Source organism: Ursus arctos, unplaced genomic scaffold (assembly GCF_023065955.2).
Source record: "Ursus arctos isolate Adak ecotype North America unplaced genomic scaffold, UrsArc2.0 scaffold_34, whole genome shotgun sequence".
NCBI classification, from domain to species: Eukaryota; Metazoa; Chordata; class Mammalia; order Carnivora; family Ursidae; genus Ursus; species Ursus arctos.
The window spans coordinates 24812482-24881643 of NW_026623030.1; the positions used below are offsets into that span (position 1 = coordinate 24812482).

The 69162-nt window shown below is 54.5% G+C and overlaps 2 protein-coding genes across 4 annotated transcripts; one reads left to right on the forward strand and one right to left on the reverse strand.

Annotated features, from left to right (window-relative positions):
* Positions 1-1858: 1858 nt before the first annotated feature.
* On the forward strand, positions 1859-29013 carry HIP1R (huntingtin interacting protein 1 related). Of its 3 annotated transcripts, XM_026514778.4 has the most exons (32): positions 1860-2062; positions 15125-15188; positions 15748-15890; positions 16145-16201; positions 17425-17505; positions 17903-17979; positions 18219-18280; positions 20063-20203; positions 20877-20934; positions 21031-21106; positions 21269-21409; positions 21527-21588; positions 21664-21736; positions 21822-22005; positions 22089-22177; positions 22268-22384; positions 22473-22574; positions 22889-23083; positions 23872-24019; positions 24170-24256; positions 24613-24720; positions 24856-24992; positions 25234-25344; positions 25687-25745; positions 25973-26003; positions 26087-26149; positions 26523-26623; positions 26745-26850; positions 26956-27079; positions 27172-27233; positions 27325-27531; positions 27771-29013. In XM_026514778.4, the coding sequence occupies exons 1-32, from the start codon at positions 1970-1972 to the stop codon at positions 27816-27818; spliced, it is 3207 nt and encodes a 1068-aa protein (XP_026370563.1). In that variant the 5' UTR covers positions 1860-1969; the 3' UTR covers positions 27819-29013. The 3 variants fall into 3 exon arrangements, with proteins under 3 accessions (XP_057161939.1, XP_026370564.1, XP_026370563.1); XM_057305956.1 differs by having other exon boundaries at positions 1859-2062; positions 27325-29013; XM_026514779.4 differs by lacking the exons at positions 27172-27233; positions 27325-27531; positions 27771-29013 and having other exon boundaries at positions 1859-2062; positions 26523-26637; positions 26956-27057.
* A 1846-nt stretch (positions 29014-30859) lies between these two features.
* Positions 30860-56040, reverse strand: VPS37B (VPS37B subunit of ESCRT-I). Its single transcript, XM_026514780.4, has 4 exons — positions 55876-56040; positions 35163-35334; positions 33689-33771; positions 30860-32848 (listed from the first exon to the last, which is right to left on the reverse strand). The coding sequence occupies exons 1-4, from the start codon at positions 55984-55986 to the stop codon at positions 32351-32353; spliced, it is 864 nt and encodes a 287-aa protein (XP_026370565.1). The 5' UTR covers positions 55987-56040; the 3' UTR covers positions 30860-32350.
* Positions 56041-69162: the final 13122 nt, after the last annotated feature.

The window sequence follows — 69162 nt, forward strand, 5'->3', positions numbered from 1 at the left end:
GTGGGGATTGCAGCCCCATCATTTCAGTAAACCCAATGATGTAAACCCTACTGTTCATCTCTCTTGGGTTTTCCTTGAAATGAGGTATTCATAACCCAAATCCTTAGCCTTTGTAAGAGCCTTCGGGGAGCATGAAACTGCCCTGGAGATACACCAAAATGGCACCCTGATTCTGATGACATGGAGAATCTCAGCCAACCAGTGACAGAGCCAGTAGTAGAACCAGGTCTCCTGCCTGAAGGTGCTACCAGAGATGAATCTCAACAAATTCAGAGTGGGGAGGCTTCCATCCTCGTGTCCCAGGCTGCTTGTTTTATAAAACTAAGCCATATGTTGAAGTGTACCAAATTATGGGGGGTAATTTACTCACTTTTTCAACCCTGTATTTCACACATGTTTATTGAACATTGCTAACGTGCCAGGCACTCTGCTAGGCACTGAGGTTATAAAATGGAGTAAGATAGTGTGGTCCTTGCCCTCCAGGGGTTCGAAAGTTTACATACAAGCAGATAAATTATAATTCACTAGAGATATTTTAGCCAAGTGCTCTTGGACCCCAGTAAAAAGAGAGGTAGTTGGCTGCTAATGTTGTCACTGTGGCAGATGTTCTGAACCCAGAGGGGTCATTGCCTGGCTTGAAAGAAGATGCTGTGTTAAGTATGAAGTTCACAGGATAACTTCCTTTTGTTCAGCTTGGAAAAAGGAGCCTGAGAAACATCTGGTCTGGGGCCAGCAAGCCCCTTTACTGTGGTCTTTATTTGACCACAGCTGTTGACTGGGGTGCTGGGGATTAAAAATGAAATAGTACATGTGAAGGATTTAGCTCAGGGCCTGGCAAATAATAATATTAGCCATTGTTATTCTGGTAAAGAGACTTTTCGGGGATCAGAATTAGATAAAGCATGGTTAATTTCTTTTTGGGGGAGTCCGAAGATAGCCTTGTCAAATTCAGCTTTCAAGTATCCAGTGTCAGTTTGGGGGCAGGGAGAGATTAATCCATGAAGCTACAGAAAGGGAGACCAGCTTCAGGGTTATGTAGGCATCACTGTCCCTCTTCAAGGGGAGTCTTTAGTACCTGTATCGGGTGATTTCACACCTATATTCTGAGGGGGAAACTGAGGAGAGCCGAAACAAAACCATTTAATAGCATACGCTAGGGAGAACTGTGATATATATATAGAGAGATATATATTGATAAATATATATAGAGAGAGATATCTCTATGCATATATTATCACTTCATTCTTGTGACGGATAATTTAAAAAGCAAGCCAATAATAACGTTTTTTAAAGTCTCCCACGACCTCCTGTGGCGTCTTTTTTCGATGCACTTTGATGACCCAGCACCACGTCGTGTTCGGATCTGTCTGCAGGTTGTCCCGGCCCTGCCTGTCCTCTTTCCCTTGCAGTTCCTCGGCTCTGGCAAGGTGTCGGCATGCGGAGCCTGCAGCCTTCGAAGATTCATCCCACAGCCCGCGTTGATGACAGCTGCTGTTACGTGAGAGATGCACAAAGGGGACGGCTTACTTGTATGCGTTTTCACACAGAAATTAATAAAAGACTAAAAGGGAAAAAATGTCTAGTTGTGCTTCCATTGGTCAGATTCATTGAGGCCAGGTTTTCTCCAGGTAGCCAGATCCTGCTCTGGTGTAGACAGGACTTAGTGAGTCCAGGTGGAGGGTGTGGGCCAGGGAGTCTGCCCAGGGAGGGAGGCAGAGGTGTGGAGGGGCTGGGGGCCTTGGCCAGGGCTCCGCCCAGCGAGGGGCGGGCCCGGGGGCGGGCCAGGGGCGGGGCGGGCGAGGGGAGGCCGGCGCCCTCCGCGCGCAGGGGCAGGGACCCGAGCAGGGGCGGGGCGGCCGGGCGCCCTGTGGCTGCCTCGCGGTGCCTAGGCTGGGGCGGACGGCCGTGACGCTCAGTCGCGCGGAGCCGGGCGGGGAGCGCGAGCTGCGGCGGCGGCGGCGGCGGCAGGATGAACAGCATCAAGAGCGTGCCGGCTCGGGTGCTGAGCCGCAGGCCGGGCCACAGCCTGGAGGCCGAGCGCGAGCAGTTCGACAAGACCCAGGCGAGCGGCGGGGCCGCGGGCGGGCGGGGGGCGCCCTCTCCCCGGTCCCCTAGCACGCGCCCCTCGGGGCCTGGCCGGCGCGCGCCTCCGCAGCTCCCGGGCTCGGGCCACCCCCGGCCACCTTGCGCCCGGGCCTCCGCCCCCCGAGCCGCCCCGCGCGCAGGTGAACCGGAAGCGCGCGCGGGCGACGCGGCCGAGAGAGGCCGCCGGGGAACTGAGGTCTGGTGCCGGGGGGTGGGGGGAGGCAAGTGGCTTGGGAGCGAGGTGGCGGCGACCCAGGTGCGGGGCGGGGGAGGATGCGGCGGTGAGCCAGGTGGGGTCAGGTGTGCGCGGGCCTAGGTGCGCCTCCCGGCGGGGCCTGCCTGGATTTCTCTGCCCTGGCCGTGCCGCCGCTCCCCGGCTCCAGCGGACCAGCTCCTGCCACCTTCTTCCAGGCCGTGTGAAAATGCTCCCACCTCGGGGAAGCAGAGCGTTTCCTTGAAGGAAACTCCCAGTTTCCTCTTCGCCTGAGCTGTTTTCCAGGCCCGCACAATATCTTATTATATGCTGGGCGAAAAGTTTCACGTAGGTAGCCAGACTTGTTTGCCTGAGCGCTGGCCCACATATAAATAGGTTCACACCCCCTTATTAAATACGGGCGCCTGACAGACAGAAACTTCCTAGGGCTCCCTTCCTGCACTTCCCACGCGCCTATCCTGGGAAGGTTATTTGCAAAGTTCAGCAATGGCGCGGCTGGGTATTGGTACATGTGTTCCCGCTGAGAGCACAGAACGCCTTGGCTGCTGTGTCTCTGGTTTTCTGTTCCTTTTTCTTTTACAAATACTGAGGTGTGCTTATGCCTGGGGGAGGGCAGAGCGCCCTTGTTTATTTGCCAGAGTAAGTCAACCAAGACTGAAATAGCAGAAAAATCTTACTTTAGAAATAAAGGAAGCCGAAAGGACCCCTCCTGCCCCTGTCTGAAGCCGTATGGTGACATTTGTGGCTGCTTGCTCTAGCAAGTTCCTTCCCACCTGACCCTGCCCATAGCAGTGACTTCCGCGGTTGCTTTCAAATTAAGTTATCTCCTCGCCGGCTACAACAGCTTTCATTTTGAAATAAGGAAAACTCAAGGGGCCCTTCTAACCTTTGTGCTTACCATTAGCATTGAAAACGATAATGAAATTTTGGGACACCAAGGCTTTAGGAAAGCCAAGGGCTGGAACCAACCCACCTGAAAATTATTAATTTATCCTTGTGATCCTCCTCATCTAGCCCATTTTCAGCCCAGATAGCCCATCATCAAAACAAATGTGGCATTTAATTTAAAGGCATTAATACATAATTAATTGTGGCAGGAGTTTGTGCAAGGTTGGAGAGGAAGATTTAATTGGCAGAGAGAATCTGGGTGTTGTCAGAAGCTTTATTCACTGATTTTTAGATTTTTCCCCCTGTGCTTTTGAGGAGATATAAAGAGGTCTGATCACCACATAGAGATGAAATTTAAAGGGCTAGTTTCACTAATCTTACTCTTTAAGTTATTATAAATCAAGGGCAACCTTCTTTAATGTGAAAGAGAAAATCTCTGATCTAGATCCATACATTTTAGTGGTTGGTTTGGTAAACAAGCAGGTGGTGGTGGTTTTTGTTTTGTTTTGTCTGGTTGGGTTTTTCTTAGGGGCTGAGAGGGTTACTTAATAATGAATAACTTTGTAACGGGTGAATCTCAGAGGATTTCCCCTTTCCTGACCCCCCGCCTTTTTTTCCTGGATAGATGGAGTTTGGGTTCAGCGTCTAGGTTTGCTTGTCTTCGGAGTGACTTATTGAGGGATGGAGGATAAAGATTTTGTGCATCGTTAATATTTAATTAGCTCGCTCCCAGAAATATCTAGTGAGCTGCTAGCGAAGCCCCGTTGGGAAGGAGCCAGGGAGCTGAGGTTGCTACTTACATATCTCCTTGTGGATAGAAAATATCACGTCCAATTCACGGACCCACCTTCCCTTTAGCATACACTGCTTCTGTCTTCACGTTGACCACAGTGCCCTGTGTTGCGGGGGAGCACTTTGGCTTGCTTAGAATCTGTCATTGGCATCGCCAGCCTCGCCTTTCTCCTTGGGCTCTTAGATCCAGAGCAGGAAAAATGCTTCCACATTAGCTTTCTTGGCAGGCCACACCCCGTTTTGCAAAGGTTCATTCGCTACCCTAGTCAGTTAAGGGACAGCAGTCACACTTCCTTTGTGTAGCTGGTCCTTGTGATTGTTGCATGGTGTGTGTGTATAATCCCAGAGGGAGCGTCCGGAAAGTTGGTCTATTCTTCCCCACGACTTTAGTCCTTTTGGTGATAAAACCCCTTTTCAAAACGGAGATGACACAATAGCATTGGCTTTTCGTTGTAACATTCTGAATACGGGATACGGTAGAATACAGTGTGTCTGTGTTTTGAACCCGAAACTACCCATACTGTTAAAAAAAAAAAAAAAAGATGGTGTATTGTGGGAAGCCTTTACAGGCCGGTGGACCTGAGTGCTGCCAGCCTCTGCCCCTGGGCAAGTTGCTTAACTCCGTAATCTGTTTACTCATCTATAAAAATAGAGATTAATTCCACCTGCCCCCTATGGCTGTTTGGAGGTATAGAGAAACACTGTGATAGGCTGGCCCTCAAAGATGGCCCCATCCTAATTCCTGGAACCTGTGAATACGTTCTCGTACTCGGTAAGAAAAAGCCATTCGGCTGACCTTAAAATAGGCTGATTCTCCTGGGTTTGCCAGGTGGGCCCAGTATATTCCCAGGGCCTTTAAATGTGGGCGAGGGACGCAGGCGAGGAGGTCAGAGGAGGGTCTGCAAGGAGGAGCTGGCCGTTGCTGACTTTGAGGTGGAAGGAGGGGCCCCTCGCCAAGGAAGGTGGGCGTCCTGTAGACGTTGGAGAAGGCAAGGAATGGAGATGTCCCTAGAGCCTCTGGAAAGAAATGCAGCCCTGCTCGCACCTCGATTCTAGCTCCAGAAGACCTGTCTTGGACTTCTGACCTCTGGAACTGTAAGGTGATCAAGACGCGTGTTGTTTGAAGGCGCTCGGTTTGTGGCGCGTTGTTAGAGCGGTCCTAGGCTGCTAATAACAGAATGCAGAATGCATGGTCCGGGGCTCTGCAGCTAGCCCGCTGTTGGTCTCCTTTCCGGCGCCCCCGCCAAAGCTTTACCATTTGAGAACTATTTCAGAACTTCCACTAGAGCGGAGACCCATCTTTGAGGCATATTATGGGAGAGGACTCAGCAGATAGGAGTCATGGAAATGCTGAACGTCAGACTTGCTTTTTCCTTATCTAGGAGTGTTTGTGCTGCTTCAGCTGTGTTTCCTCTGCAAGATAGAGAAAGGGAGCCCAAAAGCTGCTTTTCAGGCCGGGAGAGAGAGGGGCCACCCTGCCCAGTGAGCCAAGCCCAGTGGGTGGGTGCTAAACGGAGAGGCGAGACTCCCCAGGTGTTAGGGGTTTTCCACTGGGGAGGACACCGTGCAGGGGTGAGGAGGGCACAGCAGGGAGAAAACAGTTCATAGGTCCAGTTTTCCGGGTCAGTGACCCACCCCCTCAGCACTCTCCGGGGAATCGAAATCTTGCAAAGAGTAACTTTTTTTTTTTTTGACATTCAGGACTTGTCAGCCACTGGCTCATGTTCGAGCGTGTTGCTCTGTAATTTTAGATTTCCTTGTAGCCACATGGCAAAGTAAACAGGTGGAATTCATCTTGTGTATTTTATGGAACCCAGGGTATCCAAAATGTAACCATCTCAATATGTAATCGCTGTAGAAATTAGGAATGGGATCTTTTACATTCTTCTCCTGTTCTTCGGTATCTGTTGTGTGTTTGACAAAGCTCGCCTGTTTGGGTCACACCCTGCAGGTGCTCAGGAGCCACACATGGCCAGGCGGTGTGAGAATCACCTGGGGAGTGTCCTTAAGATGGCCGTGTGAGGGTGCTGGCGATTAGGAGCGATTCTGCCTGGATTGTTTTCGTTTGTTTTTGTTGTTTAAGTCCCCTGGCCGGGAATTCTTTAGAGTCTCCTTGAAGGCAGCCCACAGGACACCAGCGTGTGTTTGGGACCTTGAGTTTGGGTTTGAGAGCTTTCCCAAGTGAGCAGTATTCCTTCCGACTCCTGACCTTCTGCCCTGACTTCCCTGCCCGCGTGTGCCCATCACCCCTCCCTGGAGTCTCCTCTGACTGGACTTACGCCCACCTTTGTGTCTTCATTATTCCTTATAAACACTGTGGTGGTCTAACACTCCGAGTCCCTAACCCCTTTCTGGGCCTCATTTAAGTATTTACCAAAAAAATTTTTCCCTGGCCTCCGAGTTTGGGAAGAGAGTGAAACCATGTGGTGGGCAGCCAGAACGCCCCCAGCCGGGTTCCCTCCCCCACAGTCGTGGGTGGGGGGGCGCATGAGGTCCCCACGTGCAGGCACAGTACCCGGCACCTGGTACCCACAGGTCGAATGGCTGAAGAACAGGTGAGCCAAGGCTTTCTGCAAAGGAGAAACCAGGCTCCCAACCTCCCTAGGATGCTGCCCCCGCCCAAAGCTGCCCGTGGGCCGCTCTCTTGCCGAGGTCCGAGTCAGCTGGCTGGGTCCTGGGCGGTGAGCTGCGCCCTTCCCGCCGTGGGCACTGCTCTTTCCCACCAAGGCGCAAGACGCCCTGCACTTGGTGATGCCAGGCAGGCAGCTGACTTCCTGACTCCCCAGGCTGCCAGAATCCCCCAGAATCTCCCTCTGCTCCCTGGGTGTCAGGTGACCCGCTGGTCCAGGCTGGGGTGGGGATGGGACTGCCTGTCCTGCCCTTCCTGCTGGCGTCGTACCCTCGCCCTTGTGACACGTTCCTGAGGACCGTCTATTGCATGGCTTGTCTGGTGCTTTGGGCTGTGCCACAGGAAGGTAAAGACCACTCTTGTCCTCTCCAGGAGTTCCATCTCCATGAAGCAGGTGGGACACGGGTGAGGGGGACGGGTGCTGTGGCAGAGCGGGTCAGAGCCAGACTCCTCTGCACAGTGGAGGTGATCGTGCGCACGTCACCGAGGGGCTGGGAGGATTTGCGGGACTGCCTGGCGCGGAGGAAACGCTGGGTGTTAGCTGTTCAGTTGTGTACGGAAAGGAGGCTGGACTGAAAGAAATCGAAATCCTGTCCCTGATGGATTCTGTCCCTGTGCCCCTAGTTTAGATGTCTATAAAGGGGGAGGGAGGGCTTTTTGGAAGAGAAGCAGATCAGCAGGGGTGGGGGATGCAGGAAAGTGGGGGAACAGCCCCTTCCTGGGAGGAGGAGCCTGCAGGAGCTCTTGCTCTAGAACCACTCCCCCTTCTCCGGGACTGCAGGCCCCTGCTGCCAGAGATGCCCCAGGGAGGTTGGGGGAAGCCAGCAGGTTAGTTCCTCCCCCCTCTCCCCCAGCCCAGCGTCCCAGCCAGCCCCAGGCTGGGCCCATTTGTGAATGAAACCCCACTGGGCGTTCCTCTGCTCCTTCCCACAGCTCACAGTGGAAACTCTGGAGTCTAGGCCTGTTTGGCTGAGGCTCAGGGAAACCCAGGCTGCTAACCTGAGCTACTTGGCCCAAAGAGCAGAGATGCCTTTGCCGGCCGGGCTGCACTGTTGGCGATGCCCTTTCCCTTCACTTGATTTCCAGGTGGACTCAGGTATCACCTTGTTTGTGAAGCCATCAGCCACTTACCCCCCAGCCCAAGCCTTGCTCTGCTTCCCTAGTCTCATGACGTTCACACCGTGTCCCTGTCGCCCTGTACGGGGCAGCCGATCCAGCAGAAGTGGGCAGCTCTAAGCTTGCGCACGGCAGAAGGGATTGCATTGCTCCCCCCGCTGAGCCCCGAAGTCCTACTCCCTGAACCCCAAGATCCTCCAGCAGGGTCTTGTTGGCTCCTCATGTCCTAGCCCGTCGGAGCACATGGCTCAGGGGACACACTGTGTGGACGCCTTGGGGCCAGCGGGTCTCCCTTCTTTGACCTGGTACCTGGTGAGGCCTAAGAGTGTCCCACCCCCCCCCCCCCCCGCCCCCCATACCCACTGCAGGGAAGCCTGAGCCCATGGAGAGCAGTTCAGTCCAGGCAGGATTGTTTTTTTCTCTTGTTGAAATAAACACAATCCTCAAACTGCAATAGGTCGGCCTGCCAGGGGTGACTCAGCCCCCTGGCTTGTGGGACAGACAGGTCTGTGGAGTGATATCACCAGGGCCGAGGAACAAAACCGCCCTGGCTGGCTCCGTGTCCATTCAGAAGCAGCCTGTGGAGGCGGGACTGCGTCATCTTCCTCTTCATGTGTCACCTGCAGAGCTCTGAGCAGAAGTGGCCTTGGGTCAGGCTGCCACGTGTTAGCTGATCCTCCCGTGGCTCCTGCTGGCCCCGCAGGAGGGGTAGGCGTCGACAAGGCCCTCCAGTTTCATAAACAGGATGATCACGGGGCTCAGACTGAGTGGAGACTGGGGCATATGAATGGGGAGAGATGCCCCGTTGAAGGAGTGGGTGCAGGACCAGCACTGCTCCACTGACTTCCCGAATCACCAAGCTGCGGGGCGCCTCCCCACTTTGCATGTGACCACATCCCAGCGCCTAAGCTACAGATATCCTGTGTTTACTTTGAGTGGTGGCTTTTGGGATGGCAAATGCTTTTGAATGAGGTCTCTCTGTCCTTCACACATCGCTTTGGAAATGCTAAAGCAGACTAACCCACATCTCTACCGCCCGACCCTCGGCTCTTTGAAGGACATTTTTGTCCCTGTCGAGTGCCTCTGTTAAGTGTCGTGATAACGGCACAAGGAGGCTTAAGTCTGATTCATTTCGGGATTGATTTCCAGCATAGAAAATGTTTTATAGTTGCTTTTACTATGTAACTAGTGGTTAAATTATTAGCTGGAAAAAAGACACTCACTGCCTTGAATTTAACCAGAATGTATATGTGAAAGAGCTTTTGTTCCTTCAAGTGTTCACCCTGACTCATCCAATAAAGATTTATTGACTGCCAGGCACGGGTTTGGGGACTGGAGATTCAGCAGGGAGTGAAAGACTCACAGGGTCTCTTGTACCGTGGACATCTGTTTGGGGGTCAGAGGTAGAAGCCGAGAATAAGTGGTAAACAAGATGGTTTCGGGTCATAAACGTCCTGGGGGAGGTAAACAGAGGATGCTCTCCGCCCAGGAGGCTGGTTGGGGAAGAAGACCCTCTGGGAAGGAGCATTTCAGTTCAGAGCTGGGTGATGGGAGATGCGCCAGGCCTGAAGGTGGGACCTGACTTGCCCTGTGCAGAAGAAGAGGGAGGAATGTGCGGCTGGAACCAAGCGAGGTGTTCTGGACACGCCTCATGCATGCTTGCATTCTAGAGGACCCAGGGGTTTTTCATTCCTGTTTCCCACATGGGGAAGCCTCGGTCTGGAACGGGGAAATTTCTGAAGCGAAGGTCCCCAGTGATTCGGGATGAGGGACTGGTGTCTGCAGGCTGGAGTGCTGTGGCATCACTGATGGGACCGGTCGGAAGACCTGTCTTTGTCCCCAGGCGCAGGGTCTCTTGGTGGAGGGGTCTTTCGAATGTCAGTCTCCCAGAGGGCAGCCAGGGCTGCGTCCTCTCCAGCCACTTAGCGCCTTGCCAAGGGCTGTGGGTTTCCACAACAGCGTAACGGGTATTGGTGAGCGTTGGGCCAAGGAGCAATGGCTCCGTGAGATGCCCACACTCTTGCTCTCTCCTCCGTGACCGTTTCCTCCCCCACCGCGGTCCTCCCTGACTGTGTGGCTCTTCCCAAACTTGCCAGGGCCCCCTTTGCCCTCTGAAGGCCCACAGCCGATGGGACAGGGACTGCGTTGCTGGGAGCAGCCGCTGATCGCAACTTCTGGGCTTGGTCATCTGGCTTCCCTTACCCGCTTTGCACCCCGAGGCCCTGCTTCTGGAATCAGCCTCTTGGGTACCACCTGCTGTTGCTCCAGCCTGGGCCTGGCTGCCTCCCGGGTCTCCTCTTTCCCGCATCAGCACCTGCTGGGATGCCTTCTGGTGTGCGTCCCTGCCAGTCGGTTCTCTGGGAACTAGTGCCATTGGTGGCTCCGTCCAGCTTGGTCCTTGGATTGTCTCCTCGGGCTTTGCTCGTCCTGGCTGCGGGACAGAAGCTGCCCTGGGAGGGAGCCAGGGTAAGCGGAGATGAAGGTCAGAGCCCAGAGTCGATGTCCTTGCTCACAGGAATGGGGAGCCGCGGAGGCCCGTGATCTTCGTGGTGTCGTGCTGATGCTGTTATTACCCGAGGTCTGAACAAATCCCTGATCCAGAATGTGCTTCCTGACTTGGAGTCGGGCCAGGTCCTCCCTGAGCGGTAGTGGCCCTGGGGGTGCTGGGTTCCTGTGAGGGGGGCAAAGAAGGATGTCTTCTGACGCACCGCTCCCTTAGCCCAGCCTCCCTCCTCCGGGACCTGGTGGCGGCTGCGAGGACCGAGTCCAGAGCCAGGCAGCCTGGCCCAGTCCTGCAGCTTCCCTGTCCTTGTCGGTGGGGGAGGGTCGAGTCAATATGCAAAGCGCTTAGAGCAGTGCCTGGCAGGGAGCAAGCACTTGGTCAACATTTCATCATTATGACCTTGGGCAAGTGATTACCTTCCGTGAGCCTCGATTTCCTCATCTGCCTCCTCCTAGGGAGACTTCGGAGATTAAATGAGCCAATAGTGGTGAAGTGCTCAGCACACTGCTTGACATATGGCTGAACTTGATACAAATCCTTTATTACAAGATTATTGAGCCTAGTTTGCTGTTGTGGCAGAAGCTTCCCAGTCTGGCCGATTCCGATGATGTCTCCAGAGCCTGCTGGAGCCTTTCCATCCCTTGGCCTCCAGCCACCCCCAGCGCTGTACCCCCCTCTGCCCTCCAGAGGGCCAGGCTGCTCCCCACCCAGGCACAAAGTGCTGACTCCTGGAGGTGGGCGCGGCGGCTGCCCAGGGCCTGGGGTATGGCCTTGTTGGCTTTTTCCGGCACAGAAGGGGCAGCAGTGACCTGAATGCCCGTGAAACTGTTGACTGTCCCACGCTTGCCTGTCTAAGAAACCCATCTCTGCAGCCCTCCAGCTCCCATCGATGTCCCCCTGGGCATTTCTGGGGTCTCACCACTGCCCTGGAACTCCCCATTATTCTCGCCCTGCTGTCCTGCAGTGGGGGAGCCGCTTCCTGGCCCCCCATCCCGACCACTGGAAGGTCCAGTGGGAACTGCCTTCCCTCTTCCCTGGGAGTCCGATAAGCAGACGAGTCCCAGATTGGTTGCCACCTGTCCTTCCTCCCACCCAGGATCCTCTCTCCAGCTCTGGGTTTTCCACCCAGACACTGAGGCCCCTTATCAGTCCATTCCACTTAGAGCAGCTTCTCTCCGGGGCGGTTGATCTGCCAGCCGGCGGATTAAATGGGCTGTTGTCAGAGCTGCTGGGGTAGTTCAGGCCTGAGGGGCTGTCCCAGGGCAGAAAGGCGCCTTTTTTCAGTCCAGCAGGCTGGAGAGCACCCTCATGATGGTGCCGGGCTCCCCTCTGACTCCCCCTTATCCTACGGTTCCCCCCGCTGAGCCATCTGTCGGCCTGTTGTGAGGACACTGTGCAGTGTGGCCAGTACCCGTGTTGCCGACCATCGGAGTCGCCTCGAGACCATAAACTCTAGATGCTGGGCTGTGTCGCCCAGCACAGGTTCATGCCAGCACCGCGGAGAAGAACCCCGACGCTCTCCCCACCCTGGCAGCCCACTCAGGACAGACTAAGCCATCCCCGGGGCCTGACATCCCCTCCTGGGACGAGGCTTGGCTGCTGTGCCTGGTAGGAAAAGCAAGGCCCTGTGAAGTGTGCACAGACTCCCTCTGTGTGCGCACTGTGCCTCCTTGTGAGGCTCCCCCACCCGCACATCTGCTGCCCTGCACACAACGGGGCCGTGTTCCCGCCCCGGGAGGGAGCACGGGGAGCAGGCAGCCGGGGAGGGCGGGGCGGGAGGTTGGAGAGGAGGAGCCTGATGCCTGCCGTGGACCCACTGGGGCCCCGGAGCCCCCCTCCATGCTCCAGGCACCATTTAGGGGCTGGGGGAACAGCACCCACCAGAGAGGCAGAAGCACTCCCTCATGGCACTGACATTTGGGGAAGGATGGATAACTGAACAGGAAAAACCCCGTGGTCGGGGGCGGGGGGGGGTTGGGGGGGGGCGAGTCGCTGAGTACCCGGGGAAGCATTAATCAGGGCAGACTGCATTAGGGTGGCAGCAAGGGGAGCGAGACCCAGAAGGCGTGGTGGGGAGGGGTCCAGTGTCCCGCAATGAGCGGGTGCTCTGTCTACATTTGGACCCATGATGAAGTAGAGGCTGTGCTTAGTGACCTGTAGGGAAGGCTGGGAGGGGGCGGCCTCACCCAGGGGCCCCCCTTCAGCTCGGCCCTGCACTCCTGGCTCCTGCTGCCCTAGCTGTTTGCGGCCTCCTCCCTGCTCAGAGGAAAAGGCGCCTTCCCCAGGCTCCCCTCCCTTGCTGGGCCCTAGCCAGCCCATTCCTTCAGGGCGTGTCTCTGCTTCTGCTCTCCAGCCAGGCCCCAGGAGGAGGAAGGGCTGGCCTCCAGGAGGGAGAGCAGTTAATAATGGAAGCCCCTTGCTGGGGTCTGCAGCAGGACTAGGTCAGGAGAAAATCCCGCTCGGACTTCGGGTCGCATCTCTGCAGCCACAGCCTCCTCTTGGGCCTGTTCTGCACGTGTAGCTTGGGCTCTGCTCTTGCCCGGAATCTTCCGGATCAGGCTGGACCAGGTGGCAGTCATCAGAAGAGCCTGCTCAGGTGTCAGGGCAGCTGGGGGATGGAGTTACACACCCCCAGAGACAGGACTCCTGGCAGCTGCTTGCTGCTGGGGGAGGCACGGCCCCTCTGCCTGCCCCTCCCAGCTCTGTGCCTGCAGGGGAGGGCCGTGCCTGGAGCACAGACTCACTGAGACACCGCGGAGTCCGCTAGACCTGGCTCGGCCCTTAGGAGCTGCACAGACGGGACACCTAACCTCTCTGTACCTCAGTTTTCTCATCAGGAAAGTGGGCTCGTGGCTACTTCCTAGGGCTGTTGCTGGAGGTGTGTTCCCTGTGCCTGGCACGGGGTAACCACCCAGGAGATCGTCATTGTCACCACCACTGTTGTGGACGGAGTTCTGCCTGGGCGGGGCGTGGTCATTATGTGGGGCGGGGAGAAGTAAGGTCTGGGCTCCGCCGCTCTCCCAGCGGCTGCTCAGTGAGGCTTCTTGAACAAAGGCGGGTGCTGAGGCCTCAGGGAGGCTGTGCTGGCAAAGGGTTGGCGAACAGATGGCCAGGGGAGTCTCCCGGGTCTGGCTCGCCGAGGCTTCGGGAGTAAGAGAAGCCAGAGCCTGTCTGGGACTCTGTCTGGATGGCGGGGCCCGCTGTGGGGTATGCTGCAGCCGCAGTACTCCTGTATCCCCCCGAATGGGGTCACCGTGGGCTGGGCTGGGTTCCGAAGCTGCGTGTCTGCTCAGAGAGGACTGTCTTCACTCCCGTGGGTCTGCTTTCGTACTGACGGAGGAAGTCTCCCAGCCTTGCCAAGCAGGCCCAGAGTCCATTCGTAGTAGAGCTAGAGTCTGTGAGTGACATTGCCTCCTTGCTGGGCTGGGCAGTCACGCTGTATGGATGCCAGAGGCGGGTAGCACGGTGGCCTCCACGCTAAGAGGAAAGCAAGCGTCAGGGCTGCCCCTTGGGGCTCCCTCCGCCCCGTCCCCTTCCCACTCCTGCCCGAGTCAGGCCACCAGACAAGTGCATCCTGTTGACAAGGCACTGACCTGCAGGCTCAGCTCCTGGGCTGCAGGGAAGTAGTACGGGGCACCCCCAGCCCGTTGAAGGTCCTAGCACGGCCTGGGGCAAGCCGGCGTGCGCCCTGGTGAGGGACCCGTGGGAGACAGGAGGCGACAGGAGTATGGGCTGGGCTAGAGTTGTGTCTGCATTCGCCAAGGACCTGCCATCCCTCCCACCAGCGGCCTGGGCAGCTCGCCTCCATCCACACACACTGATGGCTCAGGGCCAGGCAGGTGCCCAGAGGCCTGTCAGCTTGTGCACAGGTGGAGAAATAAGCCACATCCACGGGTTAGCCCGGGGCCGGCTGCAGTTCCGGGGTGAGTAATGGCAGTAAGTGCAGGGGGCCTCTGCTGAGGGAGCAGCCCCATCCAGGACGCCACGACTGCACAGGCACCGAGCTGAGGGGGAGGAGACAGGACCCCAGCAGGTGGAGGTGGGTGAGGACCTCTGCCACGGAGGAGTTGGCTGCTTGCTCAGGGCCCAAGTGGTAGCAGTGAGTATGGTGGGTGGATCCCCCCCACATCCCGCCACCCCCAGTAGGGCCGCCGTCGCCATCTGCTTCAGGGAGGGTGGGCGCTGAGTCCCCACCCAGGAGAGAGGTGGCCTGCGTGGCAGACGGGCCACAGGACCTGGGTTTGCCCTGGTTCTCCGTGGGGTGGCTGTGTGACCTTGCCCCACAGTAACATGGGAGGGTGACCCGTGTCTTCATGGACTGTCACGAGGGCTCAGGAGGGATGGGATGGAGGATACCATGTTGTTGCGACTGGCCGCTACCCTGGGGCCTGGGGGGGCCTCACCTCTCAGGGTGAGCTAAACACATGCAGGGGGCCTGCAGCTGCCAGCCAGCTGCCATCCTTTCTTCCCAGCCCCCCGAATGCTCCCAGTGGTTTTTTGGCATCGGCTGTTGGCTCTGTTCGAGCTGCACATATCAAGTGAAAGAAAAGTCTTCGGGGCGCCTGGGTGGCTCAGTCGGTTAAGCGTCTGCCTTAGGCTCAGGTCATGATCCCAGGGTCCTGGGATCGAGCTCCGTGTTGGGCTCTCCCTCTGCCCCTCCCCCTGCTCATGCTCATTTTTTTTGGATTAGAGTTTCTTTTGATAAGTGAAATTGGCCATTAGTATTAAATAAATTTAAAAAAAATCTTCAGAGCTCTGGTTTGCTTAGGTTGAGAGAATTGCCTTTTCCTCTGTATCTTTACACCTGCCCTTGAGTGGCTGGAAGAATGTGTCTGTGTGCCTTCTGGGGAAGTCCTCCTTGTGGGTCTCTGAACTCTGCCTCCTCTGTCCCTCGCAGGCCATCAGCATCAGCAAAGCCATCAACACCCAGGAGGCTCCCGTGAAGGAGAAGCATGCCCGGCGTATCCTTCCCTGCCCGTAGCCGGCCGTTGTCCCTCTGGGTCCCTCGGGGCGGGGAGGAGAGGAGAGTGTGAGGAGTACGTGGGTCTGCCCTGCATGGTCTCTGACCGTGGACTTGGTGGAAAGTGAATGGGGTTGCCAGGGGCACTGCAGGTGGCCGGCCACCAGAGCTTCAGGTCTGCCCTGGTGGAGACCGAGGCCTGAGGAGGTGGCCTTGCTCTGCTCCTTTCAGATTCTGGAATCCCATCTGGGCGACCCCATTTATCATCTTAGGCTGTGGGGCCCGGTTAAATTCCTGAGGCTTGACCTTGCTTGTTTTCTTGACCTTGGCAGAAAACTGTAGCTTTGGGTGAACTCTGGCAGACATGGCGGGGGGAGGGATGTTGGGAGAAGGTGCTGAGAGACCGTGGGTGAGGGGCCAGCCTTCCCCCTGCATCACTCAGCTGTACTTGCTGAGCCCCCCGGCCTTCCCCCTGCATCATCGAGCTGCACTCACGGGAGCCCCCCAGCCTTCCCCACATTTGAGTCTCTGCCTCCCGCACTTGACCTTGACCCTGGTAGGAATCATTCTGGGCACTCACCACGAGAAGGGGGCCTTCACCTTCTGGTCCTACGCCATTGGTCTGCCGCTTCCCAGTAGCTCCATCCTCAGCTGGAAGTTCTGCCATGTCCTGCACAAGGTGCTCCGAGACGGACACCCGAATGTGAGTAGATGCTGTCCGCCGGTACTGAGCAGGGCAGCTCTCCTGGGCCCTCCGTCCGCTGCTGCCTGCACAGGCCGGCACCCCGGGGAGGCAGATCAGCGTCCCTTTGAAACGAGAGGTGGTCCTCACTTGTGCCTGCTGCCCGCCCCTCCCCTCTCTCTGCATGCCAGCCAGCATGGGGAGTGCCGGTTGGGACCCCGCCCATGCAGGGCTGGTGGCTTTATCCTTCTCCCTTGTCCCGCCTCGTGCCGCAGGTGCTGCATGACTGCCAGCGCCATCGGAGCAACATTCGGGAGATCGGAGATCTGTGGGTAGGTGCAGGGAGCGAGCACGGTGGCCTGAGCACCTTGCCCGGGGTGCCGTCCAGGAAGTCCAGCCTCGGTCCTGCTCGGGGTTCCGTCCCCTGCATGTGGGGTCGAGCGAATGGGCGCTCCCCGCAGATGGGCGTCTGCTCCCTCCTTTCCCTCAGAGCAGAAGTTACGACGCTATCTGGGGCGACAGTGGGGGCAGTTGAGCGTCCGTAAGTGAAGTGTGGGCCTTGCTTTTAAGGCCTCGTAGGGGAGGCTTCACGTAACTAACGGGCCCTCCAGCTCCCGGCACTTACCAGTCCCGCGGTCCCCAGGGGTTGGGAAATGTGGCACTTACCAGTCCCGCGGTCCCCAGGGGTTGGGAAATGTGGCGACGCCCGAGTCTGGGTGTCCGATTGGCGGGTTACAGCCAGTGTGAGGGGTACAGACGCCTCGCCTCCCCCACTCCCCTCCAGAAGACAGGCTGCTTTAGAATCTCAGGATTGGAAACTGGGTTCAAAAAACTCCCCAGAAGATTCTTATCCACACTGAAGCTTGAGAGCCCCAAGAGCTTGTATTCTAGATCGACTTCAAGACCCTCAGGGAATTTGGGGGTTGGGGGGAGGGCCTCTGGCCTTATTTGTCCTCTGGGAGAACTGCTGGGGCTTTGTGGGCTGGGCTGGGGGCAGGGTGGCCTCCGAGGACTGGCCAGAGGGAGGCCCACGATGTCCCTTGAAGTAAAGAAAACAGTGCCCGAGGTGCCGTTTGCAGACACGGGCCCAGCTGGTGTGACCGCAGGGGACACGGTGTGGGGAGGTGACGGGGAGGCAGCTGGGAGGGTGTGTACATGCCCCCGGCAGAATGTGCCTCCCTGGCTGCCACCAGCATTTTAATGAAGTGTCCCAGCTCAGAGCTGGCCTGCTGCCCTGGACAGAGAGCCCTCTTCTCAACAAGAGTCTGTTTGGCAAGGACTAGGCGTAAGATTTTAAAAAATTAAAGAGCTGGAGACAAAGAGGAGGGTTGGCGGAGGTCCTTTGGAGGGACGCGTTGGCCGCCTTTGGCGGGCGGAGCAGTCTTCGTGCGTGCGTTTCCGTCCGTGTGGCGGGTGAAGGGAGGACACCCAGCTGGCGTCCTGCGCCTTCCCGCGTCCATGTTCTCGCTTGCCCCAAAGCATGTCCAGGTCCTGTAGGGTTTGTGGGCACGTTCCTGGGGCAGCAGACCCTCACTCTGGGCTCCTCCCTCCGCAGGGACATCTGCATGACCGCTACGGGCAGCTCGTGAATGTTTACACCAAACTCTTGCTGACCAAAATCTCCTTCCACCTCAAGGTAGTTTCCTCGGAGTTGTGGGGCTGGAGGGAGGGACCCTGGGCTTTCATCTCGGAGATGTCCTGGGAAGCAGGGCGGTGGGATCCCTGTGTCCCGATCTTGACCTGAGGGGAAACATGGGGTGCCCAGGGCGCCTTAAGAGTCCGCGCACCTTGGGGCATTTCCCACCGATGCTGGAGGTGGTCTCAGCCTTGCCCTTGGCTCTGGGCAGTCTCCTGCCCTGGCTGGACATCCCCTCCTTCCTCTCCTGGTCTCCCCAGTCACCCACAGCCCCCCTCAGCCAGTGCCCAGGGCAGATGGGTACCTCTCTGGCCTCATCTCCTGTCCTCGGAAGCCAGAAACGGCTCTGGGCTGGGCCAGCATGGGCCTCAGCTGAGTGGGGGTGTCCTCTTTGTAGCACCCCCAGTTTCCCGCGGGCCTGGAGGTGACAGATGAGGTGCTAGAGAAGACAGCTGGGACCGACGTCAACAACATGTGAGCCCTACACGGGTGGGCACTCCTCAGTGGCTGGGGGGTCCCTGCCTCCGGGAGCTGAGGCTGAATCTGAGGGCTGGGGTTTCTTTGGAATGGAGCGCCTTTGGCTGCAGGATGGCTGCCCTCTGCAGAGCCGTGCAGATGAGCTGTGCTCCCTCTTCCCACCGTGGGGGGGGGGGGGGGTCTCATGGGGTGAATCCCCCGCTCCTCTGCTCAGCCCCCCGCCTTCCCCTCCGTAGCTTCCAGCTCACCGTGGAGATGTTTGATTACATGGATTGCGAGCTCAGGCTTTCTGAATCAGGTAAGCTAACCAAGGAGGAGGCCCAGCCCACCCGAGTCCAGTGTGATTCCTCAGGGCCCACAGCCAGATGAGAAGTTAGCCCCACCAGCTAACCACACCCCTGGGTGTCCGTGCCCCTGCCAGTGTGGGTAACGGGGCCCCCAGGAGCCCCTAAGACATGGGGAGAGTCAGTCACTGCCCCTGCAGAGTGCCAGGCCCCAGGGGTGAATTCAGGGCATGGTGTCGCCTCAGGTTCCTGAGCCAGGCTCCCCCTGGCCTCGGGCATCTGCAGAGCCCCCCCAGCAGAGAGCCGGTTTGGGTCCTCTTGCCTGTTTCCTGCTGTAAAAGGCCAGTGAGTCATGTCGGACTTCCCAGCCCAGGGACCTGGCCGCTGCTGGACAGGAAATCTCAGGGGGCTCCCCTTCTCAGGGCTGCAGGGGCGGCAGCTTTAGGACGGCCTGTTGGGTGACTCAGGGCTCTTTGTAGGAGAAGGAGTAGCAAATGCCTTTTTAAGGGAAAATCGGGACTTAGAGGTGGGTCTGGACTCAGAGCTGCACCCAGGGGAGCCCCGGTCCCACCGGGGAGCATGGCTGCCAGCCCGTGACTGGCAGAGATGAGCCGTGCCTCTCATGGCCATCCCCATGAGGGAAGGTAGAGAAAACCCCCACCCCTGGGGACACTGACATCTCGGTGAAGCACAAAGAAGGGGCACCCTAGTAGTCCACAGGCCGGCGTCTCCCCAGGGAAAGGGTGCCAGGGCATTCCCTGCCATGCCGTTTTAACAGGGAACCATCCCGAATGCCCCTCAGTGAAGAAATGGATGGCTTTGCCTTGTATAAAACCCAAAATATATGTGTTTCCGTTTTTATGGGAACACGTACTTGATGTGACATGTTAAGGTTTAGAAAGGTGAAGGACTGTCCTTAGCTGGTTTTCCTCCTCAACCCTTCCCTCCCGGGCATTCTTGTGTCACTGTGGAGGTTTGCAAATGGTCCCACCCTAGGCCAGGTGAGCGTAGGACCCCAGGGCTTGGGGCCCGGCGTTCTGGAACGGTGTCCTGCCGTCTGTGGCGTGTGTGGGCCACCCTGGCGTGTGGTCTGCCCATTGTTGTTTCTCTCTCTGCCCTGGCAAAGAGGCCGAGCACGGTGGGGGCAGCCTCATGTTTGTCCCTTTCCCTCCCACTCGGCCACTGTGATGAAGGCTTGATTGTCCGGGACAGGGGGTATTGACCCCGAGTGCAAGTGAGGTTTGGGGGTCACTTGGGGTTTGCAGAGCTGAGTCCTGAGCTGGCTGCCATGTGGCTGACTGCTCTCTCCACAGCCGTAAGATGGGGCACTTGGCTGCACAGCCTTGAGCCCCCTTCTTTCCCTGAGACTTAGGGTGAGCTTGAGGCCCATGGGTACGTGACCCTCTGAGTCTCCCTGTCCCCCAAGCCCCTCGGCTGGGGCGCACTGTGTGGATGCTGTCGGAAACACTGGTCACGCCGAACTGTGTGGTTCTTGCTGGACCCTGCTGTCGCCGTAGTTGGTGGGGGCTCTGGGGCTCCGTCTGGGGCAGCCACAACACCGGGGGCTCCTGTCCTAGCCCTTAAGAGCGTGTTGGTGCCCAAGGACCCGGGGCAGAGTCGTCCTGCCCGGCTGGGACTGGCACGGCCGGGACCCCAGCCGCGCCTCCCGACGTGGTTGTGACGATGCCCCGAGAGGGGGGTGTGGAGCCCGCACCCCGCCGCCCTTCTCACCGTGGCTGTCCCCGAGGCTGTGCGGCTCCCCACGCGCACGCTCGTCCCTCCACCTCTGTTGGCAGTTTTCCGGCAGCTCAACACGGCCATTGCTGTGTCCCAGATGTCCTCGGGCCAGTGCCGCCTGGCGCCCCTCATCCAGGTCATTCAGGACTGCAGCCACCTCTACCACTACACCGTGAAGCTGCTGTTCAAGCTGCACGCCTGTGAGTCCCCGCCCCCCGCGGTTCAGCCGGAGCCACAGGGCTGCTTTCGGGCGGCGGATGACGTTTACTGCAGCGGAGAAGAAAATCGAGCACGTTAGAAGTACTGAGTAGTTCGATGCAGCCATAATAAATTCATTACCCATGAACAGAACAGCATAGTTGTGATGGAAAGTCGCTGTTCTCCAGCACAGAGAATTAGCGGGAAGAGGGACGTAGGTTTCCGTGTTTGCGCTTCTCCGAAAGGCCCGGCCTCGGAGGCGGCCGCGGGCATCTGTGCAGCAGGTCCGAAGGGGCCCATGTCCCTCCTTCGTGTTCACAAGGGGTTTGGCCCTGGTGGACCCTCTGAGGTGGCTTCGGTCCCCACATCCCACTCAGAACCGCTGGCCGGGGGGGTGTGAACCTCTCCGCCCGGGCTCGAGTGCAGAAGCGACTTCGCAGCCCGTCCGCAGGCAAGCCCGGGTTAGGTTTGCGGTGGTCAGGACGCCGGCTTTCATGCGCCCCTTCCCTCTCGCTCAAAGTGGAGAGGTGAACCCCCAAAGGGCCTCCCCTCATTCTCCTCTCTGACAGTTTCTAGAAGGTGGCGGAACAGGGTGGGTACGGGAAGGAGGGATGTTAAGTCTTTGCCACAGAGCAGGGGCCAGAGAGGAAGTGCCATCAAACCCCCCGTCCTCAGGTCTCCCGGCGGACACCCTGCAAGGCCACAGGGACCGGTTCCACGAGCAGTTTCACAGGTACGATCCGGGCACAGAGGATGCTCTGGGGCCTTGTGAGCCGGGGCTGCCTGGCTGGGCTGGCTCCCCCGTGACCTCCCCTCATCTGCCCCGCAGCCTCAGAAACTTCTTCCGCAGAGCCTCGGACATGCTCTACTTCAAGCGGCTCATCCAGATCCCCCGGCTGCCCGAGGTACCGTCGTCCCCCTGGCTGCAGCCTTGTTCCCTCTCTGGGCACTTGGAGGACCCTGGGTACCTGGGGGGGGGGGGGCTACTGTGCTCTGGGGACAACTGAGGGGGGCTTCCTCCAGATGCCACAAGCAGCTCCTGCACATGGTCCCCCCATATCCCCCAGGGACCTCCCAACTTCTTGCGGGCCTCGGCACTGGCCGAACACATCAAGCCAGTGGTGGTGATCCCCGAGGAGGCCCCCGAGGACGAGGAGCCGGAGAATCTCATTGAGATCAGCACGGGGCCCCCGGCTGGGGAGCCAGTGGTGAGGTCCTCCCCTTCCCTTCGGGTGTCGGGCAACTGGGCCTCCTTCTGCCCCCACCCTCCCCTGGCCTGGAGCGCCCCGGCGGGGTGGCAGTGGGTCACTGTGTTTGTGTGGCAGGTGGTGGCTGACCTCTTCGAGCAGACGTTTGGACCCCCCAATGGCTCCTTGAAGGATGATAGGTGAGGACCCAGGTGCTGCCTACGGTGGGGGCTGGGCAGTGGTCAGGACCGAACTCAAAGGCCGTCTGTCCCCAGGGACATGCAGATCGAGACCCTGAAGAGAGAGGTGGAGACGCTCCGTGCGGAGCTGGAGAAGATCAGGCTGGAGGTGAGGGTGCGGGGCCAGCTGTGTGGCCCACCCCCAGCCCCCCAGGCGGGCGGGGCCCCCACGATGCTGTCCCTCTGCTGTGCAGGCCCAGCGCTACGTGTCGCAGCTGAAGGGCCAGGTGAACACGCTGGAGGCCGAGCTGGAGGAGCAGCGGAAGCAGAAGCAGAAGGCGCTGGTGGACAACGAGCAGCTCCGCCACGAGCTGGCCCAGCTGCGGGCCGCCCAGCGGGAAGGCGAGCGCAACCAGGGCCTGCGCGAGGAGGCCGAGAGTGCGTGAGCGGCGCCCGGCGGGCGGGGGGTGGCCGGTGGGAGCGGGGCGGCTGGGGACCAGCGCCTCTGCTGTCCCCTGCAGAGAAGGCCAGCACCATCGAGGCGCGCTACCACAAGCTCAAGGAGAAGCACAGCGAGCTCATCGGCACGCACGCCGAGCTGCTCAGGAAGGTAGGTGGGGGCGCGGGCGAGGCTGGTCACGGTCAGGGCTGCGTGCGCCCCGGCGCTGCTGGAGCAGGAGTGTGTCCCCTGCCCGTGCAGAACGCGGACACGGCCAAGCAGCTGACGGTGACGCAGCAGAGCCAGGAGGAGGTGGCGCGGGTGAAGGAGCAGCTGGCCTTCCAGATGGAGCAAGTGAAGCGCGAGTCGGAGATGAAGGTGCGTCCGTGGGCGCCCGGGGCCCTGCCCCCTTGCCCCTGCCCGCCGCCCCCCCCCCCCCCCCCCGTGACACGCTGTCCTGTCCCAGCTGGAGGAGCAGAGTGACCTGCTGGAGCAGCTCAGGAAGGAGCTAGAGGCCAAGGCTGGAGAGCTCGTGCGCGCGCGGGAGGCCCTGAGCCGCACGGAGCAGGTGTGGTGGCTGCTGGTGGGGTGGCCTCGCGGGAGCCAGCGGGCGGGGGTTAGGGTCCTCCTTCCGGTGAGGGGGGCCCTGTCCAGATGCCACTAGGCTGGTTCAGAGGGGCCCTTGGCAGTCGTGGGGTGCAGCTCTGACCCACCACAGGCGGGGGGGGGGGGGGCGGAATGCAGGAGACCGACCCTGGGCGTCAGGAAGTTCTCCGTCGGAGGGGAGAACGAGAATGTGGCTCTCGGGCGTGGTCTGCGTGTGAGCGGGGACGGGGGCGGGTGAGGCCCCCCGAAGCCCGGCTCACGTGCGGGTGTTCGCAGAGCGGCTCGCAGCTGAGCTCGAGGCTGGACACGCTGAGCGCCGAGAAGGCCGCGCTGAGCAGCGCGGTGCAGCAGCGAGAGGCCGAGCTCCTGGCGGCCCAGGGCCTCGTGCGGGAGAAGGACGCGGCGCTGAGCCTCGAGCAGCAGCGCAGCTCCCAGGAGACGGCTGAGCTGCGGGGGCAGCTGGCGGACAAGGTAACGGCTCCTGCCAGGAACAGCTGGCCCGAGACCCCTCACATGCCCCTAGCCGGCCCACCCAGCGGGGGAGGGGGTGGGTCTGTGTGGCCACACGGTCGTGCGTCCACCCCGTACTTCCAGAACACTCGGAAAGGAAACTCCTTGCCCTTAAGCAGTTAATCCCCACCCGCCTCTGGCTTGCCCTCCCCGCCCCGTCTCTGGAATGACCCATTCCGGCCACTGCACGTAGATGGGCCTGAGCCATGTTAGCAAGGTTCGTCCATGTGTCACGGCGCAGTCATACCCGCCGTGTGGACGGACCGCATTCTGTCCGTCATCCGTTGATGCGTATTTGGCTTGTTTCTGCATTTTGGCTGCGGGTGATGCCGCCGGGAACCGAACGGCTGTGCTGCTTTCCCTTCCCGCCGGGAGTATGTGCAGTTTTCGGTTTCTCTGCGTCCTTGGCGGCACGTGTCGCTGTCTGTGGTTTTAATTTTAGCCACCCCGGGGGGTGTGCGGTGGCGGCTCGTGGTGGTTTTGTCTTGCGTCTCCCTAAGGGTTAACGATGTTGAATATCTTCTGTGTTCGTTGCCTTTTGTGTCTCTCGGGAGAAAGGTTTGTTCAGATCCTTTGCCTGCTTTTTAACTGGGGTGTCTGTCTATTGCTGAGCTGTCCGTCCCCTCCCAAAGGAACGGCCCAGGCCCTGGGGCGGAGCGGCGGCTCTTCTCGGGCCTCCCTGCCCCGTGCGGGTCGCAGGCGGGGGCAGGGTCTCTAAGCTGCCTGTCGGCTCTCCCCTCTTGCACCAGGAGTCTCGGGAGCGCGAGCTGCGGCAGAGGCTCCTGGACGAGCAGTTTGCGGTGCTGCGGGGCACTGCGGCCGAGGCCGAGCGCATCCTGCAGGACGCCGTGGCCAAGCTCGACGACCCCCTGCACCTGCGCTGCACCAGCTCCCCAGGTGAGGCCGCGGTGTGGGCACGCGGGCTGTTTGGGCCTTTCCTTTCCTCCCTGGCCTGGTAGGGTGCTTGGCCCACCCTGAGAGAGGGGGCGGCAGGGCGACGGGGCCCCAGGCAGGCTCCGCCCCTCACCGCTTCTCCCCTGCTTGCAGACTACCTGGTGAGCAGGGCCCAGGCCGCCCTGGACGCCATGAGTGCCCTGGAGAAGGGCCACGCCCAGTACCTGGTCTCCAGGTCAGGTAAGCATGGCGGCAGGGGGGACAGAGGCAGGCAGGGCAGAGGCCGCCGGCCCGGGGTACCCCATCTGCTGGCCGTGGCTGCCCTCTGCCACTGGGGTTTCCCAGAGCTGTGCCCCACACCACACCTACCAGGAGCCCAGTCCTGCCTGCTCTGTGAGCCTGGGGTCACTCAGACGTGGCTGCCGTCTAGCCACTTAACCTTGGCTCCTCCAAGCCTGCCTCTTCTCATCCATCAACAGGGGCCCGGGTGCCCGTTGGGCTTTGGGTCAGAAGAACCGGGCAGCCCGCTGTAGGCCCCCGTCCAGGCCTTGCTCCGTAGCAGTGGCGTTAGGGTTCTGTTGCTCTTTCCCACACAGATGCGTCCGCGCTGGTGGCAGCTCTGACGCAGTTCTCCTACCTGGCTGCGGACACCATTGTCAATGGCAGCGCCACCTCCCACCTGGCCCCGACTGACCCTGCGGACCGTAAGTGGGCCCCCGGCCTTGACTCACATGGCGCCCATGGTGGACCCAGGGTCACGGGTCCTGGCGTCAGACCCACGGTGGGGGGCTGCTCCCGGGGCTTCCCGGGGCAGCCCGCTGACAGACCTCTCTCCCCAGGCCTGATCGACACCTGCAGGGAGTGTGGGGCCCGCGCTCTGGAGCTCATGGGGCAGCTGCAGGAGCAGGGGACTGTGCACCAGGCCCAGCCCGGCCTGGTGCGGGTCCCCCTGCAGGGCGTCCTGCAGCTGGGCCAGGTGAGGGCTGCAGCCGTGGCACTGAGCATGGGCTGGGGTCCGGAGGGGTGACGACACCGGGCTGAGGCTCAGGTCCCCAATTTCTCCGCACCTCCCTTTCGTTTGGGCCGAACCAGTGCTCGTGTGCAGAGGACACAGGGTGGGGACAGCGCCCCCACCACCCAGCCTGCGGCTGCCCCAGCCTCTCCCAGACTCCTATGGGGTGTCCGCCCCTCTGACTCCTCCGTGCCCTCTTCCCCAGGAGCTGAAGCCCAAGAGCCTGGATGTGCGTCAGGAGGAGCTTGGGGCCATGGTGGACAAGGAGATGGCGGCCACGTCTGCGGCCATCGAAGACGCTGTGCGGAGGATTGAGGTGACGCCTGGGTGCAGGGGCTCGTCCAGGCTCTGCAGGAGCCCTGGAGGCTGGGCGTAAATGCAGGCCCTGCCCGCCTCTGCGCCCCTCACTCCTGTGCAGGGGCAGACGGCCTCTGCAGCTCCCGGCTGGGAGGGTGGGAGGTGGCCCTGGCTTTTCTGCCCCGAGCTGCACCCTGCCCCCCACCCCATACCCCCTGGCCTGTCTCCCTCCGGCCTCCTCCCCTTGCCCCCTCCCTGGCTCAGTGGCTCTTTTGGGGGAGGGGGCTGGTCCAGCACTGCACCCCCCCTGCCTCCCCGCACTGCCCTCCTCCCAGCCTGCTCACAGTTGTCATTGGTGTAGGACATGATGAACCAGGCCCGCCGTGCCAGCTCTGGGGTGAAGCTGGAGGTGAATGAAAGGTGAGCCCCACTCATGCCACCCCCCGCCCCCAGATTCCAGGGTGTGCTGTTCTGCCTGCTTAGCTCTCCAGAAGGGCCTAGGACCAAGCAGGCACCCTCTCCCCCGCCCCCTGTGGGCCCACCCTGCTGAGCACCCATGTCTGGCCCCGTCCTCGTTCACCAGAGGTCACGGTCCCTGGGGCCACACTGAACATTCTTCTCTCTCTCTTTTCCACTCCTCCCCTCAGGATCCTCAATTCTTGCACAGACCTGATGAAGGTGAGTGGCTGGCCAGGACCCCAGGCCTCACTGTGTTCCTGGGAAAGCCAGCCCAAGAATGACCTGTGTTCTGGTCTTGGCAGGCCATCCGGCTCTTGGTGACAACATCCACCAGCCTGCAGAAGGAAATTGTGGAGAGCGGCAGGGTGAGTGGGGCCACCCACTGGTCTGACCGGGCATCCCTGGCTGGGCCAGGTGGGACCCTTCCCTGTCAGGCACACCCACGGCCAGATTCCTGAAAGGGCCGTGACCTCTGGGGCCTCTTCATCCCAGACCACAACCCCCTTGGCTTTGGCAGACCTCAGGGCTCCTGTGGGCAGGAGCTACCTGACCTGTGCAGTGATGAGACCCTCCCTTCCCAGAATGCACACAGCGTGCCCAGGATTCACACCTGCATCCCCGCCCCTGCCCCGGATGTCCCGTTGTGGCAGAGGTGAAGGCAGAAGGGCCCTGTGGGGATCTTTGCCACTGGTGACCTCACTGACTGGTTCCCCCGCCCTGCCCTCCTCTTGCCACTAGGGGGCAGCCACGCAGCAGGAATTTTACGCCAAGAACTCGAGGTGGACGGAAGGCCTCATCTCCGCCTCCAAGGCCGTGGGCTGGGGAGCCACGCAGCTGGTGTATGTCGCCCCAGGTGGGGGGCAGCAGGGCGTGTGGTGCTCGGGCTCTGGGGAGGGAGTGTGGCCGTGGCCTGGTGTCCACAGGGTTGGAGACCCAGGCCCCGCCCGGCTCTGTCTGCAGGGAGTCGGCGGACAGGGTGGTGCTGCACACGGGCAAGTACGAGGAGCTCATCGTCTGCTCCCACGAGATCGCGGCCAGCACGGCCCAGCTCGTGGCAGCCTCCAAGGTGAGTCTGGCCTCAGCCTCAACTTGGCTGTGACCGGTATGTCCCCCGTGGGCAGGAAGCCCACGTGCGGGGGGCTGAGCCTGACCTGCCCCCACCCTCCCCCAGGTGAAAGCGGACAAGCACAGCCCCCACCTGAGCCGCCTGCAGGAGTGCTCCCGCACCGTCAACGAGATGGCCGCCAGCGTGGTGGCCTCCACCAAGTCGGGCCAGGAGCAGATCGAAGAAAGAGGTGAGTGTGGGCCCTGGTGGCAGCTGGGGCGGGGGCAGGCGCACAGGCGCACAGACGCTCACCCCCCCGCCCCTGCCCCGCTCTGGCCACAGACACCATGGACTTCTCGGGCCTGTCTCTCATCAAGCTGAAGAAGCAGGAGATGGAGACGCAGGTGAGCGCCTGCTCGTGTTCGGGGGCTGAGCCGTGGGCGGGCGGGCGGCACAGGTCATGAGGCCACCCTGAGCGGGCATGCGGGGCTGCAGGTCCGCGTCCTGGAGCTGGAGAAGACGCTGGAGGCCGAGCGCATGCGGCTGGGGGAGCTGCGGAAGCAGCACTACGTGCTGGCCGGGGCCGTGGGGACGCCCAGCGAGGAGGATCCCGGCCGACCCAGTGCTGCCGCCCGCAGTGGGGCCTCCAAGAAGCCACCCCTGGCCCAGAAGCCCAGTGTGGCCCCCCGGCAGGACCACCAGGTGCCCGGTGTCAACACTGGGGCAGGGAGGGGCCCAGGGCCTTGGGAGAGTCAGGAACCCCTGACTGGCAGGAGCAGAAATGCTGCCCCAGCGACATGGGGAGGATTGTAGGCAAGGGGAGAAGGGAGGCAGGGAGGCTGGGAGGCTGGCTCAAGGGAAAGATGCAGGGGGCCAAGGGGAGGTAGCGTGTCTGGGGGCCTGGCCATGTCCACTGAACCCCTTGCCTTTGCCTCCTGCAGCTCGACAAAAAGGATGGCGTCTACCCAGCTCAACTCGTGAACTACTAGACTCCTGAAGGGTCGGGTGGGGAGGCTAGCGGACAGGCCTGGGCCTTGTGTGGCTGTCCCAGCTTGGGTCAGCAGCCTCCAAGGGGTGCAGACCCCTGCCCCAGGGCCAGGTTCAGTGTCCCCGCGGCCCCCAGCCCTGGCTGAACCCAAAGGATGAGAGATCAGGGCGGTTCTCCTGGACGTGAGTCGATCTGCAGTGGGCACTCGCGAGAGATCAGAACCTAGCGGGCCTGAGCCACGGGTCTTCAGGAAATCTATGGAACATTCGTGATCTTCTGAGTTAGAGCTTTCCTTCATGAGTTTGGGTTCACCCTGGGAAACAGGGCCCCTGGAGAGGGGTTTTGGGCAGGACCTCCCCTGCCTTTTGAACTCGAGGTCTGAGATAATAACGAACACCCAGCCCTTGCTGGCTGCTTGTAGCCTTCTTGGGGCACTGATTCCGTGGGGACAGGCCCAGGCTAGTCTTAGGCAAAGCAGACCGCTCTGGAGCAGGCTCGGGGTACTGCTTGTGCTCCTTGGGCCTCCCCCTGAGGCATCGGTGATGGGAGCACAGAGAACGTGCCCTTCGTCTGGGGGCGGCAGGCCGGGCACTGGTGCACACAGGACAGATGCAGCGGCAAGAGCCCCCAGCTGGGGGGCACAGGTGCTGTGCTGCGGTCACTCCTGGAGTCTCTTCTCCCAGCTGTGGTGACCCTGTTTCCTGGTTTTCGTGCCCCTGCTCGCTGCTTCTGCCCTGGAGGGCCCATTCTGCGTGTTCCCCATTGTCCAGCCCCTCCCTGCCTCCACCCTCCCCTCACTCGGTCCAGCCCACCTTCCTGAAGGCCTCCCCAGCTTAGCCACCAAAGGCCCGGGAACTAGGACGCCTGCCTGCCATTCTCCAGGCCAAGGGCGTCTCGTGCCCCCCAGGAAGGGGGCCCACCTGGCAGCCCGGTGGCAGCCCAGCTCCACCCTTGGCCTGCCAGCCCCACTTGGAAGAGCATTTGCAAGAATACGTGTTCCTTGAGCTCCCACCCCAACTCTAGGGAGGGGTTGCGAGCAAAAGACCAGTAGCTTGGGCCCCTTGAACGTCGCTGCCCCACGACGGCCCGGTACCAGCCACGGTCGGGAGAAGAGCACGGGGACCAGCCCCTCTGCTTTGCCTGTAGTACTTCCTTGTTGAAGAGTCAGATTGGCAATAAAACACACTTGGACTGTTGCCACTGCCCTCCGGCGAGGGGCCGCGCCTGGGCTGTTCATTTCTTTGGGACGTGCAACACAGGGTAGGGGACCACTGAGCTGCTGCAGGGCACAGCGCTTGGAACCATGGAAGAGCTGGCTGGAGTGGTTTTTGGTTCTGCCAGGAAGTGCCCTGGCCTGTATCCTGGGAGGTTTGGGACTTGAAGCCCTGGGACAGACGCCAGTGTGGTGAGTTGTGGCTCGGGGTTTCCTGCCCTGGCCTCCACGCTCTGCCCAAGCCCCCCTGGGCTCTTGTCCCCGCTCCCCCAGCCTGCTCAGAAACCACGCTGCTTTGGGAAGGGGAGGAGTGACCAGGGAGTCCCTGCAGTTAACAATGGCCCCTGGCTGGGCTCGGTGGTGGTGACCCTGACTCCTCGCTGGTCGGGACTTGACCAGCACGGCCACAGCCACAGCCTTCCCCCCGAGAGCCTGACCAGCCTCTGGGTTCCCAAGAGCACAGCTGGCTGTGCAGGCCCCCGCTTTCCCCAGGGGTGCAGGCAGCTCCCGGCCACGCAGGCTTGCCTTGGTGCGCTGCCCACAGAGCGTGCGCCCCCTTCCCCTGCAGGTCACCAGCATTTGTGGAACAGACACCGTGCAGGTCAGAGAAAGAGACATGTGGCCTCAGACATGAGTCCCACTCCCCGCACCCAGCTTTCCACAAGGGTGAAGTGGGCCCTGCCTCGCTCCAGGCTGGCTGGGAGGCGTGGGTGGGGTTGTCCGGAAACGGGGCGTTGGAGCGGGTGTCTGGTTCTCATTTGTAAGGGAAAACAGCTTCAGAAAAGACGTTACAGCAGATGCAAGGCTCCACCAAGTTCAAACCAGTGAGAGCTGCCCTGCGTGGACTACACTCACTCGATCCAAAGAAATGTTAGCTTGATTTGACGTTAAGTCCTCCGTGAGCAAGCCTTTAACCGGGAGCCTCGGGGTCTGATCTCTATGCACCTGCCCACCGCTGTGCCTCCCTGACCTCCCAAGTGCAGGGGCCCAGAGGAGGGAGGCGAGGGTCAGACCAGGCCGGGCTGGTGAGCGGCTGCTATGCACGGGCCCGTCTAGCAAGTGCCCCCACAGGCGGCTACAGCTGTGGCTAGAAGCTTCCTGAGCAGCCGCTGGGGAAAAAGCAACTATCAGACATTCTCAAAAAAGCTAACTGATTTCTTAGGAAAAGCCTTCCTCTTCCTCCCAGGGCCACCCCCGCAGTGTCCCTCACATGTCCCGCCTGCGTGCAGGCAGTGGTGATGGGCAGGGACTGGCAGCCCACCTCGAGGAGACAGCAGCCAACGCAGGGCCGGTCCTGGTGCTTCTGTTCCGGCCGACGCAGTGAGGAAAGTCCCTCCCGGGCGCCAAGGCCCCCAGGGGGTGGGGGGGGCGCTAGGGGGCTGGCAGGGTGCAGCCCTGGAGGCAGGGTCCCCTCTCCCAGCCTCGAGAGGGAAGCAGCACCCAACTCTGCCTGGGAACATGGGGGTGGGGTGGGGGGGGGGTGTCGGCTCCAGAACAAAATCTCACCCATTCAATCCTATCATTATGTGAAACGGCCAACAAGGGCCTGAGTTTCCCTCAGCAGTGCAGTCCACGCTGGTGACCCTGGGGGCAGCTCCCACCCTGTGCACACGCGCTCCCACCTTTCTGCCCTTGACTCCTGGCCGGGCGCACCTGGGCGGCAGCACCGAAGGCTCTGGTAGCGCAGGGACCCAGGTCCAGGCAGCCCTTCAGCCGTCTCGGGTGCCTTTTCAACTTCGGACAAGTCCGCTTCCCTCTTGGAACTCTGATCACTGAGCGGCTAGAGCCAAACACACCATGAACGTCCCCAGGTAAAGAAATGACAGGACCGTTGTTAATTCTCTATTTATTAAAAAGGGTCCTCCAGCTTTACAGCCCCGGCTCAGGCACGGCCCTGGAAAGAGACGAGGCCAGCCTGGCAGCCCCTTCCCCATATCCACACTGAGCTCACAAGTTTGGCTACACCCTGTACAGGTTGTAGGCACCCCCTGACCTCGATGGGTGGCGGAGAGATAGGGGGACACCCACCTGAAGATTCCCAGAATGTGGCAGGCACCCCTGATCGGCAGAGCAGTAAACCGTTCCCTACAGCTTTACAAACAGGACACGGGCGTTCACGCCCAGGGGAACCGAAGACAAAGCGTGGCGGCCTCGCCCCTGGCCTGCTGGGACAGACCCCGGGCGGGGCTCCGCCTCAGTTCTGTCACCTGGGCAGGTGAGACCCTAAAGGGCCAGGAAGAGCTGGGGGTGTTGCTAGAGCTTCTGAGTTTGTTGGCACCTCCGCTGGAGTCCTGTCCCCCTCCTGCCCGGAGGCCCCAGCAGAGGAAGAGCAGAGGGGCTAAGAGGACCCCAGTCCATGGTGGGCCAGGCTGCTTCCGCTGGCAACAACGCACAAGCCCCTCTGGGAACATGAAGCCGCTCGTGAGAGTGACCCCTCCGCCTGCCCCTCACTGGCACCAGGGGAAACTAAGGCACAGCACAGGCACCCACAGGTGTGACTACACACTGCTTGTCAAAAAGGACATGGCATTCACTTCTGTACTTCAATCTGCTCAAAACAATATGTGCATTTTTATAAAGTTTCCCTGAATGGTCTTGTGTCCAAAAAGTTTTCTTTGCCAATATAAAATAGGAAAATTACACATAGTAAAAATATTAGGGGAGTATTTCTTTGTAGAAACCGCCAGGGGCTGGCCCGCTGCGGGAGAGAGGAGCAGCTGGGGACCTCGCCGTGCAAGGTCCAGCCCAGCCCCATGTCCCCCGGCCTGGCTGCACCGCGCCCAGCCTCTGCAGCTGGCCGGGGCCCGGCGCAAATACTGCATGGGGCTTTGAAGCATCCAGGTTTGGGGGGAACGGTGACTGGCAACCCCTGCCCGCGGATTCAGTAAGCACCTTCGAGGCCGGCCCACCTGACCCTCCCCCCCCCCCCCGACTGGCGCGGTGGGCTAGGCCGCGCGGCCCGGTCTTCTGCACACACAGCAGAAATGGAGCATGCTCATTAAGTGAAGCTGCAACGGGAGGACCCCAGTTCTACGCGGAAGGGAGGGATGTTTCCCCCCAAACTTAAAGGAGTCCATCAACATTACAAGACTTAGAAATCATACCGAAAACAAACCCACGTGACCGTGGGGATGCCAGGCCGAGGCCTTGCACACACAACCCCCGGGCACAAAACCGGGGCCTACGGCTACTTACCGCTGACCTACAGTTCTAAAATCAAATGGCTGCGCTGGCCCAGGGCACCGGCACCCTGTTCCTTGAAGCCTGTGTGTGCAGAGCCCCGGCCGGCAGGTGCAGCCTCCCAGGAAGGACGGGGCGGCTCACTGCAGGATGAAGCCTGGCTGGTGTGGAGGCAGCCGGGGCGGGGGTCTCTGGGGAAGAGCGGGTGGGTACGGAGACACGAACTGTGCGGAGAATCCTTGTGGGGGGGGCAGGCCCACGCGGGGGGGCAGGGGTGGGCACTGGGATCCCGGGTACGGGAGGGCCTGTCCTGAGCCCATGGCAGCAGTAAATGGCGTGGCCAAACGTCCTGCAGGCACCGGGGGCGGTGGCGGGGGGATGCGCCGAGGTAGCATGGAGGGGGGCCCGCTGGCCTCCGAGGTAGGGTAGGGCAGGGGGGCAGCGGGCGCCGGCTCGGGCACCCTGGGCAGCAGCGGGGCCGGCGCTGATGCCTGTGGAAGTCTCTGCCCCTTCAGCACCAGCTCCTGGAGCTTCTCGATTTTCACTCTTCGCGTGTGGGCCAGTTTCCGCTGGCTCTGATAGACATCGATGAAGGAGTCCAGAGGAAGCTCTCCATCAAGAAACTTCTCTGCCATGTTCTGAAAGTAGGAGAAAGCTGGTTAGAGGGACAGGCCAGCCCTTGGGGAAGGAAGCCCCCTTCACCACCCAGGGAGAGGCAACACCCAGCTTCCTTCCATCACCCGTCCCCTGCTTACCCCACCCGCCACACACTGCCCACTGCAGCCCCCGCTGACCTCAGAGGTGGCTCCCCAGTCCCCGGCAGAGAGAAGGGGAAAGAGGTAGCTGGTCCTGGCTGCCCACCGCACCCCCCGAGCTGCCCGAGGCAGCAGGCCGTAGGAGGAGCCCACCGTAGAGGAAGCAGGCCCCTCGGCAGCCCTGACCTGCTGGGCTTCAAGGCCAGAAGAAACCACCGTACCCACTTCCCACCCGCTCACCAAGCCAGCTGCAGTCCGTTTCCTTCCTTCCACCGGCTGCACCCTGACAGACATGCCCTGTACAGGGTCAGTAGGATGGAGACAAGCTCATGCCCACTAGGGCCCCCACCCAAGCCCGTGGGTGAATTCGAGCACAGGGGCTAACTTGGAAACGTGCGGCCGCCGCCCACCTCAGCTTGCTACAACTGTGCAACCTTGGACCCTGACTCAGGGCCGTACGCCTTAGTGAGGCTCTAACCTCGAGTGCTCCACGGGCCACATCTCACAGGCTCTGCCCTCCCCCCGCTGGTTCAGAAGATGGTACATCGGCCATGGGCGGCCCCGGGACCGGCACGGACTCGCGCCACGATGCGCACTGGTCGCTTGAGCGTCAGACCCGTTACAGCCTCCTGGCTGCGGAGGGACTGGCCCACGGGCTCCCAAAGCGGCCCAGACCCCGGGAATTGCGGCCTGGGGCACTGCACCCACGCGGGCTGGCTTTACCTCGGTGTCCTCCTCGATCTTGGCCCCTTCTGCCTGCAGGAGCGCCAGCAGGGTCTCCAAGGAAGCGCTGCTAGACTGCTTATCTGGAAGAAGCAAGAGGCATGAGGAGAGAAGGGGGCATCCGGGCCCCAGCCCCTCAGAACGACATGCCCCCCCAGACTCCGTGCCATCCTCCTTTCAGAGAAGGGCGCGCTTTAACTGGAAAGGTAAATAGCTGGCTTCCCAGGAAGCTGAAAGTCAAGGCCTTAGAATCCAGGAGAGGAAAGAGCACACAGGACAAAACAGGGGACAGACTGGGGGCTGCACCATGCATCCCACACCCCATGTCACTGTCGGTCCTACAGAGGGCTGTCACCCAACACATGACGTAACACGAACCACCCCACGCAGATTTCCTTTGTATTTCTGAGTGGTAACTATATCAAGTAGGCGTAATTTAAGCCTGGGACCTCAATTTTTACAAGTGTATAACCTCCCCCCCCAGATCAGAATACAGAACAGTCTCAAAGGCTCCAGGCCCGCTCCTGGAGACCGCCCTCGAGGCGGCCCCGATGCCCACATCCTGCCTGGCTGGGCACTTCACAAGAGGGCATCACACAGGGTGCGCTCTGTGCTGGCTCCTTCCAGCCCACGCCGGGAACCTGAGAGCCCCTCGTTTCCCTCAATGTCCACTGTGCAGAGACCAGAACTCAGGGACGCCGCATGCTGTATGTGGACATTTAGATGGTCTCCCAACTCAGCTGTTACAAATAACGCCCCCATGAACATTCTTGGGCCTGTCCGTGGACAGCCGCGAGCGTCTGCCGGGGGCACACCTGGGGCAGACTGGTTGAATCAGTGAGCACAGGCTTCCTTCAGGTGGGTTTGGCCACACAACTCTTCCCAAGGTGATTTTTACCAATTTATGTTACAACGCACGTGCTCCCAGCCAGGAAAGCACTCCTCTGGCTGGGCAGGCCTTCCCGAGCCTTCACTGCAGGGACGCACACCGGAGAGGGAGTCCGGAGAGCAGACCTCCTGTCCACCTCACTGAAGGGCAAGGCTTTTAACCTTTTCTTCACCGCAGCCCCCTCCAAAGCCACGCAGAGCACTCAGGACTCAAGACTCAGTTCCTACAGCTCTTCGTAATGACGGTAAATCTAAGCGTGACGTTACAATGAAACGTCCCCACGAGGAGTATTTCTCAGCACTGACTCTGAGGGCCTAACTCCGCAGGAGGAGATGTTTGTTAAATCTCATGATTCAGAAAATTACTTTTCTAGGCTGGAGAAGGTAAAATTTTGTTTAAGAAGTGGTTAAGTCTCCTCTCTAAATAGGTGGACTGATGCTGTATATAAACTGTTTCTTTGCGGCATTGACCAGTGTCTCAATCTGAAATTTTTCCATAATACGACTTCTCTCCCGGTAGCCCAACAGCTTGAACATGTGCCCTTCCCTCAACTCTATTCCTGAAGGATCACCCTGGCAAAGTTACCTAATTTGGTCTTCTTTATCTGATAGGCTTCAAAGAGAACCTGGAGTTCCTGGTATTTTTGGGTCAAACGTGCTTTCAGGGAGTCCAGTTGGGGCTGGTACAGAAGGTTCCCTTCTGCCAGGCTCCGGTTGCTGGCGAGCGTCATTTCTTTGCTGAGCTGAACATTCTGCGTCTGCAAGGAACACAGGATGATGAGAACCAACGGGTGTTAGTTCCAGACCAGTCCCCCGAGGCTCCCGAGCCCCGCCCCCCAGAGCAGCCACATCTGCTTCCGTTGGGCTGGTCCCCAGCAGAGACCACGGCTGAGACCACATGAGGGCCACTCCCCGCCCAGACTCCAGCCCCCCTGGGTTCCTAGTTTGGACACAGCTCCCTGTTCTTAAAGAGCAAAGCCACTTCCTTTCCAACGATTTGCAGACAGGCTTTGTCTTGTGACTTCTCCAGGCTCTTTGCTTCGCGAGCTGTGGCTGGGATCCCTTACGACCCCACTGTGCTTGCAGGAATCAACAGCTGGAAAGACTTCGGGCTAGATTTGTTCAAAACCAGTTTCTGCTGCTCCAGAGGAAGTTTGCAGCGGAGAACCAGTTGGCATGATGTCAATTCAGGCTCAATCATCAGGCTTAGAGATCAAACACAAAAGCCCGACACCCCCTGGGAATGAATTCCGTTTACAGTGACCCTGCTCTCTCTCCCACGCCCACCTCTCGCTCCTCCTCGACTGAGGGGAAGGCGGGAGTCCTCCCAGATCCAGATCCAAAGCTGGGGCCAGGGGGCTGACCTGCCCACCAGGTGTTATTTGGGAGGGACAAAAGAGCCAGTGCCCAGACCACAAGGGTGAGGGGGAAAATGGACAGGTCTGAAGACAAGGTAAAGAATTCCTAACAAAACTTAACATGGAAAACCCCAAAACCCAAACACATGGGACACCACCCGTACTAGCTAGTGTCAGGCCTCTGCCACCACAGCCTGTCCACAGCCACCTCACTGTGTGGACCTGAAGCCTCCACAGCGCACGGTCCTGCCCCGTTGTGCTGTTTTCTCGTAGCTTTCCCGCAACCTGACGCCAGTTTTCCCTTGATATTTGCTGCCACCCACCCAGGCTATTTTCGCCATGACTTCCTTCCTCTGAGGGTCTGGGTGCAGATTTCCCACTGCGCTGCCTCTGCTCTGGCCAGGCCCACCCAGGGGGCCAGCCCGGCTCCCGGCGCAGCCCGCACCCGCGCCCCCACCGCACGCGCGCACCCGGTCACGAGCCCGTCCCGGGGAAGCGAGAGAACACAGCAGCTCTGGCCTCAGGCGGGGGGCTCCCTACGGCAGACACATGGTCTGTATCTTCCACACCCGGAGCTGGGCCCAGGGCCCCAAAGAGGAGGCTCGCCTTAAAATGGAATTTACATGAAGGATACAAATTAAGATAGAAGATGGAGCCCCTAGCTCAGCACCACGAACCGAGAGCAGAAGGCTCTCCTCTCTCGCGGGTTTTAGCCAGCAGGGAGAATTCGGGGCCCTCACGTAAACGGGGCTCCTGGCAGTGCAGAGCTCCGGAAGGGCCCCCCCCAGCAGCTCCCCCGCCCTGTGCGTCGTATCCCGAGCTCCGAGGGCACAGGAGTCTTTCCTTCTATTGTGAAGCCATTTCAAAGAACAAACAAACAAACATACTTCGCACGGTCCACTCGGGAGCACAGTTCAGCAACTTCTTTTAAAACTAAACATGAAACTACCATGCGACCCAGAAACCGTCCTCCTGGGCACGCACCCGGGGGAAATGAAAACCTAGGTTCGCACAAAGCCCTGGACGCGAACGTTCCAGGCGGCCTCGCCCGTCACAGCCACCGCCCAGCTCCCCGTCTCGAAGAACCACGGCCGACACGCGTGGCATCTCGGATGAGACTCAGGGAATGACGCTGAGTGGAGAGAGCCGGCCCAAGGGTCACACACTCGGGGGTCCCGTGTGTACAACACTTGAAACGACAGTCACAGAAACGGAGACAGGTGAGTGGCCGGGGAAAGGCCTCGGGAAGGAGGCTCACGGGGACGGACGCCCCGCGCTCCCCCATCCTGACCGGGGTCAATGCCCCGGCTGTGGGGGGGGGCAGATTTCCACAAGGGGTTCCCCGGGCGGGGGGCGGTGAGGGACACGCAGGGTCTGTCCTCCTTACACCGCTTGTGAATCTACAAGTACCTCAACGTTTAAAGTTTAACTACAGAGCAAGAAACCGCCGAGGAGTTTCTCTACGCCCCACCCCCCAGCACGCCAGTGTCCTCTGACGCAGGTGTTCAAGGCCAGTCAGGCCCCCGGCTCCCTGCACTCCAGGATTCTGACTCAGTCTTAAGTCTGTGTTCAAGAAACATTTACTGGGCCCTGAGTTAGGCCCAGACTCCTATGGTCACCTAAACTCAGTCATCATAAATGGAAGGGACTTTAGCACACCCTCATCGCTGGGGTGCCGGGGGCCCTGGTCCCCACCTGCCCACCATGGGAACTTCCAAGAGCGCCCACCCCCAGCCCTTCCCTGCACCGCCTCTGGAGCTCAGGTCTGCTCTTCCCACGGGCTCCTTCTCATGGTGGGGAGCACCCATGTCTCCGCTGCCAGGGGCTGCAATCAGAAGCAGGGGGTTTGTCTCCCTGCTCACGGTCTCCCCCATAGGAATTCTACCATCGGCACAATCTTGGTGTGCCAAGCACCCAGCAGGGATCACTCAGTAAGGATCTGCTGACTGAATCAGAGACCCCTCCCCAAAAGCCAGTCACTGTGGCCAGGTCCAGCAAGTAAGATGGACCACATAATGAGGAAGGGGGGAAAAGCTGTGTAGGTCAAGCAACAAATGCTCCGAATCCTTTATGCAGACACGCTCCCTTGATAAAGTCCTCTGAGATGGAGTCGGGGGGGGGGGGGGGGCATCTCACATTGGATCTAAGGCTAATTCTGGAAGCAGGATTCCCATCTTCAGCAGAGGCATGTCTGTGAGCAAAGATCTCCGTAGGGACCACGGAAAGGCACTGGCATCCCGAAGCCCCTAATTCTAGCACGCCGCTGGACTGCTCTCCAGCAGTGCTTCTCCCTGGCGGCTGGATCTTACGATCACCTGAGGGAAGGGGTGCTGGTTCTCTCAGACCAACCCTGCATCAGCCAAACCCTCCAGGAGGCCCAGGCACAGGCCCAGCTAAGCACCACTGCTCTGGTCTCTGTGTAAAACACATCTACAAAGAAATCTTATTCTCGTAGTGTCTAAATCAGGTCAAAATCACGTCTCCTGCGTGTCAGAAAGTCCTAGAAGAGAGGGGCGCCTGGGTGGCGCAGTCGTTAAGTGTCTGCCTTCGGCTCAGGGCGTGATCCCGGCGTTCCGGGATCGAGCCCCACATCGGGCTCCTCTGCTGGGAGCCTGCTTCTTCCTCTCCCACTCCCCTTCTGTGTTCCCTCTCTCGCTGGCTGTCTGTCACATAAATAAATAAAATCTTAAAAAAAAAAAGTCCTAGAAGAGAGAAGCACAAAGCAGCACAGGCTATGATCAAAGTGTGGTCTGTTGCACAGGACGCAAAGGCTGGCTTAGCCCCCAGCCAGCAAGGGCCAAATAAAACTACAACTGACAGTCATCAAAAAATGTCATTTTTCGTATCCTCTGGGTATTCAGATGTTTTCACGTGAGTAAACGGTGCTATGTTCTAAGTGACCGCCCACAGCACACCCGCGGCACTCTCCAGGGGACGAGGCCAGGACAGTGTGCTGAGTGCAGAGCGGCTCAAGCATCTGATAAAGCTATTCCAACACCCCGATGAGCCCAGAACACACCCGGGATGCTGCATGAGACGCAGAAAAAGACTCTTTCCTCTGTAACAATATTCCCTTCCATTGCTCCAATTAGAAATGGGGAGGAAACAGCCAGTCTTGTGCTATCCTATGCAAAGCAAAGGCGAGCTGGCTGGCACGGGCCGCAAGGCCCTCTCCGTGGGGACGGCGTCCAGTACACCCAGCGAGGTCCAAGGGGCAGCCAGAGGTTGCTGCTGTTAACTTGAGCGAATATCGTTAGCCCGCTCGTGTGCGCGACACACGGCCCAGCTCTCCACCTCCCGTAGGACCGACTCCAGCCTCGGCGTCTGTGACTGGATCCGTGCCGTGACCCTGAGAACGCGTCAGGGGCCACCACGGTTTAGGAGCACGGCACAGGGCCTACAGCTACCTGAGACTGGAAACCGTGTGCTGACCTCTTGATTGTTCTCATGATCCTTTTTCTTAACCATAGAGAAATTCTTTCAGGAAACAGCCTCACTGTGGTAAGGAAACATTTTTATTTTTTTTTTCTTTTTTTTTTTTTTAAAGATTTTATTTATTTATTTGACAGAGATAGAGACAGCCAGCGAGAGAGGGAACACAAGCAGGGGGAGTGGGAGAGGAAGATGCAGGCTCATAGCGGAGGAGCCCGATGTGGGGCTCGATCCCAGAACGCCAGGATCACGCCCTGAGCCGAAGGCAGACGCTTAACGACTGAGCCACCCAGGCGCCCCTAAGGAAACATTTTTAAACACGTACTCCACTTCAGTTTCCTTCTCTGCTCATAACCGGAGAAAAACGAGACGCAGGACTGTAGAATGTGGGGCAGCGCCCCAATTCTCTAGTTCTTTCTGCCCCTCCCCCCTCCACGAGCAGCCTAATGATGTCCACTCAAGTTAACAGCAGCAACCTCTGAATGAGTTTTTTAAACTTTCCTCTTTCTCCTCGTACATGGTGCTTGATTCACTACCAGCACACAGGAGTTTACAAGAGCATTATCTTTTAATACAACCTGTTAGTATTAGAACCAGAAGAGCAGAGGCTCTAGAAAAGTAACGTGTTTCAGAAAAGGGTGACACAGGTGAAGGGTATCAGGAGGTACGGACTTCCAGTTACGAATCTGTCACGGAGATGGAGAGCGCGGCACAGAGAACACGGCGATACTGTAACAACGTGGGAAGGTGACAGATGGGGACCGCACGTACCAAGGTGGCCACTGAGTCATCTACACAACTGTCCGATCACACGTGGTTCACCTGGAACGCATATGACATCACAGGTCAACTGCGCTTCAATAACAAATCAAAATACAGGACCATCGACCACACACCCACACCCACGAAAAAGAAAAAAATACTGTCGACATGTTCGTCCAGGCAGAAACGTGAGGACCCCTTTCCCTCTCGCGACGTTTGCGTTAACATATGAAGGTCGCGTAGCACGCACGTGCCCACACCACCTCACACGCGTGCCCTTGTCTGAATTCGGGCTGGGGAAGTGTAGTCGAAAATAAAGCTGGTGTGGAAGAAAACAGATACAAACCGCCCTCTGGGTGACACGTGCAACGGTCACCAACGGGAGGCACAGCGACAGACGCTGCCTGCGCCCTGCCAGCTGGTGCCAGGTGGGAGTGAACTCGCGGTGGATGTTTTCCAAACCAGACATTTCCACCGCCTACAGGGGTTTGCAAGTGGAATGTACGAGGAGAATCTCAGGATGACGACAGCGACTGCTCTGAGACTCCCCATCACTGCAGGGACACCCGCACACGGAGCACACACGGAGACCCAGCGGACGGGAGCCGGCTTCAGCCAACTCCTGCCTCTGCAGTGGAAACTGAGCCCCCTCCTGCCGGGAGCTCAGGGCACAATGGGCGAGCGACGGCACGACAGGACCGTATTTAAAAAAACACCCACAAACTTCAGGACCTCAAGTTAGCTCATAACACAGTGGTGGGTTGGTGCATTCATTCATTCATTCATTCATTCATTCATTCATCCAAGAAATACTAAGGAAGCACCTCTGTCGCTAGGTTCTGGGAGCCAAAGACCAGAACAGTCCTCACCACCCCGAGTGTGGGCAGGCCCTGCGAGCAGGACACTGCCCAACTCCAGGGGGTGCCAGGCCCTTCGCACTGCAGCCCTCAACCCAGACTGCACTTGCTCCTCAAATAAATTAAATGGCTCAAGAGAGAAAAAGAACAAAAATCCAGATAGACATGAACTTAAAGACTGAAGTTACTGGTGATGTAAAAACGTCACTCCTGTCCCTACCCTATATGTTTCAGCAGCATTTGCTAACATTTATTGAGCACTTACTGCATGCCTGGCACTGTGCCACCTTCTCGTTATGCATTTAATCCTCTCTGTGAAGGGCACACAGATTTGCCCCCATTTCACCCAGGAGAGAAATCCAGTCTCAGGGAGGTGTGAGAGAGCAGCAGAGTCTGGAGTGCCCGTAACTACGGAGGCATGAGGTCAAGAGTCAGGATTTCTGTCTCCCAAGTGCATTTCCTAGAGGATTGCGCCCCGCATGACGCCGCAGCACCTGCAACCACTGCACAGAACTGATCCACTCTCATTTCTCTGTTTTCAAGTTCCAGGATTCACCCATCCAAATTTCTGTTTATATCTTTTATTTACCTTTTTATTGAGTTTAAGATTTTATTTATTTAAAAGAGAGAGACAGAGACAGCGAGAGAGAGAGCACGAGCTGGAAGGAAAGGGGGAAGCAGGCTCTCCACTGAGCAAGGAGCCCACCGCAGGGCTCGATCCCAGGAGCTTGGGATCACGACCTGAGCCCAAGGCAGACACTTAAAGACTGAGCCACCCAGGTGCCCTATTGAGGGTATTTTCAAACACAAAGGGAAAGCAGAGAGAAGAGTATAACAAATCTGTGTACCTTGTCCAGGGTTTGACAATTAGTGACATTTGCCCACCCCCTGCTTCCCTGAGGTACTCCCCACATTTTTTTTTTTTTTTTTAAGATTTTACTTACTTGACAGAGAGAAAGAGAGAGAGCACACGCAGGGGGAGCAGCAGAGGGAGAGGGAGCATACTCTGCACTGAGCAAGGAGCCAGATGCGGGGCTCGATCCCAGGACCCTGAGATCATGACCTAAACCAAAGGCAGACACTTAACCAACTGAGCCACCTAGGTGCCCCCCTCCCGACTTTTTTTTTCTCAAGTATTTTAAAGCATATCTCAGACATCCTAGCATGCATACATTAGTATGTCTCTTTAAGAGGGAAGAACTTTACAACTATAATGCCATAATCACACTAAAATTAACAATTATTCTCTGCTTTCAACTTATACATATGTTGGCTTCGATTACTCTTGTAATGAGCTTCTGCCTCGTCTGGCTGACCATCTGAAATCATTTATATAGGAAAAGCAGGATGACTGTTTATTTCCACCGCAATCTCCCCCCAGCCTTAAACCAACTTTCAGAAGACTAAGTTAATGATCAAGCAACCTCTGATCGTGACTAATAAGCTTTTTGGGGGGGGCATCATTATTAAGTAATGGATTTGTATTTTTTTATAGGTTTCAATTAATTGCCATTAGTAATCTTCCTGATGCTCAAATTGCCCACGGCCAGTGGGAGACACTTTCAGCTGGGTCTCCAGCTGACACACCCCACGGGTTGGACAGCTTCCCTGCTCTCTAGCAGAACAAGGTGTCCCAGACCCGTGTGTACATTCGTTACTCCCAATCTGGACCAGCCCTTCTCGCAAAAATACTGGCTCCTTTTGCTGGGAAATTCTTTTTGATTTGTATATTTTCCTCTCCAGATAAAATGAAATTGAAAGCTATCCATAATATAAAGACGAGGAATAAATCTCAGCTTTTGTACCTTCCTACCAGTAGAAAACGTCAGGTTGCGTTAAGACTCTACATACAGCAGGCTTACGGATCAGGTGACCAAGAGGCTGGCATGCGTTCAGCCAGGTTAATCTCTCCGTTTATTGAACTACACTTGCTCTAGCTCACCAATTAATCTTAGGGTAAGTATCACCAAGATCACATGCAATTTGAGTGTGGGCTTTACTGTTAAAGCTTAGGTTACTAGAAAGCCCAAATTCATCTCCCATTCAGTGCACACCTTGCCAGTGACAAACTCCTCTATCTTCCAACTAAATTCAGGCTTTCAGTGGAGCCTGTGATCCAAGCCCACGATACCGAGGTGTCCTGCAAACGTGGCTTAATTCAATCCAAAATGAAAAAACTTAACAGTTCCAGAGTTGGACTGTTTAACGTGTTAACAAAATTAAAGGTCTGAAAACTCAAAAATACAGTGAAAGAACTGTAGAACATTATGAAACTGTCCTAAAATACAGCCGCCTCGTGGGTTGTGTGAAACCATCTCCAAGGCTACAGCCTACTCGGGAGAGAAAATTTACCGGCTGCTTATCTGCTGATCCACCGAAACAGCCCACTCGACAGAGCGAGCACATCAGATTAATAAAGACTGCTACTTTTGATCGAAGATGTTAAAATCCTTGTTGAGATGAAACCTGCTGCCCCAGGAAAGCAGCAGGCAACGGGACAGAGACTGGAATGGTCCCTTCCATACGGAGCTGGCTCACACCTTAGAAATTAGCATGTTATTCACTTTAAGTGCAACTAACATTAGAAATGCAGGCAGCTAGGTCTGAAAATAAATGGACCCGTCCCAGAGAAGAATTAGCTGTCTAGTTCTGGCAGGTTCAACATACCAGGGTGCTTTTGTTTTCCTAGAAGCCTTACACCCCAACACGCACAGGGGTGGGGGATCTCCCTACTTCCTGGACTTACATGGATGATGATGTCAATAAGACAGAAATATAATAATAGGTGTGACTGGTTCTGAAAACTTGTCACGGGCTAGAAAATGTTACATTCCTAGTGTCACTGACCTTATAATTCCTGAGTACTCTGGGGGGAGGGACGAACAGAACAGGAACACCCAAACTGACCACAGCGTTAACTGCCTTTGTCCCTGTCTCCTAAAGGCAATGTTGGCTGGCGAGCCAGAAAAGCCATCAAGAAGCCCTCAGTCCATGTTACCCGAACCAATTAGCTGCTGGACAGCTGAGCAGTTTGGTTAAAGTCGTAAATCACTAAACACACAAAATTTTAAAGATATACATCTGTCCATTTCTTCATCTAAGGCAAAGGCCTTTTCCTAGAGAAAGGGTCCACTAGCTCGAGTTCCAGAAGTTCTTTTCATCCAGACCACACCCTTCAATGTGGAGGGTTTGAAGACTGGATGTGAGAGAGGAGTGCAGGATCCTGGAATCCCGTCCTCCTGCAGCCTGGTCCACACCGAATTCATTCGCAAGTTTCTCGAGCACCACCCTCTACTAACTTCAAAGCCTCAGCTTCATTTTCTCTCCTTGTCTTTTCACTCATGGCTCATCAGCTGCCACAGTATTTAACAAAATAAGTTAATTACTGTAAGAAAACCAGAATGGACAGGTCCTCGACTCTCCGTAAGTGTACAACTGCAGTGTGGGGGCAGAAATGTCCAGATACCCGATCTTGATCACTGTGGCGGGGGGGGGGGGGGGCGGGTTTGGGCATCAATCACTATATCTGATGGTGGGAAATGCCAATTACTGGAACACTGGTCAAGTGGAGGGAGGTCAATTGATAGCTTCTACTGTAATTTTAAATCCAGATAACTCCTCCCTTCCTCAAAAGAAAGAGCTTATGGAAGACAACTTCTAAATTCTGCTTTTTTCCTAAGATTTATTTGACAGAGACAGAGAAAGAGCACAAGGAGGGGGAGCAGCAGGCAGAGGGAGAAGCAGGCTCCCTGCTGAGCAAGGAGCCCGATGCAGAATTTGATTCCAGGACCCCAGGATCATGACCTGAACAGAAGGCAGATGCTTAACCAACTGAGCCACCCATGCGCCCTATAAATTCTGCTTTTCTTATTAGCAGCTTCTGGCCAGGACAAACCACCAAAGCAATTATTCGTTTAGTAAGAACTGAAGGTTTTTTTTCCCCTCTTCTCTATTTCTTTTTAACCACAATTTACAAGAAATGAATGTGTGAGAATTTTCTGGGATAGTCTTTACACAGGTGCAAATAAGAAAATGCCAAACCAGGTGGATCCTGGATTATGTGTATTAAAACTACATCTTTTGACAATTTTGCTTTTACATTTAAAATACATGATGACATAAACTTTCCAACACCCGAGTCAAGAATTCAGTTTAGTGGATAAAACTTACTCTCACATGACTGAAATTATTCTTCTATTCAGTATGAGAAAATGCTATTCTAATAGTGGGATTTTTTTTTTTAAAGATTTATTTATTTATTTATTTATTTGACAGAGAGAGACAGCCAGCGAGAGAGGGAACACAAGCAGGAGGAGTGGGAGAGGAAGAAGCAGGCTCCCAGTGGTGGAGCCCAATGTGGGGCTCGATCCCAGAACGCCGGGATCACGCCCTGAGCCGAAGGCAGATGCCTAACGACTGTGCTACCCAGGCACCCCTAGTAGTGGGATTTTTTTAGTCCAGGGGTAGAGAAAGGGATTAGTCAAAGAAGAATCAGTTACCTTGAAATTATTCTACTTAAACTTCATAAAAAATACCTGCAATTTTATCTGATGTAGGGAATTTGATGTTCTAACTAAAAAAACTGCCTACTTAAGATTTAATCATTTTTTTTTAAATTGATATTTTAACAGATTTATGTTCAAAGATGTTAATCACAATACATGATAGCAAAAAAAGGCACCTAAATATCCAATAAGGGAATGGGTCACATAAATCAGGACATACCCACATGATCAAATATATGCAGCCATTAAACACACTGTCATGGGGCACCTGGAGGCTCAGTCGGTTAAGCATCTAACTTCTGCTCTAGTCATGATCTCAGGGTCCTGGGATCGCTGTGCGCGTGCGCTCTCTCTCATTCTTGCTCTCAAATAAAATCTTTATTTAAAAAAAAAAAGATTTTATTTATTTGACACAGAGAGAGAACAAGCAAGGGGAGCAGCAGGCAAAGGGAGAGGGAGAAGCAGGCTCCCTACTAAGCAAGGAGCCCAACGTGGGACTCGATTCCAGGACCCCGGGATCATGACCTGAGCTGAAGGCAGATGCTTAACCAACTGAGCCATCCAGGTGCCCTCAAATAAAATCTTTAAAGAAAAAACCAAAAAAACAAAAAACAAAAACACTGTCATGTAATAATATTCTGATAAAAAATAAGAAAATGGGGACACCTGGCTGTCTCAGTTGGTAGAGCATGTAAGTTGTGACCTCAGGGTCATGAGTTCAAGCCCCACATTGGGTACTTAAAAAAATGATGAAAAAGAAAAAAAAGATATAAAAATAAGAAAATGCCCAGAGTATAACTTTAGGTTAACACCCACACACACACCCACACACCCAAATAAAAACCTCTCTCTACAGAATGATCCCAGTGGGAGAAAACCAGGAAAAAACACAAAAAACAAAACCCAAAACATACCAAAAAAAAAAAAAAAAAAAAAACATACAAAATGTTAACGGTATTTCTCTCTGGGTGGTGGTATTACATGTGATTATGTTTTTCTTCTTTATAATTTTCTGCATTTTTAAATTTTTCTATAATAAACACACAAAAAAATTTTTTTTTTAAGATTTTATTTATTTATTTGACAGAGACAGCCAGCGAGAGAGGGAACACAAGCAGGGGGAGTGGGAGAGGAAGCAGCACCGAGATCACGCCCTGAGCTGAAGGCAGACGCTTAACGACTGAGCCACCCAGGCGCCCCCAAAAAATATTTTTAAAGATTTGATCAACTGGAATCAGAAGTTTGAAATACTATATACTCAAAATAAAGTACCACATACTCCCTACATTCTTCAAAAGAGTACGTGAAAGCAGGCCAGCCACTGAGGACACAGAGCTGGCACCATGAATATCAAGGAACTACATACCATGTGTGAAACGGCAGTAGCCATGGGCGCTGGAAGCAGATGGCACACTGATCCCCTGAATGAGCACTTGCCAAAGCATGCCCCAGGGAAGCAGTCCCACGAGGTCCACGATCACATAAGCCTGGGAAATGCCGCAACGTCTGGCCCTCTGGCGCTTCACCACACACCCTAGCAGTAAGTCCCAAACAACGCAAAGCAAAACCAAAACCTCTGAACACTGGTTTCCCAAATCTATTTACCATGGAATTCCTTTTCATGTATCCACCCTGACACGCACAGAATTAGGGCCCCAAGGATGGCTAAGGGAGATGCTACCCTGAAGCAAAGAGCCCCAGCACCTTACTAAACGGACACGGCTTCCATCTACTGGACACTTACTCCTGCCACAGCCCCCTGCTCAGCGGCTCACACACACCCTCGTGGTTAATCCTCCTGAGGACTCGTAAGGCCGCTGGTGTAATGCGTCCATTTTAAAGATGAGGGAACGGACATTTAGGAAGGGTAACGGTGCCCAGGGTTTCCTAGCAACCCAAATCCCATCTTTAACCACTATGCTTGAGAGCTGACCTTATATTTTTTGGTGAGGCTTTTTATAACTTTTGCCTCCTCTCTATCATTTATTTCCGGATGGTTTTACTGGCTCTGTTAATTTTTTCCCTATATCCTTCAAAAATCTGCCACTGACAGACAAACCATACGACCAAGTGTGTTCCTACTGGAATCGGGTACAAAACAAGACTCCCAGGCCCCGTGAGGAGCCTGGTGTGAGCCCTCGAGTGATTCTGGCTGCCCCAAAGGTCTTTGCTATCAACCATCTTTCAGCCTTCCAGCTGATCTCCCCATTTTCCCGTCTTACCCCCTTCAAATCCACCCACCACCCTCCCACCCGGGCTGCCTGAACCATCCATTAAGTCACAACTGTGACCGTAGCACTCCCATGGCTCCCTCTGCGGAGAAGATCGAGCCATCTGACCCCGCCTGCATCTCTGGCCTCCTCCCCAGCCATGCCCGTCCAGGTCCCTCCACAAGGCTGGAATATTCCTGTTGTGCACCCCTCTCAAGGCTCTTCCTCTGTGTCCGTTCCAGCTGTCCACCCCCATGCCTGGAAGGCCTCCTCCCTCGTTACCTGGTTACCTCTTCCTTTGAACCACAGCTCAAGAGTCCTCTCCTCCAGGAAACATTCTCTGTGGCTCTCCCCCCCACCCCACAAAGGCCTGCTGGGTCCCCTCCCACTGGTGAACCCATCACTACTGTTTCACACACCCGATGTTTGTGAAAACTGACCTCTGTATACCTGCGCAATCCTGAGAGGAAAACGACGTGGCTTCGTGGCTTCCCATCCCCAGGGTGCTCCATAAGGCTGAGTAATGAATAAACGGGCTCGGCCTCAGCTGTGTTCACACTAATGAAAGCTGCTGTCTGATGGCAAGCATTAATTAGCGCTTACCCTGTCCCTCTGCCAACCCAGGCACCGGGCAACGGACACGAATAGAACCTCGAGGTGCCACTCTTGGTGGCACCACCGTTGGTGATAATGAAAGCTCTGATTTGAAAGAAACATTAACTATGACACTGCTTGTAATGTAACAAGCTATTCAAATATCTGCTTTTCACATCAACTCTTTGGCAGAGTAATGAACAATATTCCTCATAATTCCACAAGAAATGCTTTCAAAAGCTTTCTCTTGACACACTGCAACGTAACCTACGACAACAAAGCTACCGCTACCTCTTTCATTCTTCCCTAGGAACCAATTCTACACACTACTTTCCTCTGCCTTTTTACCACTAGGTAAGACAGTTTTCCCTAATAATGACGGAATCTGAAAAACCCACATAGCAGAGGGAGGAAATAAACCAACTCTTGCCTCAGCACGTTCACAGAGTCCGTGATTATACATGTGAACAGTGGCTGACACGCAGTCGTTACAGAAAACCCCGCACTGCGTATTTGGCATAATCCCCACGGCAGCATTCTGCCACAAATACCGTGACAAAAGCCAAATACAGATCTTCCTTAATTTACAATGGCATCACATCCCGATAAACCCATCATAAAAAATAACGTTAAGTCAAAAATGTATTTAATACACCTAGCGAACACCAGAGCTCACCCAAGCCCACCTTAACTGTGCTCAGAGCACTGACGTGAGCCTCCGGTTGCGCAAAACCATCTACCACAAAGGCTATTTTTTTAAAAAACATCTTATTATTTTTTTTATATCGTAAGTAGGCTCCATGCCCAGCATGGGGCTTGAACTCATGACCCTGAGACCAAGAGTCACGTGCTCTACCAACAAACAGGCGCCCCCACACAAAGCCTACAAATAGGCTATCTCATGTAATTTCCTGATTACTGCACTGAGAGTGACAAACAGAACGGCCATGTGGGTGCAGGTGGCGGTCGGCGTACCGGCTGTTGACCCTCGTGATCGCGTGGCTGACAGGGAACTGCAGCCGCTGCCCAGCGTCACGGGAGAGGATGGGACCGCGGATCCTGAGCCCGCCACTAGACAAATTCAAAATTCCAAGTACGCTTCCTACCGAATGCGTGTTGCTTTCACACCATCGTCAAGTTGAACAGTCATGAGATTGAACCAGGGTCGTCTACGAACAAGAAAGTTGGCTTAGCTCAAGAGCACGTCAGTTCTGCTTGACAGATGAGGTCAAACAGTTCGGTCTCCTTCCAGGTTCCTCTTTCGACTAGTCTGATACAGTCGGTACAAGCACCGTAACAGGATGTCGGCCTGTCTGTAAAACACCAGACTCGTTTCTCCCTGTGCTTCTCCCAGGCGGCTAGTTATTCCTGGTGGCCTTTCAAACCTTGAGATTCTTCCCAACAGAAGTGCGCCCCCAAATCTGTATCTCGGCTGACTGTTCCTGAGCTCTAGAGCTGTACTTCCAACTGCTGCCGGAGGCGCCACGGAACGGTCCTCCCTGCCCCGCACTCTCAGGCTGGCAGGGTCTCAGGGAGCCCTCTCCCCTCCCCCACTCTTTCTCATTTCCACCAGCAGCCAGTTAGCTCCACTCACCCAGCAGCACCTACATGCCAAGGACACAAAGACACACAGGACAAAACAGAGTCCCCAGACCAGCCGGGAACACAAGGAAGTAAATGTGACTTACAAAACGTGTGACAAGCGCTACACGTATACAAAGGAGTGAAGAGACCGTGTGTCTGTGACCGAGGAGGTAGGGGAGCACGCGGAAGGCAAGGCTGGTGAGGTTGGAATCCCCTCCCCCAGAACCCAGCTCAGACCCTGGTTTCTTCTTACCCGAACTTCCACTTCCACCCTGGCCTTTCCTGAACCTTCGTGCACTCACCCAGCCCATACACTCTGCTGCCAAGTTAACCTCCTAAAGTGTTCTTCTGACCATATTGCTCTTCTGCTCCACAAAGTCATGGAAACTCACTGCTACCAGCTTACCCGCCTTCCACTCACTCGCTGGCACTCTGCCCCCGCTGGCCTTCGTTCCTGTCATTTCCCTACGCACGGGCAGATCTGATCTGGCAAAGGAGATGGTAACTCACCACTCACAAAGCCTGTCCCGTGCTTTCCTGCTCTGGGCCTGTGCTCTTGCTGTCACTTCCTCCTGATTCCCCATGTTTCTCTCTCAAAACCCTACTTAGAGAAATAAATATCTAATTCAAGGCCGTGGCTGGGGCTGGAGTAGGGGTCATGCTCAGGATGGAGCACAAAGAGAGCTTTTCACTGGGTTGACAGTGTTTACTTCCTAAGCTGGGTGGCAGGTGCACAGATGCTCTCTCACATTATTCTAGACCCTCTCAGAGGTATTATTGTATTTGATCATTTCTTTTCTTGAATCTTAACCACCTATCGAAGTCCTCCTCTTGCACTAGGAATCTAACTATTCTAGCCAGAGCGCCTCTTCATCTGACCTGCAATATCATTTACAATTCACAAGTGGCCCTTCTTTTTAGTCTCTCTTTTTAAAAAATTGTGATAAAATATAAAATACGCCATTTTAGCCATTTTCAAGGGCCACTTTTAAGTACATCCACACTGTTGGGCAACCACCACCACCACCATCCATCCTCATTACGTTCGTCTTCCCAAACTGAAGCTCCCTGACTCTTACTCTCTCTTGCATTGTAAATATCTGTGTACTTGGTTTCTCCCCCAAATTATAATACAGGCATTATGGCCTATTCATGCTTCCATCCTTAAAACGCCTTGCACGCAGTTTGTGTCCCACAGCTGTGGAACTGAAGTGGAATCTGCCTGAAATGGCAGCAAGGATGTGAAGCCTTTTCATTTTAGCAGTAACAGCGGCTAACAATCTCCTGAGTGCTCCCTGTGCTAGGTACCACACTGAGCATCTCATGGACTCCTCTAATCCACCCACCCACCCAATGAAGTAGGTTACTGCTGTCATCCCCTTTATTTTCAATGAGGAAACTCCGCTCGGGAAGACAGTACTTGCCAAAGGTCGCAGAGCTAGTATCAAAAGTCAGTTCTGCACTATACCACACCCACTGCACTTTTTATCTATGCCAAAGAAGTAGAGAGCATTTACACAAGTGATCAGATTTCACCTAACCAGCCAGTCTAACAATTCTGAAAATCTCTTAAGGGGGCGAGCCTCTACAGAAGCCCCCCTGTGCCAAGTACTGCCTTCATCAGCTATTCCACTGGGCCTCACAAAACCAGCATGGTTCCTACCCTCACTCTACAGTGCAAAAACCGAAGCAGAGAGTTTAAGCAACTGAAGCAAGGTCACACAACTCCGAGCTATTCTTTCCACGAAATCTTTTTTTTTTTTTTTTTTTTTGGTAAACTCTACACCCAACTCGCGGCTTGAACTCACGACCCCAAGATCAAAAGTCATATGCTCCACTGATTGGGCCAGCCAAGCGTCCCTTTCCACAAAATCTTTTTTTTTTTTTTTTTTTAAGATTCATTTGAGGAAGAGAGAGAGCGCGTACGTACAAGTGGTGGGGAGGGGCAAAGGGAGAGGGAGACGCAGGCTCCCCACTGAGCAGGGAGCCAACCTGGGGCTCAGTCCCAGGACCCTGGGATCATGACCGGAGCCGAAGGCAGACCTTAACCAACTGAGCCACCCAGGCGCCCCTCCACAAAATCTTAATGCCTCCTTTAAAAAAACTGGATTTCAGAAAATACTCGCAGGCACAGTAATTTTTTACTAACGAGTTAAAATAGTAAGCCCACGGAAGACAAGACTCAAACACAGAAGTTGAAGCCTTTGTACACACAATGACTGCACAACGTGAACAGAAACAAACTCCAGTAGCAGACACTCCAAGAGTTTAAATCTTAACTTCCAAAAACCAGTCCCACCAGCGCTCAGCGCCGTTGAGGAAACAGTGCCTGGGTTTAAAGCGAGGTCAGTCCATTTCAATGAGCCATTATGATTCACACAGCAGCTTGCAGCCCCACACACTGCACACCAGAACACGCCCTAGGGAAACAGCTTCTCCCCACCAGACTCTTTCCACAAAACAATCTGTTTTTCAGACCCTCAGCGCTTTTGCACGTGGGGATTTTCACTTGCCAAAGGAACAGATCTTGAATTTGAACCTTAGTTAGGTGGAATTATTAGTTAACACCACCAGCCAACATTTCCTCGGACAGCGCACTGGGAGACGTGACCCAGGAGCTGCGGTTTAGCTGCCTAATCCCCGAAGCGACAGTTCCTTTTAAGGGAGTGCCCTGTAAGTCCAATGGGGTTAATGTGGACGGAGAGAAAGGCACATTCCACTGCCATGTAAAAATAACTTTAAATAAAAATAAAATGTGTGCATATGAAACGTCAGGCCACAGGAAAGGAAAGAGCAAAGATCACTGGGGATAGTACTACATTTAGGGAACTGCATAATGGACAGGAGGAACAGGAAAAGATAAACACACAGGCACGGAAGATGAAACCGCCTACAGCTCCAACATGGTTTTAATGTCTCGAGCTGTGCTAACAGCTCACACACCACAATTAAAACAACGTAAGCGAAGGATAACGCACGGCTGTACTCAAACCTAACAGCGAATGCCTTCAAAACCTAGCCACGCTTTCCAGTCGCCACAAAATATCCCCTCAGGCTTGAAGAAGTCTTACTCTACAATTTAAAACACTTCCTTCTGCCAATTAAAAAAAAAAGAGAAAAGAAACAAAAAGCCTTTGGTCCAGATTAAGAAATTCTATGCTGGAAAGGACCTGTTCCATTTACAGTCTCATCCTAGACCTAACGAGATACATAATCGTTTTGACCATAGAAAGGTAAAATGTTTCTTAAGCCAGTGGCAAATTAAAAAATTACTTAACGTTCTTGAAATAAGACCCTATTAACTTGTCAGGATGATCTGCTATTAATGGCTGTCAGTACCCTCTAAAAAACAATGAATTAGCTGATTATTAGTAACTGCAATTACTCTTTATTGAGCACTAACTACATGCTGTCTTAAGGTGACTATCTCACATAATCTCCACGTCAACTCTATTTTATTAGAGTTCTCCAACAGAGGCTCAGAGAGGTGGATTAACTTGCCTGAAATCACACAGCTGGGAAGTGGCCAAGTCCAGCCTGGAGTATTTGATTCCAAAGTCTGCATATTCCCTTCAGTCAAGAGAGGACAGTTCACAGAATATTTTCTTCTGTGTCTCACAGCCACCCCGAAATAAGCCAATAAACCAATGCATAACATTAACAGCTGAGTCAAAATTTTAGTTATTCATGTCATACCCATTCCTACAGAAACATGCCACGTGTGACCAGGGGAACAGGATTTGCTAAGTGTGAGTGTAGCTAGGTGAGCTGCTTGGCTAAAGTATTCCGGTCTTCCGGATCAGTTTCCTTGTTTTAAAAGCACTACACTCTGAAGAACAAACCACTGCTAAGTAAACTTGAATTATGTGGTCTAATCAAGTGCAGTTGGTGGGTCCTCAGTATTTGTATAGGATACTCTGGGACGATGGTCACCTTTACTAGGAAAAAAAAAAAAAGCAATCAAAAAAGTTCTGCTAGACTAATTTGCCTTTCCCTTTATGTAATAATCACCAGTTTCTTGGGTAGAGGAAACAAGCAATGCCGTCCCTAACAGCCTCGGAGTCAGGAGAATTATTTGGCTCTTTCCACAATCTTCCCTCCACTAAAAGGCAGTTTATTTCTATTAAGGTAGAAAATAATCAACCTAACTACACCAATATAAATACAGTATTCTGTTCTTACTGAAACAGAATAGTCACACAGCAAAATAACTTGTCGGTGATATTACACATTAGAAAAATACACCTGCCATTTTATTATTAAACTAGAAAGATGCCTGCTGACATACAACAAAAGGTCTCCCAGCAACTGAAAAGCAGAGAAACTAAGCAAAGATTTTATTTCTTTAGAGATGTGAAACTTTCAGTCAAGAAAGATGGATTTTGTCACTTATTATTCTCTAAAATGGAAAGTGCCACATGGAGACCATAAATGAGGGAAACTGCATCTCGGAGCAACGTTCTATGTGCCAAGTTACAAAGCCCGTGAATACAAGGGGTGTATTAATGGAGAGACTGATACCATCTCACTACAGTGGCCTCTCTGTAGCTCAGGACAATAATCTGTTGAGGGTTTTCCAGTGATTTTGAATGTGCAACCTCCATACAAGCCCCCTTTTAAGGAAGCTGGCTCAGTGTTGAACAATCCCTCTTCGGAAAGAAAGCCAAAAGCCCCCACTCAGGCTTCTGGGTGAGAGGCTCAGCCCTGTAGGCGTGGGAAGGCTCAGACTTGGGAGACAAAGAAGTAGGAGCGGTAAATGGGCTGGGGAGAGCTGGGACCAGCCTTGGGTCCACCTGCCTGGGGGAGACCCAGACTGGGAGGGTGGGACATTCAGAGAAAGAGTCCAAAAAGGCTGGGAAAAGGAGAGACCTACACAGTTCAAATCAAGTGTGAAGCCAGTTACCCCGGAGAGCAAACCATGCCACAAGAGATGCTGTGAGATAACCAGAAACAGGGTGGCCATATGCCTTCCAGAGGCTGGGCAGGACCTCGACTATCAAAGAGGTGGGGATTGGCTCTCAACCCCCAACCCCTGGTTTATCTTCTCCCAAAAAAATAGCTTCAGGAACTCTCACTGGCCCCAGCAGGGTAGGACGCTGGGCCAAAGCCACCATAGTAGATTCCCATATTCCCTTCTTTCACCGAAGGGGGGCAACTTTATGGAGAAAGGGATTCCTGCTTCCCCCCCTCCCCAACCAGACCAAGAAGAACCACCTAGGTCCTGCCTGGGCCACTTCCACATGAAGGCAGACCCCACAGGGCCCCTCCAACACTCTTGGGAACTCTTTTAGATACACGGACCCCTCAAATCTTAACCTGGCTAAGTCCGTGGCCTCGTGCCTCCCACAACCTCAGAGACCCTGCCCAATTCTAAAGTCCATCCTCAGAACTACCGTCCAGACTCAGCTACAGAACCTCGGCCCCCAAAAACCTTAGAAACGGTAATCCTAAAACTCCTATTTCAGCCCCTGAAAACCTATTAGCAGACCCCAATTACTGTCTCAGTCCGCCTGCATCTCAACCCTCCCCTCAAGACCCCCAACCCCTGCCCAGACCCAGCCCTCAGCCCCCTCTGTGCGGTTTCAGTCACCCCTGATCCTCCACCGCACTCCCCTCTACCTTCTCCAACCCAGTCTCATCCCCCTAATTCCCTCCTCGTCCCACCAGACCCAGCCACAGCCTCCCGAGTCCCCAAATGCCCGTTCCAGGCTCTCCAATCCCGGCTTCATTCCCAGCCTCGGCGCCTCAAAGCCTCGCCTGGAACCCAATCAGCACTCGAGCCCCAATCTCAGGGCGCTTTCCCCCACGCTCAGCCCCAGCGCCGTCCCCTCACCCCGAGCCCGTCTCAAACCCCCCCACTCCTCGTTGCAGTTCCCTCAACCAACTTGAGGCACCGCGATCGCCCCTGCCTCGGGCCACCTCCAGCCCGCCGCGGGCCCCCGACCCCGCAACGCCCCTCCTCGAGGCCCCGCCGCCGCGCGCCCTCGCCCGGCTCACCTCTTCCATCTTCTGCACCATCTCCGTCAGCTGCCCCTCGTCCTCCAGCAGCTCGTTGAGCTGCACCAGCGACAGCCCGGCAAACCGGGCTTCGCTCCCGGCGCCCGCCATCCCCGCGTCTCAGCCGCCGCCGCTGCCGCTCGGGCCGCCAGGCTCCGCCGACCGGAAGCGCCGCCCTCAAGGCCCGCCCCCCGGCGGGGGGGGGGGCACGTGACGCCAGCTCTGGAGCATGACGTCATCACCGCGCGGGCGGGCGGACGTGACGTAGCAGGCTGGGCCCGGGGCGAGACGCGACGCGGAGCTGCCTCCGGGAAGGTTGGGGGCTTCTAGCGGGAAAGAAAGGAGCTGCGGATGGATTTGTGACGCAGCGAGAAGCAGTAATGATGTCACTAGAGCACAGAAGGCGTTGTGATGACATAGAGCTTTTTTCTTGAAGGAAAAGAAATGTCTAGATCCAAAGAAATCAGGCAATGGGGAAGAAGTTACTGCAGCCTAAGCCCAGCCTGGGGAATTCCAAAAAGGCATTTTATGGCGAAGCAACTTTAGATGCCTTCGGTTCCTCGGAATGGTGGAGCTGCCAAGTCATTCGTTGAACAAATATTGAGACGTTCTGTGGGGTCTAAGCTTTGGGCGTACAGTTCTGAACAGGAAGGACCTCTGCCCGGTAGAGCCAACAGACTGACAAGGGAAGCAAACAAGTAAAAAGACTACAAATTGGGAGAGTGCGAAGAAGGACATGGATGCTGAAATAAGAGAATAGAGAAGAACCTTAGCGATAATAAGAGATGGCACACTCAGATGTGGAGAGCTAAGGAGATCTAAAGGATGAGAAAGGAGGAACCAGCCACCATTCCTGTAGGAAGTCCAATGCAGCAAGACAAGCATGTGCAAAGGCCCTGTCAGGACTAGCTTAGTACACACAAGGAAGGAATCCTCAAAAGCAGTAGGGCCAGAGCATCATGACCCTTCACGTGACCCCTTTGCACCAACTGCCAGGAAGACCCTAGGCATGCAGGTGGGCCAAGCTGTGCTCTTCCGGAAACACAATTTGGGGTACAATTGCTCAGTCTCCCCAGCTATCTAGAAGTCTCTTGAGATCCAGGAGCCTGTGAACTCATCATCCTCCTTTGGAATTTGTGACCATTCTAGTTAGAAGAAACCTAAGGGCTGATGTTAACCACTACAGCCTCCTAATTTTACACATAAAGAAACTGAGGTCTTGGGAGGAGAAAATTTTGGTGTTTCCCCAAATTAAGTGATTGGCAGGCCTCCTGGCTCCCAGTCTAGCATTCACGAGGCTGGCATCATACCACATTGACCTCACGCATAACTCAGTACTGAACACAGTTGAGGCATTCAGTAAATGCTTATTGGCTGACTGATGAGCTTTGTGTATGAAGATGATGCTTCTGCTCTAACATCTGTAGAACATAAGGTCTGAGTTGTCCTCCCATACGTTAGACTGGGCTCCATTGACCCTGTTCTCACTCTCCTTCCAGCCCCTCCTGATGAAGGGCACACACTTGTAGAAAAGCTACAGATAATATGAAATACTTCCAAGCAAAAGGTTTTACTGAGTTCAAAAGAAGCACTTAGTAGTTTTCTTCTTTTGAACTTGTTATACTTGGTCCCAAAAGGTGGCTTCGAGGAGGAAAGTCCACAGTAAAGAGGAAGGGAATGTCAAAAGTCAAGTTAGGGTCAGGGTACTAGCTCAGTGTTTTTCTTTTCTCTCCAGGAAAAGAGTAGACCTGTCGAGTTGGGAATAATTGCTGTATTTCCAGGAAATTCTCACCCACGAGGCTTAAGATGTGATCCAGAAATTTCGCACAGACCTCACAGAAGGAGAGAATTTAAGGTTAGGGGTCAGAGCACTGCAGAATATACAGGAATGAAGTGACTCAAAAACACACCGAGAACATGCCCAGTTCTGAATGTCACTTTTGTATACAGTGACCACTAAAATGCTCAGCTGAAACATTCCCATCTCAGCCCTGCCTGGTTTAAGATTTTGGAGAGGGGGGCGCCTGGGTGACTCAGATGTTAAGCATCTGCCTTCAGCTCAGGTCGTGATCCCAGGGTCCTAGGATTGAGCCCCACATGGAGCTCCTTGTTCAGCGGGGAGTCTGCTTTTCCCTCTCCCCCTACTGTTCCCCCTGCTTGTGCTCTCTTGCTCTGTCAAATAAAGTCTTAAAAAAAAAAAAAAAAGATCTGAGGAGCAGGCACCTGCGGGGGGGGGGGGGGGGGTTGGAGGAAGGGGTAGGGGCAAAGGGAGAGGGAGACAGCATCTCAAGAATCTCCATGCTGGGCCCCGACACAGGGCTTGATCTCAAGAGCCTGAGACCATGACCTGAGCTGAAATCAAGAGTTGAACCCTTAACCAACGGAGCTACCCAGGCACCCCTTGCCTGGTTCTTTTATAACTCTTCCCAAACCTGTTTTCTGCCACAGACCTATTCCAGTCAAAGACAGTTTCCTTTGCCAAAGAGGGCACACCATACAAACATCTTGTTTTCTGCTGCTCTAAAAAAACTTCTCGTCACTCTTAAAAGTGTTTGAAAGGAGAAAGGGAACATCAGAAAATCTTCACACTGGTGTCAAACCTGTCAACTTGATGTGTGGGTAGACTTGCACATTTTCCTCCTTTTGGCTGACTGGTATTTGGGTTTCTCTACGCACCAACGTCTGCCCGTAATATTTGTGGGTTAACTAAGATTCTGTTCTGGCAAACCAAGAGCGATGTATGCATGTGCCAGGGCTGCTCTCTCAATGGGAGCATTGTTACCGCCTGAGAAATGAACCTCCGGTTTCACAACATCAGGAATCATTTGAAAAGCATACTTAAGGTAACCTTCACAGAGTTGAACCTTAAAATCTGCTAGCCTTGAGATTAGAATTTTCTCTCTTCAACTACTAGAATTATACAGATTTTCCATTGGAAGCGCTGGGAGAAAAGGTGTTGACCTGACAAGGTAGCCATAGCAGGTGCTATGCGGCTATGTGTGGGTGCGGGAGGAATTCTTCCCCAAGGCAACAGGTGAAGCCGTCACGCTCCTCTCAGGCCGCACAGCCTGACCTCACCATCATCTACTAATGCCTAAGTGCCCAACATGACCTAAGCAAGAGTCAACAAGAAAAAAAAGAAATCCTCTTAGACACAGCGCCTGCTTTGGTGAGAGAAGATATAAATATATACAGTATTTTTTAAGTTATTTTTAAGGTTGATATTTGTGTGTGTTATAAAGGTGGAGGGTGAAAAGGTCGGTTATTTTGATTTGAGGTTTGGCTCTTTTGGTTTTTTATTTCCCCCCCTCTTATTTTTTGCTCCCATGTGGAGTTTAATGAACTATTTCAGGCACAAAGAAAGGGGGAGAGCACGAGAGAGAACAGAAATATAACATTCGTAATGACCAGGTGAAGGAATAGACATCACAGACACAATTGAAACCCCTATGAATCCTTTCTCCTCGATCCCATTTCTTTTTTTTTTTTATAAAGATTTTATTTATTTGACAGAGAGAGAGACAGCCAGCGAGAGAGGGAACACAAGCAGGGGGAGTGGGAGAGGAAGAGGAAGAAGCAGGCTCATAGCTGAAGAGCCTGATGTGGGGCTCGATCCCATAACGCTGGGATCACACCCTGAGCCAAAGGCAGGCGCTTAACCGCTGTGCCACCCAGGCGCCCCACGATCCCATTTCTTTATTCGCTTCTCCAGAGGGTAGCTACTAGCCTTTTACCTTATATGTATAGGTCCATGAACTTAATGAGAATATTTACATATATACAGGTACCTTTCTGCTACTCGTTTTAAAGTCAACATTAAGCTTGAGATGGATCCTTGCTAGATTATATAGTTTGAAACTTCTCTACACTGTATGGCATCCCATTATATACATTTATGACCATTTATGAAATCCTTTCTTCTGTTGGGGGGGCGGTCATAAGGTATTCACATCTTCAATTTTACTGGATATTGCCAGATTGTTCTCTGAAGGGGTTGTTCTAAAAGTTCTTATTGTGATAAAATAAACGTAACGTAAAATTTCTCATTCTAGCCATATTTGAGTGCACCGTTTGGTGGCATTAAGTACATTCACATTGTGCAATTATCACCACCATCCATCTCCAGACTGAAAACTCTGAATTTCTTAAGCAGTAACTCCCATTTCCTGCCTCCCTCTAGCCCCTGGCAGCCACTGCTCTTCTTTCTAGCTCTATGAACTTGATTACGCTAGGTACCTCACGTATGTTCAATCATCCAATACTTGTCCTTTTGTGATGGGTTTATTTCACTCAGCTGAAGGTCTTCAAGGTTCACCCATGTCCTAGCAGGTCTCAAAATTTTATTCCTTTTAAAAGCTGAATATTCGGGGCACCTGGGTGGCTCAGTGGGTTAAGCGTCTGCCTTTGGCTCAGGTCATGATCCCAGGGTCCTGGGATCGAGACTCACATCAGGCTCTCCACTCAGCAGGGAGCCTGCTTCTCCCTCTTCCTCTGCCTGCTGCTCCCCCTGCTTGTGCTAATAAATAAAATCTTTAAAAACAACTAAAAGCTGAATATTCCATTGTATGTACATACCACATTGTTTATCCATTCATTGGTTGATGGACTGGGCTGTTCCCACCTTTTGGATGTTGTGAACGCTGCTGCCATGGGCACTAGGGTATGAGTAGCTGTTTGAGTCCTTGCTTTCAGTTCTTTTGGAAAAAAATATATATATATTCAGAAGTGGAATTGCTGGATTATATGGTATTTTTAACTTTTTGAGGAACTGTCAGGCTGTTTTTGTGACTGCACCATTTTACATTTCCAGCGACCATGCAAAATGATTCCGGTTCCTCCACGCCCACACCAAACTTGTTTCCTGGTTTTTTTGGTAATAGCCATCCTGGGTTGGGTTTTGTCATCGTCACTGTCAACTAGGGTTTCTTGGGTCAAAAGAATGAGCCTCACTTCATTTCTTACTCAGTACAGGTCAGTTGCAAGAGGTCTGAAAAGTTCCTGAGACCAGTAATGATTATTTATAAAGAGAACTTCTCTTTATTCCTACAACCAAGGAAGAGAGTTTGGGATGCACAGGAAATCGAATGTTTCTATGTATAAGGGATGTGACTAATTGTTCCTGCAACAAAGGTCTTCTTAGCTTAAGAGCCGGAATATGAAAGCCAAGAAAGGACTGGGAAGCTGGCTGGAACATCAGAAGGCACGTGTAGCCACCACCCTCTGATGCGCATGCTCGACTAGCCCTTTCTTAGCTCACACCAGGCTTGGTCTGTGTGATCCACACAATGGCAAAAGTGATGGCACACCGCTTCCAAGAGGAGGTTTCTAGGTTTCCCTCTCCTCCTCACATGACCAGCTCTGGGGGAAGCTGGCTGTCCTATCACGCAGACATTTAGGTAGCTGACGCAGAAGGCCACATGAAGTGAGCCATCCCCAGTCGAGCCTCAGGTGACCTCCGTCCCGGCCAATGGCTTGACGGCACCCTCCCGACAGGTCCCAAGCCAGAACCACTCAGCTAAGCTGCTCCCGTATTCCTGACACCCAAAAATTATGTGAGATAACACATGTTTGTTAAACTGCTAAGCTTGGGTGTAACTTGTTACACGGCAACAGAGAACTCACGCAGCATCGACACAGTGGTCATAGGAGGGAAGGATGGATATGCAACCGTTATTAGATAACTTAAATGGGGCGCCTGGGTGGCTCAGTCAGTTCAGCGTCTGCCTGCAGCCCAGGTCATGATCCCAGGTCCTGGGATCTAGTTCTGCATCGGGCTCCCTGCTCAACAGGGAGCCTCCTTTCCCCTCTCCCTCTGCCTGCTGCTCCCTCTGCTTGTGTTCTCTCCCCCATCCCCCACCCGTCAAAATCTTAAACCAAAAAAGGATAAACTTAAATGACCAATGGATGGTTAAGTAAATCAGGGTAAGTCTGATTCATGGTATATTTTCCAGTCATTGAAATAAGAAGACCATGAAGCAATATGGAAGATCCAATATGAATTCATACTGAGGTATAAAAGCAAAATATAGATGTACGCCTATGCTGGGAGTAGAACCGTGAACAAGTCAGGTGTGTCCAGGAACACAGGAACAGTCTACGGTGCTGACAGACAAGAGAGAACCTAATTCAAAACAAAAAAATGCTACAGCAGAGAGGGGTCCTGATAGCTAAGATGTTCGATTTGCTTTTTGTAGCTCACCGAAAACGTTTGAAATAACAGTACAAAACAAACAAAAATGAGCTAATTAGGCTATTTTTACCTCCTGTTGCTCAGCCAACCCTGTTTCACAGGAAAGATCTGTAAGACTACTTAACTTTTGCTTCCTTGAAGAGCAATTCACGGGTCATCTTTGGAGAGGACCCCAAAGGTTTTCAAATGCCGGAATTTTGTTTTCCCTCCCCAAAAACGGCCTTTCGAAAATGATCCTTCAATACTGTGGCCTGGTTTGCCTTGACGCTGCCGTTCAGCCACGGAGGCCGTAAACAGCCGGTGCTGTGGATACATACGTTGCCATCAGCCTGACCATCTCGAGAATATTAGGTTCGTGCACCAAGAAATTCAGCTCTAAATTTCACTTGCAGTCCTGACAAGATTTAAAAAACTCAGCACACGGGAAGTGGGCAAGACACTCAAGTTGCTTTACACCTAAGTAAAAAGAGAGACAGGATTTCCAGGCACTGGGCTTGTAAACTCTCTAGGGAGAAACTGAAACTCTTTCAAGGTGGTATTTAAATAGGAACCTGAATAGAGTTTGGGGTTTTGTTTTTAGTCATAAAAGTAATTTGCATCTTTCATTTCTTAGCTGGATGACAGGTTTAATGTTCTCTATCCCTCTGGGCCAATCTAGAATATTTCATAAGAATACATACGAATTAACATTCAAATACTTAAATATTTATTATAAAAACGGTCCAAACATTAGAGAGGTAAACTGCAATGTTAAAGACCACAAGTCCAACCGACCTCCTATCTCCGAGGTAACTACAGCAGACAGTTCTGTGTGTCTCTCTCTCTCGACTCTTCCTAAGTCTAGGGAAAACGGGCACCTAGGTAACTTTCCATTTAGCAGAAGTGGGATCTCGCTACTTGGCAACTGGCAAGTCAGTCGTTTTTGCCAGACCACAATCTCTAACTGCTATAGGGTATTCCAGAGCGCCCACTCGGGGCCTTTAGCTTCCTTCTTGTCCCCGTAGCACGATGTAATGAGGACCTGTGTGTACATGTCTTTGAGTACCTCTGTGAGTGTACACATGACACAATTTCCCAGAAATTGAATTGAACCACTTTTTAATAGATTTTTAAAATATTTTTTTAAAGATTTTATTTCAGAGCACGCACACACATGCAGAAGCACAAGCAGGGGGGAGGGGCAGGGGAAGCCCGACATGGGGTTCCATCCCAGGCCTGGAGATCATGACCTGGGCCGAAGGCAGACTCCCAACCATCTGAGCCACCCAGGCGCCCCTAGATTTTTTTTTTTTAATGGTTTTAGATTTACAGAGAAATCAAGTAGTTCCGAAAGTTGCCAGATACCCCCTCACCCAGTTTCCCTGTTAACATTTTACATTAATATGGTACAGATGCCCCAATTAGTGAACCCATGTTGATACTTCAGTAATAAAGTCCATACTATTGGGGCGCCTGGGTGGCTCAGTCGTTGAGCCTCTGCCTTCGGCTCAGGGTGTGATCCTGGCGTTGTGGGATCGAGCCCCACATCAGGTTCCTCCGCTGGGAGCCTGCTTCTTCCTCTCCCGCTCCCCCTGCTTGTGTTCCCTCTTTCGCTGGCTGTCAAATAAATAAATAAAAATCTTAAAAAAAAAAAAAAAAGTCCATACTATTAGGTGTCCTTGGTTTTTCCCCTTAACGTCCTTTTTCTGTCCTAGGACCCCGTCCAGGGCGCTGCATTACACTTACTCCCCAAGTCTCCTCAGGCTCCTCTCGGCTGGGGCAACCGCTCAGGCTTTCCCTGTTTTTGATGACCTGGCAGTTCTCAGGGGTGCCTGTGGGTGGTCCTCTATCGGGATTTGTCTGAGGTTTTCCTCATGCTTAGACTGTGATTATGGGTCTTGAGGAGGCAAACAGAGGCCACGTGCCATCGTCATCACGTCAGGAGTGTCCACCAAACTTGATTGATGCCATTGACGGGAAACTTGATCACCTGCGGAGACTCTCTGCCCCACCCCCACCCCCGGCCCTTGGAAGGAAGGCAGTCCGCACAGCCCCCACCTCAGGAGGGGGGAATCATGTGCCCCTCACTTTGTAATTTTTAGAAGTCATAAAATGGGGGCACCTGGGAGGCTCAGTCGGTGAAGGGGCTGCCCTCAGCTCAGGTCATGATCTCGGGGTCCTGGGATCAAGACCCGAAACGGGCTCCCTGTTCAGCGGGGAGTCTGCTTCTCTCTCTCCTCCGCTTGTGCTCTCGTGCGCTCTCTCAAATAAGATTTTTTTTTTTAAGTTGTAAAATGGTATAAAATTAAAATGGTAGAGAAGGGTGTAGAACAGACACCATTGTTAACAGCTTTCTGTGTGTGTTTTTTTTTTTTTTTAAAGAAAGGGGCGGGGGTGCTGCCCAAAGCGGGAGAGAGAATCTCAGGCAGAGGCCATATTCGGCACAGAGCCCCACGTGGGACTCGATCTCATGAGGCTGAGATCATCACCTGAGCCAAAATCCAGAGTCGGACGCTTAACCTGTGAACCACCCAGGTGCCCCCCCCCCAAGTGTTTTCAATGCATATTCAAGCAACTTTGCTCATCTCTACCCTGCCAGCTCCCCCCTTTATTTTTTTAAAGGGGACTTATATTCCACTTGCATGGAATTTGTCCTTTGGACCCACGTCCCTCAAGATGAATAGATGCGACTCCTTAGCAGGATCCGACCCTCAGATAATTCCAAGAGCGCCCGAGGCTCCCTCAAGAGACACCGCCCAAGCTCACAGTGCCTCTGCTGGCACTGAAATAGTCGCAGTCGTTTCGTTCTTTTAATTCTATGCGTTTTTTAAGTGAAGATCCTTCTCGGCAGAAGGTGTAAATTCAGACCCTAAATCGGGACTGTTCTGAGCGCTGTGAAATTTTGCAGGTCTAATCTTAGGCAGAAGGACGTGTGAGGATGTGAGTCGATCTCGTGAACACCTTTAGTTCCCCAGGTGGCTGTGACACGCTAATCGCCTCGCGACACCCCCCACTTCAGGCACCTCTCACCTCAACGCCTCCTCAGTTCCAGAAGCCCACCGAATTCACCCTTCTCTTGGGGGGGGGGGGCTGCCTCACCTGACCCGCCCCAGATCTGCTCCCTCCTCCCGCGTCTCTTGTCTATTTGCTTATGTACCTTCTGTGATGTTCAACCGCACAAGTAACACGTGAACCCAGCCGCCTTCGTCTCCCACGCCTCTTTAACAATCCGCCACCCAACACAGACTTACTCTCTTACATTCTGGAGCTCAGGAATGGAAGTCAAGAAGCCCCAAAGCCAAGGCGTCCGCAGAACAGGTTCCTTCCGGAGGCTGGGAGGGGAGAAACTGCTTCCTTGCCTCTCGCAGTTTCTAGAGGCCACCGCACTCCTTGGCTGGTGGCTCCCTCCGTCCTTCAAAGTGCACGGCGGAGACGTCTACTTCCCCTCTCACGTCTTCCCCCGAACCCTCCTGCCTCTCCTCCCCCCCCCCCCTTATAAGCACCTGTGGTTATATGGGCCACCTGGATCGCCCACGCCACGAGCTCTAGCTGAATCACACCTGCCAAGCCCCTTTTGCCCCAGAAGGCAACACTGACAGGTGCTGAGGATTGGGATGAGGTTTACTGGGGGGAAGGGGGGAGGGGGTATTCAGCCTGCTCTTCCATTCTCCTTTAAAAACAAATAAATTAAGGACGCCTGGGTGACTCAGTCGGTTGAGTGTCTGGGTTCAGCTCAGGTCATGATCCTGGGGTCCTGGGATTGAGTCCCGTGTTGGGCTTCTTGCTCAGCAGGGAGCCTGCTTCTCCCCCTGCCTGCCACCGCCCCCCTGCTTGTGCTCTCTCTCTCTGTGGAAATAAATAAAATCTTTAAAACAACAACAACAACAAATAAATTAGAACCTAAGACCTCCTTTGACGCCTAGCTCTATCCTCCAGCCTTTCCCCAGGGAGAGACCACTATTAACTCTACGGGGTGCATTTTTCCAGACCATTTTTATGCTTTAACATATGTACATATGAAGACATAGCATATTTACCTAGTATTGGCTTTGGTGGAATTTTTTTTTTAAGATTTTATTTATTTATTTGACAGAGATAGAGACAGCCAGTGAGAGAGGGAACACAAGCAGGGGGAGTGGGAGAGGAAGAAGCAGGCTCATAGTGGAGGAGCCTGATGTGGGGCTCGATCCCAGGACTCTGGGATCATGCCCTGAGCCGAAGGCAGACGCTTAACGACTGCGCCACCCAGGCGCCCCTGGTGGAGTTCTTGTGAACAAAACAAAACCCCCAAAAAACCCAAATGGCATCATGTTATGTGACATGCTTTTTTCTAGTTCTAGGAGCCACCTCTATTAATAAATACAGAATAAGTTCAGCTACCACTTTTTTAAAATATTTGTGTATCATGCAAACTATACATAAGATAAAATTTACCATCTTAACCATTTTTAAATCTGCCACTTGGTGCCACAAACTACATTCCTATTCCTGTACAACCATCACCACTATCTGTCTCCAGAACATTTTCTTTTTTTTTTTTTTAAGAGAGAGAGAGAGTGGGGTGGGGGGCAAAGGGAGGAGAGAGAAAATTTCAAGCAGACTCCCAGCTGAGCTCAGAGCCCAACGCAGGGCTTGATTTCAGCACCCTGAGATCAAGACCTGAGCCGAAATCGAGAGTCGGGCACTTAACCAACAGAGACACCCAGATGCCCCTCCAGAACATTTTTTTTTTAAGTTTTACTTATTTATTAGAGCGTGCATGCGTGAAAGAGAGAGAGAGGAAACGAGCGTGCATGAGCAGGAGTGGGGGGAGAGGGAGAAGCAGACACCCCACTGAGCAGGGAGCCCGATGCGGGGCTCGATCCCAGGACCCTGAGATCATGACCTGAGCCGAAGGCAGACGCTTAACCAACTGAGCCACCCAGGCGCCCCCAGAACATTTTTGAACCAGGACTCTGTCCCTGTTCAACACCAACTCCCTGTCCCCCTCTTCCACCCTCTGGTGACTTCGATTCCACTTTCTGAATTTGCCTGTTGTAGGTATTTCGTGTAAATGAAATCATACAGTATTTGTGCTTCTGTACCCAGCTTCCTCAACTTCGCGTGATTTTTCAGAGTTCCTCCACGCCGGACCGTGTTATCTGTACTCCCTCTGGCAACCCCACACGTCTTCCATTTGCGCTCTGTCGACCTGTCCTTGTTTGCCTTCTTCTGTAAACTGACTGAAACCCTTTCCACCTGCATTTGATCTGTCCTTGCCAATGAACTGATCCAATTTCCTATGATCGGGAAAGTCAGACGGCGGTCTCTACAGAGTCCAGCGGCCAACTTTGAACGTGACAAGACTTTGATTCGTGGGGGCAAGTACTGATGTTCATTTTCAATGAGAAGAAACAGCCTGATCTGGCCCACCAGAGAAACTGGGCTCTGGCAATTGAAAAGATGAGCAGATCTCTTTGCTTCTTGGACCTCAGTTTTCCCTTCTGAAAAATGGGATTGGTTCCTGTTTCAGGTCCTTCACTACAAAAACAAGGCATTATAGTTCTAGAAAAGCGTGCATGGGGCCAGTGATGCCGCCTTGACCAGTCAGCCCGGTACAGGTGGCGTGCAATTCCCCGGATGCCTGGTGGGGGCCCAGCAGAGAGTGACAACTCCACGAACCTGTCCTCATCCTTTACCCCCTCCTTGCTCAGCTGGAGGGCTACTGGAGTGTTTTCCTGGGTTCAGAAATCTTTCTCTTTGTTCCAAGAGAGAAAGACTGCTAAGCAGGTTTAGGTGTTCCTCTTCCCTGAGGGGAAAGTTTTGGAGAATCTCTGGGGTTGCAAGCTGGGCTTGTCTCAGCTCAGTAGCTGGGCAACATTCCTCTCCCTGCCCGCCTATTTTAAACCACACAGATAACTAGGGAGGCGAGGCAAGACAACAAAGGCTGAACAGTGGGTGAAGGACATCTGGCAGGAAGAGCTGGCAGCAGGCTGACAGACTTTCAATTACATGGATTGGCTCCCACTGTGTGCAAAGTTTTGGGGAAGAACGCGGGGCGGGGGGGGGGGGGCTCACACTGGAAGGGGGAGGGGGGGCAGGGCACGCTCACCAAGGAACCTTTCATTCCTATTGAAAGATGTTGAATCATTCATTCGACAAATATTTGGCCTCTTCAAATCTGTAGGTTGACATGTTTTCATCCATTCTGGATAAGTCCCAGCCATTACCTCTTAAAAAGCTTCCTCTGCGGTCCTCCTTGCCTCTGTCTGAACTTCAAACAAATGCAAACAACACATCTCCCAGAATCTTCCCATTCTCCTTTCCTCTCTCTGGTATTATCTTTTCTTTTTTTTTTTTTTTTTTTTTTTTGTCGTCTCTCTGTGTGACATTCTGGATAATTTCTTCTTTTTTTTTTTTAAAGCATATATTTTTTTAATTTTTTATTTATTTGACAGAGATAGAGACAGCCAGCGAGAGAGGGAACACAAGCAGGGGGAGTGGGAGAGGAAGAAGCAGGCTGATAGCGGAGGAGCCTGATGTGGGGCTCGATCCCATAACGCTGGGATCACGCCCTGAGCTGAAGGCAGACGCCCAACCGCTGTGCCACCCAGGCGCCCCTGGATAATTTCTTCTGATACCTCGTCAATCCTTCTGCTGCGTCTGATCTTCTGTCAAATACAGTTGAGTTTATTTTTAAAGATTTCATTTATTTATTTTGACCGAAAGAGAAGGGGGGGGACGGACATGAGCAGGGGGAGTGGGAGAGGTAGAAGTAGGGCTCCCACTGAGCAGGGAGCCCAACGCAGGGCTTGATCCCAGGACCCTGGGATCATGACCTGAGCTGAAGGCAGACGTTTAATCAACTGAGCCACCCAGGCGCCCCTACAGTTGAGTTTATTATTATTTTTTAATATCTCTAGTTCTGTCTTGTTCTTTATCAAATCTGCTCTGCCACTTCTTACAGCCTTCCATTCCTTGTAAACACCTTCAAGCTTGGTGATTATTTCTTTACACAGGGTAAGCATAACTATTTTCGAATCTGTGTTGGGAAAATTCCAGAATCTGAGGTCCATATGGGTCTGTTTCTGCTGCTCTCTTCTTTCTCTTGGTTCTCGTTCCCGGTGCCTTGTTTCCTT

Excerpts from the sequence above, each read along its gene's own strand:
- HIP1R (XM_057305956.1), top strand. The coding sequence starts at position 1,970 with ATGAACAGCATCAAGAGCGTGCCGGCTCGGGTGCTGAGCCGCAGGCCG. Across the intron at positions 18,281-20,062 it reads GCTCAGGCTTTCTGAATCAG|TTTTCCGGCAGCTCAACACG; the intron begins GTAAGCTAACCA and ends CTCTGTTGGCAG. Across the intron at positions 21,410-21,526 it reads CCCCGGCTGGGGAGCCAGTG|GTGGTGGCTGACCTCTTCGA; the intron begins GTGAGGTCCTCC and ends TTTGTGTGGCAG.
- VPS37B (XM_026514780.4), bottom strand. The coding sequence starts at position 55,986 with ATGGCGGGCGCCGGGAGCGAAGCCCGGTTTGCCGGGCTGTCGCTGGTG. Across the intron at positions 33,772-35,162 it reads GATAAAGAAGACCAAATTAG|ATAAGCAGTCTAGCAGCGCT; the intron begins GTAACTTTGCCA and ends TGCTTCTTCCAG. Across the intron at positions 32,849-33,688 it reads AGATCGAGGAGGACACCGAG|AACATGGCAGAGAAGTTTCT; the intron begins GTAAAGCCAGCC and ends TCCTACTTTCAG.